The following is a 55346-nucleotide window of genomic DNA, read 5'->3' on the forward strand; positions in this document are numbered from 1 at the left end:
GGAACGAGGGACACGAGGGACGACCCTCATTTACGGGACGGGACCTTTTATGTCAGTACTTATTACTTCATAACCTCACACTAAATGCAGCCGATTTGTATGGGAATCGCCCATACCAATTACATGTAAATCTTGACCAGGGGAGGGTAGGTAAGGGGTTGCTATTTGAGAGAGGGAGGACAGTAGCTGGTTAAAATAAGAGTGTCATTTTAAAATTTGCTCTACAGGTAAAACGGCGTAAATTTAATATTTATTCTCAACGTTCAATCCATTCCCTATTTTACGTCGCAAAAATAATTATTGTAACTATGAACGTACTTCTTGAAATGGAATAAAGAGCGCAGAAGAAAGAAAACAAAAAAGAAATTTTGTTCCCAGTCCTTAAGAGTAGCTCCAAAACGAGACTCCCGCCATGTCCAGCCAAAAGTGTCATGTGACAGTGACTCAGCATTGCGAAAAGGGACTAAAATAGCACGGGGCGTGAGAAAGGGTTATTAGAACGTGCCACGTAGGCACGAACTCAGAACGAAGCTCACAACTGTGTACCATAGGTTTATGAGCCTTGGCTCCTTGGTTTAAAGGTATACAGTGTCCTCGTTTACAGCACTTCCTTGATCAAACTCACGCTAACACATTTCTTATTGGCTTTGTAGATATCCAGGGAGAAACAACAATTTTACAGCGCCAAACGAGCGAACTCCGTTGATAAAATCCGATGAAATGTCTTCTGAAAGATATTTGGACAACAAGGTAAGAAATTGTGCAATACACACGAATAGTTTACGCTGTACGCGCTCTACAATAAGCATGAAAAATAAATTAATTTTCGTGCAAAAGTTCAAGACAGATAAGGTTTGCTTTCCGATCGAAATAAAGTTTTAAAACCGACTTGGAATATTTTTGTGACTTGAGATTTAAGTCGGTATAGCTGCGCTAGAATCTTTATGTTTTTATGCGTGACTTGTTTTCACGGTTTGCGAAACATAAATTTCTTTCCTAATTTGATTTTCCGTTAAAATAAATAGCAATCTTTCGACAACCGATTTTTGTATCAAACTTCTAGGTCGGATTCTCTTCAACTTTCGCGAAATAGGCATCATCGGAGACAATATTTGATACTTTCAGCGACGGCCTTTTCGTAACCACAAATGAAAATATTCACGATATATTTCTGGTCACGCAATATTATTTTTGAAAGCAGTGCAAAGAACTCACTGTTACTACTGAACAAGACTGAAGCTGAATTGAAAGTCTTGCTTTTAAAGTTCTTCTACTCTGTAGATAGGAATATATCGCTTAATATTGAGATCAGAGTTGTTTATCGTGACTCAACTTGCGACCGAATGGTTGCCGCCGTATACGCAGGGGGTTGCGTGGTTATAGACTTTCAGGAAGTATTGATGCTGCGGTATTTATTGGTTACGTTTTATATTCGCCTTTCTAAGCCTAATCTCTTTGCGTCGTCTTATTTTCTCTGTTATACTGGAGCTGAAGGAAAAACAAAAATAATTAAGAGCATAAACAAATAAATATAAATTTTTAAACTGAACTAGTTTTCTTGCCAGTGGCCGCGCCCCAAGTCGGTTCCTCCAAGAAATTTTAAATTGTTGATCGAGACTTGAAATAGGATCCCCAATAAAGCTGAAACATAATATTTTCTCGTGTAGAATTATGCGATTGCACCTCCAATACTGAACTAGCTATAAAAATATTGGTGAACTCTTGACAGCAATATAAAAAATCTTGTACCCCTTTGCTGTTAATACGTCATGCATACAGAGAAAACGGAAGTTTTAAGTCAATGCTAGTAATATTTTGAGCTTTTGATTGCGTGTTCAAAATATATTATCTTTATATGGTTGTCTGAGTATTTTAATCACGTTTACGAAAATATGCAAGGACAGAAATAAAGATTTTTTAGGCACCCTTGCTTTTGTTTGTTTTATGGGAGGGGAGAGTACTTTAAAGAATTTTATTCAAGTCCATTAAGCAAGCAGATCTGGTGAAATAGTAAATAGTAATTCATTGGTAAATTTCTACATCACCACCGCTGAGTCATAGGGAAAAATTTAGGACATTTTTTATCGCATGTGTAGTCGTACAATAGGACTGCAGATCATGTATATGCCCCTCTGGGCCGGTGTGAGTATTTTCCCAAATTTTTATATCACGTGACAAGTCCCAAGACACGAAGGTGATGCGTAAACATGGCGGATTCAGCCATGCAAAGAAAGAACTTATTCTTCACGGCTAAAAACTGTTTATTTTGCGTTAACGATGTAAGAAATCCAATAGTAGCCGTACCACTTCGGCGGAATATCGAGATTTTCACGTGAACTTGAGAACTCCGGGTCCGGTCGCTGCATACCAGGAGTTTTATTGTTCACGATTTTGTGGAAAAGTTGGTTGCTCAACTCAATTGGTCTGCTCGACTCTCGGTCTGCTCACAACGTATACGGTGATATCAGCCCTTCTACACAATGGATCCACAGGTGAAGTTGAATTTTAAGATTAAAATCAGTCTGAATAGACTCTCAGAGTTTGATTTTTACCACAAAAGTCACATATAAGCTGACTGTACTTTACTGTAATGGTTGTTTATAATTTTCAACAGCAAGCGGTTAGTAATTATTCGGCTATTTTGTCCGTGCCAAATGCGCTCACTACTGTTTACCTGGTAAAATATCAAAATATACCATTCGTAAACTCATTATTTGATCGAGAGTCGAGTTAAACAAAATTAACTCTGCAATATTATTTGGTATTTAACTTTAAGTAGGCAATGGCATGTTTTTGAAAGCGAGCACAGCGACTACAATTTGTAGTGAAATTCTATGGTGCTTTATATTTAATTTAAGTATCCAAAGACTAGGCAAAAAAGTCATGTGATTGTTTTTAACAATACTGATACAATACCAGACTGCTCACAGTTTTATCGAGAAGTGCTAAGGGAAGTGGCTTCTCCAAAAATCTTCAGCAAAACCTGTTTTTGACAATTTTTTTAAGGCATTTATATGTTAGATGCCTTCAGATACAAGTTACCTCTGTATGGTCCTGGCCTGACCAATCAATGAAAATCTATGATCGGAAATCAATCAATATCAATCGATAGTTGTAAGTTAATTGATATTGATTGGTATTGGCCGATGGACAACTAATGGATTGATCACAAACTTGTAAAATTCCCTTAATTTCATTAATTGCTATTGATTGCTATTGATTCCCTATTGATCTATTGAACACGGGGAAAATTAATGTATTCTAATTAAAAATTAGACCATGAGCCTTGTTTTATGTAAGCAAGTTATCAAGGTCAGGTGCAGCCTCGCTGACTATCACTATAGAAAGAAATCAACTTCAATCACTTTTATTGTGTGTGTTCTTCTATTGGTTTTTTGATATGTGAACTAATCAGATTTATGTATTTTTTATCTTCATTTGAACATGCTAAATGTCTAAACAGTCAGTTAGATTTTGGCCAAATTTTGTGTATGATGTCCTGTCCAATCCTGTTTGGGGAGAACTCACTTAAAGTCATGGTTTTTCACAAAAACGTGTAGCTATAGCTTGCGCCACTGTCTGTTTGACGTGGCTGTCATTCTATTATAATACAGTCAACTCTCTATTAACGGACACCTCTATAAGACGTCCGGACACCTCCATTAGACGGACACCTGGTGTCGGTCCTGTCCCTGCCGTTTTTCAGTCATTTTACTGTAACTAAACTTCCTATAAGACAGACACCTGTCTAAGACAGACAGTTGGAGCCGGTCCGGAAGGTGTCCGTTTTAGAGAGAGTTAACTGTAAATAGTCTTTGCTTGGTTACTTTTGTTTCAACCAGTCCACATGTGACATGCAGAGGGTTGTTGTTGTGCTGTTGCTTTGGCAATAATAATTCCCAGCAGTACTAATTCAGTGTAGATTAAAACTATAATCCTTCATTATAAAAATAATAATCTTTTAAGCATGTACTTGGTATTATAGGGTAATTACAGTAACATAAAAGTAAATCTTCAACATATACGGGTAAAATGTAAAAAATAAAAAAAAAATAAAAATGTTTTTAGGGACGGGTATTAAATTTTTGAAGTAAAGATTAACCCAAGCAGGCCTACCTATACTATTATGTCAGATCATAGCAAGTAATGTGCTGGTGGCTGAAAAAGTTCAATTTTTTTTTTTGTTTTAAATGTGGCTAACTGAAATTTAGCCAAGGTTAAACTTGAGACAATATTTTCTGGCCAGCGGCTGCTCCCCTGAAGTTGGGGTGGCCTCGGGGTTTATTCAGGGGTTTCAGTAAATTTTACAGCTCTCCCATTTCACTCGCGTTGTCTTTGGAGCAAGTTCTGTCTTTTTGCCGTTTAGTTCCCACCCACCCTTTCCCATAGGTAAGTACCGATAAGTATTTTAGTTTTTGCCTTCCACTGAGTTTTTTCTCTCAGTGTGACGGTGCCTGGTAGTTGCCGTTCCCAGGGTTGTCGTGGTTACCATTCGCGCTTGCTGGCAGCTCCCACATAGTGTCAGGCACCATCCCCATACTCATCTATTGGCAATGAGTTTAAAGTTGGCAGCAGTTGGCAAATTCTCTGGCCATTTTCATTACAAAAACTTGCTAAATAAGAATAAAAAGGTAAGGTTAAGAAAACTTATCACTAACATGCAAATTTCATTTAACACTTCTGATCTCTACTTAGATACGAATTATAAAATGTTAAAAATCAATGTATTTTTTTTTTCAAATGAAACTTCCAGCAGCGAGTCTAGAAACTCCTTTCCATGTACTTCAGTGTCTAACCTTTTTTGTGACATTTTATTTTACTAAAGGATATCAAAATAATAAATATCAAACTTCCTTGTTCAAAGGATTTAATATTTTTAATTTTGCTTTTGAATTTTTCCAATCATTTGCATATTAAATTTTTCTTTTATTATAATTATAAATTGTTCTTTTATCAATCTTTTTTATCTCTTTTAACTGACAGTGAAATGTTGAAAGTGATTCTTAAACATAATTTAATTAGAAGGCAATTTATCATTTTTGTAAGCTTACAGTTGGTGGTCTGAATAATATTCCTCTCTTTGACTTGAACACTCTCAAGATACTTGCTACAATATTGTATACCAGTTGACGTTTTCTATTGCCAGTAGATCGTGGTGATACATTTGTACAGATGTCTCTGAAAAGAATGATGTTTAAAAAACACACCATCCTATTGGCCTTCTTGTTTCTTTAAATCAATACAGCTGGCGTGATCTCACCACAGGTGTTAAATATGCATATTTTTTGGCTAATTGTCATTCATTCAAGAGTGTGGTATTTGTCAAAGGCCAAAAGCCAATATTTAGAATTCTGCCAGGCTGTCACAAAAAAATACAAGATACTGTCCTTTTGTAAGCCTTTTGTTTGAGTGGGCAGAGGGGAAACAGGAATATATGCTCTAATTTTTTCTTGTTCACTGCAGAGAATTCATCCTTCAGAGTTTTCTTAAATTCTTGGTGAGAATTTCTTATATTTTAAGCCATATTGCTGTTAAAGGAAGTACGTTTTTAATTATCATACAGATCAATTGAATTTGGTTTTTTGTGTTAAATATTTTTATTTCAAAACGTTCCTTGAATTAGTTTTAAACGTTACTTGAATTAGTGTTAAATTACTATTATAATGTCTGAAGGAAAGAAAGTGCAAAGCTGTAAAGTTTTGTATAAAATTTAAAACAAAACGAAACAAAATTATAACCATGTTAAGACTTATTATTTTAGATTAATATTATATAAGAAATTTATTTTCTTCAAAAAAAAAACTATTTCAAAGCAGTATTTAATATTTATTTAGAAGAATAGAGGCTACGTGGAATAAGTAGTTGAGTAAGTAGGTGCCTTTCGACAGTGTGGTCCATATTGGTATCTGGCTAGAAGTTATACAAAACCATACAATGTATTCTTTGTTCTCTCTGAAGTCACAAAATCTGAGATTAACACTTAGCAGAAGGCTAATAAATTTATATTTGTTTTCAACAGATTGCTATAAAAGGCAAAGGGGGAGCTATCTCCTTCCCTGACGAAGGTGAAGACATCTCAAAGCTCAACGAGGAGGAACTAAGAGTTGCCTACATTGGTATTGAAGGGATGCACTGCAATTCATGCGTAAAGAACATCGAAGGAAACATTTCTACCTTAAGTGGTGTGAAGAAAATTGAAGTGTCTCTTGAGGAAAAAGAAGGAAAAATTACTTACTCATCGAGGCACACCACTGGAAAGCCATTAGAAAAAGCTATTGGAGAAATGGGGTTTGAGGCATCACTGAAGCGAATTGTCGATGTTTTGACGCAGAATGAAATAGCTTTATCAGAGGACAGGATAATAGATAACAAAGAGGCTGAAAGCCTTGAGAATTGTCACAAGAATAACAGTGAGGTGAAGATATCTGTAACAGGAATGACTTGCCTTTCTTGCGTCAGGACCATTGAACAAGGCATGACCAAGCAGCCTGGTGTACAAGCCGTAAAAGTTTCACTTAACAATGAGGAAGCAGAAATTACCTATGACCCATCATTAAATAATCCAGCTACTCTGAGAGAAGCTATTGATGACATGGGCTTTGAGGCCTCTCTGTTGTCTCCTTCGCCCTCCCCTCCCCCAACAAATGATGTTCAGATGGTCATGATCAATGTGGAAGGAATGACATGCAATTCGTGCGTCCAGACTATTGAGAAGAACATTTCTAAACTTGGCGGTGTGCAGTCAATTTCAGTGTTGCTTGCAGCAAAGACAGCTCAAGTGCGCTATTCACCTGGAAAAGTGACGGCCGAGCAGTTGAGAGAAGCCATCGATGATATGGGATTTGATGCGCGTTTGATAGGGGATGACATCTGCAATTTAAACAAGGATGTACGTACAGCGATGATAAGTGTAGAAGGAATGACCTGTATGTCATGCGTAAAAACAATAGAAGGAACTATGTCAAACAAGCCTGGTGTGCAAAGCATCAAAGTTTCCCTCACAGACAAACAAGCTGCCATAGAGTATGATGAGGCAGTGACTACTCCAGAAGATTTACGTGCTGGGATTGAAGATATGGGATTTGATGCATCATTCTCTCAAGGTAATCCATCTAGCACAAAACTCTGAAAATAACTACTAACTGTGTTTATTTTTGTTCAAGAAGATTTTTGCTGAGCTTTAATATTGTTCACGGGGGAAGGGAGGGGAGGGAGGGGTAAGGAGCTATTGTTTTGGTGGGGAGTCCCATTGAAAGAGATACATTTTCAATGTATTTTAACTTAAAGAAAATGTACCTTGTATCTGGGGCTCATTTCTAAGGGGGATTTTGTGCCATGTAAGAATGCTTTGTGGTACATGTATCAGTAGAAAGTACAAGTTTGTACTTCCCTCTTGGAACTACATGCACATGAACATAATTTATTAAAATAATATTTTTCTAATTAAAATCACTGTTTTCCTCAAGGTAAACTTAAAAAATAAAAAACTTACTAAGTGAAACTTGAATCACAAAAATCAGTGCTTAGATGACTTGAAGTATAAATTAGTTAAGTGTATAATTTCAAAAGTGGGTTATTGCAACTATGCTAAGTGATTGGATTAAAAACTCTTGCCACTTTTAGAAGTAAGACCGAAACCAATTGTGATTTGAGATTATAATAAATTACAATGGCCCTGTAGGTGGAAAATAAAACAACAACAAAACATTTAGACACCTCAAATTACTCCATGAATTATGATGAAGTTTTTTACTTACAAACTAGTGCTGTTCATTTTTGCAATCCATTCTGGCACAGATCTATAAGTGATCAATTGAAGGTAGATATTCTTGGTACCTGTTTAAGTCAATTGGCGTAAAGGAGAATTGTGTCTATTGACCAAAGTGGTTGATTAATTACCCGTGTAAAATACAAGCAATATGTGACTGAACATTAATATTCATGAATGTAAAAGACATTAAAACAGTTTTGCTTAAATGTACTGTACTTATCAAAAAGCAAGAGAATTTAATCTTTGGTCCTAAATGGATGATCTCTAAAAAATGTGATTGTTGCTGGGAATATCACAAAGTTGTTTACATGGAGAGATGATGTGCCTTAATTGAGGTTCACTGGGCAGGAATTCAGTTTTGATGAGATACAACTTCAATAAAGTAAGCTTGTTATTAGTTTTCTGGTGTGGGTCAAATCTTAACTGTACTACATGTTATTGCTAGAAGTTCAAATTACAAATTTTCCTTACAAATAACAATTTATTGAGGGGAACTTCCTTTAATCAATGTTAGTTGTGGGAATTTGATGGCACATGCACTGTACTCGTGAAGACAATAGTACTGGTTGTCAGAGACTGATCTGAACCATGCATCCCGAGCTTAAACCACTACTATTCCATTACAGTACAATGGTGCTAAAACCTGCCAAAAGAAGTTATCAAGACCAAAAAATATACACTAGTGGGTTTAGTACATTAATTTTCAACTTCAAACCTTCAAATGATTTGAAAAACACTTGGAGGTTGAAGTGGGTGGGCAAGGCAGGTCTACCATCAGGCAATAGCCCATGGCACAAACAACCTGAACCCCTTACACTTGAACCCAGACTCCCAGCCAGGTGTGAGAAAAAGGTTTAATTTATGCTTTATTCATTCCTCAGGCAGGGAATATCACACTTACATAAAATTTACATCTAAGTTTAAGTACTGTAATACAATGAGTTCAAGATCAAACAGCAAGTTTTTACAGAAATACTATGGATCTGATATATGTTATGGCTCAATTTTTCCCTTGGTACAATTTGGTATTTTCGTTTGTTCTGACTGGTGTATGGTAATATATGCTATATATGCATATGCAAAAACAGAGTGACTGAATAGTGCTGTAAAGGCCCGTTTCCACTGGCGATTTTTGTCGCACAACTCAATGCAATTTTTGTCGCACCAAAGTTGTATCAACTTTCGAACAGGTTTGAAACTCCTGCGATATCGCATCAATTTTATTGCCGCTTCTTAAAATGGGTGCAAACTCGCAGCGATTTCATGGTGATTTTATCGCTGCGATATCGCAGTAGACTTCATGCCACTTCGAATTCAGCACGACAAAATTTGAATTGAGTTGCAGGACAAAAATTGCCAGTGTAAATGGGCCTAAAGATAGTTCAGCCACTTAGGTATTGTTTGTATTGTTATCACTAGATGGCCAGGAGTCAAAGAATGAGGAGGGTGCCGTGGCCGTTGAACACAGCTTGGCAGGTGATTGGCAGGTGACGTTCAGTAAAAACCGCGACACTGTAAGGAGCATGGAGTCATTAGGTGAAGAAGACCTGGACAAGATCTATCTTCATATAACAGGCATGACATGTGCCTCATGTGTGGGGAGCATTGAAAAAGGCCTTATGAAGAAAAAGGGTAACTAAAGCTGTTTATTATTAAGCAGTTTAATTGGTTTGTCGATCAATGAACACATTTTCAAGCTAGAAAAAACTGTGGCCATGCAGATCTTTGCAACACTTTTTTGGAGGAATCTATGCAAACTATGTATAGTGCAGTTAAGTTATTTTTACCTCTTTAGGTTTTCGATTGTTTCCTTCTGTTATGGATCTGAGCCATTACAGGGCTGCAAATAACAGTCGGCCATCGGACATTCCAAGGCTGACCAAAATTTGCTCATGTCCAACAAAATCCCAAGTGTGGTTGGACGTGATGTCTGGACAATTTTTTGAATATAAATCATAACTGATAACTTGTAAGTGATAAAATTCGTCCTTTTGTTTTTGGTGATGTCCAACCACAATATTGTTTTGTCTGACCAAGATGGTGTCTTAGTAGGACATATGTCCTTTTAAGTGAAAAAAAATTAATTGTATAATTGCAAAATTAATTATCCTTTAAGTTGACCAAATTTGGAAAACTGATGGCAAATTTCTCGTTTGTAGAATGTTTGTGGTATGTGAAAGAATGTTTTCCTCATTGTGGAAGAAAAATTTTAGTGTCAAGATTCAAAGAATTCTGGTCCCAAGAAATTCAGAAAATCATAGAAAATGTGACATCGTCAAACACACAACATTCAAATGTTTGATTTGCATAGGAGTGGGAATTTTTTTTGCATCTTCTGGTTATCGGCTATTTTAGTGTTTGAAGATTTACTAAAACAGTTATTCTTCTCTGACTTGGCAGTTATGAGCTGATAATAACCAACAAGGCCTATGGCCTTGCTGATGGTATATCAGCAAGAATCAGGCAATATTCTGTGTGATTGCATCGGATAAATTGTTATGAAGCCAATTCTTGTGCAACATGTCACAACTAAAAATAATTGTTCCCAAGGACAAGTTGCATGGGACATTGCCTAGTAAGAGTAGAGTTACTCTAAAATTAAGTGTGGTTCTCAGGTACTAAGGCTAAGGCTGAGGCTTGAAACAAACCATGGTTCGTTAAATCCTGTCAAATAAAGTCATTTAATGTATACTGTACTTACAGTATACATGTATTTCAATTTTTGTGAACAACCTCATCTTACACTATCCTGTCAGTGGATAGACAAAATATTTTTATCATCCTCAGCTACAATGTAAATATTATTCTATTTTTGATTTTTCCTCTAGGAATAAACTCTGTCCTTGTTGGTCTGTTGGCACAAAAAGCAGAAGTCAAATTTGACAAGAAAAGGATCACAGCAGATGAAATAATCTGTCATGTGAAGGGATTGGGATACGGCTGTGACTTGATGGATCAAGCTGGTCAAGGACAGGGAACAGTTGACTTAATTGTAAGTTTTGCACTATGATAAAACTGCAGTACCACATGATAGTACAGTTTACAGTATTCAGGTTTTGCGTTTGTTGTCACGGTTGATTGATTGTGCTGCAAGGCGAAATGACTGACATTGCTAGGCGGGAATGACAAGACTATTACTAGAAGAGGTATTCATGTCTTGGATCTTATTAATATTGAATCGCCATAATAAGATCCAAGACAGAAGTACTTCTTCTAGAGGACATTCATTCTCACCTAGCAGCAACTGTCATTTTGCCTTGCAATGCAATGCCAATCAATCAACCATGACAACAAACCCCACATTTGAGACCATTAAATGCTCAACCTGAATCCTCTAGCTGTTATAATTGCTTTCAGTTCATTTAAATAGTACACACTATAGGGTTTCAATCATCCAGCATTTCTATGAGCAATAGTCAACTCGGCTATCCCTCACTGACCATTCGCTCATAGAAAACTTGAACTTAGGCTCATAAAAGTGAAGTCTCTTCTTTAGTACCGCTAATAAAATAAACAAAATTAGTACAAGACAAAAACTTTTTATTTGAATTCTGTTTGCAGATAACTGGTATGACATGTTCATCCTGTGTGCATTTGATAGAATCTAACATCAGCAAGAGACCAGGGATACTGCGAGCATCAGTTGCCTTGGCAACCAGCAGTGGCCGGTTTGTGTTTGATACAGAAATGACAGGTCCTCGGGACATCATTGAGGCAATTGAGTCACTGGGTTTTGGAGCATCTCTGGACACCAATGATAAGAAAAAGGACAGGATAGACCACTCAAAAGAAATAAGCAAGTAAGAGTGCTGGACTTTTTATTTATTATATAATTATAATTGGTTTTAATTGGTGGTTCCTAAATAGATAGATAGATGGTTAATTGAAAAATACATATGCAGCCCAAGGGCTGAATTGCATATTTTAAAAAACTAATTAACTATTTACAATGCTACAATCTTTAAGCATCTTTGTGTCAAAAATGATTACAAGTACTGTCAATGATCAGGGGTTTTGAATCTTTTTCTTAGTTTCTACTCCTGATAGGGTGGGGGTTATACAAACAAGATACCATCTTGGGACCACGTGTCTTTTTGTAGAGTGATGGGTCCTGTCTGAGTACAATAGTTTTGACCATTTACCGAAGCCACCAACTGGAGAGCTTGTTTTGCATTTTTTGTCATTGCTGTATGCATGCATTAAAGTGGTTTTCACTTGAGTGTCAAAAATTGTTCGTGTTTGCATTGGTTTTGCATTACTGCACTTAGTACTTGGTTTAAAACTCTTACTCTACTTTCTTATAGCCAATCAGAAGTAAAACCAAACCAATCATGACTCCTCGCTCACACGCATTTTCTTGCACTTTGTGCCGGCTACATGTGTTTGCTTTGAGTTTTCATTGGTCCACTGAATTGTCTGTGTCCTTTGTGATTGGCCAGAGTGATAACTTTGGTTTCAGTTTTACAACACTTAATTGAAAACTGCTCTACCTGATGTTCATTAACGACTGTAGAACTTATTTTCTGTTTCATGTCATCGTGTTTAAAGAAGTCACCATGCAGTATTCCTTTGCACGGAGCCAATGGATTGCTAGTGTTAATGTTGCTGGTTTTTTTTCCTCTTGCAGATGGAGACGATCCTTTTTGTTTTCCTTGATATTTGGAGTGCCGACATTTGTCATATTTATCACCTATGTGATCCTGGATGAACTGGAAAGGAGACCAAACCAAATGGTGTTACCTGGACTGTCCCTGGAGAACTTATTGATGTTTATCCTGTGTACTCCAGTCCAGGTTAGTTTGAACTACACATGAGGGGGGCGTAAGGGTTTGCGGTGATGCGGTTTTGCGTTATTTTTCGTGCGGTTTTGCGGTAATTTTTATTTTAAAATGCGGTATTGCGGTTTTACAAGACTAAGCGGTGTGCGGTTATTACAAATTTTAGGTCGCGTTAGTCGGTGAGAAAATTGTCTGCGGTAATATGATACTCTTATGTTTCCACTAGATCCTTTCATATTCGGTTTTTTTTTTTGCTTCAGTTTTAACTGAAAACAAGCTTGAGCCAAGTGTTTTGTTTTAAAGCATATCAGCTTACACAATCAGGGTTCGTTATTACCAAACTTGTCCTGTGGTTTGTAATTGCAGCCTGTTCCAGTAAATACTTGATGTGTTTAACTGTTTTATCCAATGATACGTTGACTTGATGACATTTCAGGCCAGATCCAGTCTTATCTACCGTTGTTGGTCATTTGAAACTGCGGTTAAATTGGTATTTTGGTGAAATTTGATGCGGTTTGCGGTTTTGTAGCGTATTTTTGTGCGGTTTTGCGGTTTCCGGAATCCCCTTACGCCCCCCTCACACATGAATATAAAGTTAAGTCTGTGTCCAGCTATGTGGCTCATAAAACCAGTCGAGAGCTTTATCACCAGTTTCTGTATCATTAAGCAACCAGGAGTATTTCTTTTCCTCCCTGGATGGAATGCTATACAATCACAGGTTAACCCTCAGCATTATGTCAGCCGTACCCATTTATTTACCTGGGTAGAGAGAGGAACTAGAGACCATGGCCAGGGCTCAAACCAGGACTGCTTGATCCAGAGTCCAGTGTGCTGACCATTAGCCACTGCATCTCCCAGCACACGTGTATATGAATCTGCATTAATTTCAACAAAAAAAGTTACTACAGTAAACACCCGCGTGTAAGAACCTAGTGGTTTAATTACCTGCTGGCAGAAATTTGCCATTTTAATACCCCAAAATATAAGAACCTGTTTAGCCAAGCAAATTTCAGCAGGTTCTTATATGTGGGTTATAGAAAATTTTTATGAACATTTTTAACAGAACATCCCAAACTGTATTTACAAATAAAGAAAAGACAGATTCACATAGACTGTAATTGTCTTCTTTGGACCTTGCATGAGGCTTGAAGCAATACAGTTATGAATAAATGCTGTATAATGAAGGACCAAACCCATTTTTTTCTTCTCAAACAATCAAAAACTATGGCTCCTCCTTAGAAATTAAGAACCTTATTAAGAATCTGCTTATCCTAAATTACCAATAACTACCCCCAAATACAAGAACCTATTTTGCCAAACTTAGAAAATTGTAGGTTCTTACACGCGGGTGTTTACTGAATTAGGAAATCGGTGTATGGTAATTGATGATTTTGGACCACAACCTTGGTTGAGCGCTTAATTGTTTGATAAGTGGCACAAGGGATTTCCGCAGCCCACATTAACTTTTAAACTGTTACAAAAGTTAATAAAAACTAACAGCGGAAGTCTAATTGTATTACCATTACCAAGCGGTGGTTCTTTCTGTTAAATTACATGTATTTAAACATCATTAAAGTAGTCCAGGACACTAATGTTTGAAAGTAAACGTTTTTTTTTTATCATGCTCATTTGTTGTGTCTAAGACAAGTACTCAAGTACTAGGGAAATTGTTTCTATGCTACAATATTTTTAATAAACATCTTTTTTGCGTCATTTTTTTTTCTAGGTTTTCGGTGGACAGTATTTTTATGTGACAGCATACAAGGCCCTAAAACACAGGACAACAAACATGGATGTGCTAATCATGTTGGCCACCTCAATAGCTTATGTTTATTCAGTGAGTACTTTAGTTCAGTGATTGCTTGCACATGTATTTCAGTTCCAGCCACACAATGGTCATTTGTTTTAATGCTACACATTTTGTTTTGAGGAATAATTTGGCAATGCTTCTCCTTACTTGCAAGCTTGAAAATGTAATATTGTAAGGAGAAAATTTAAATTTAAATTTTTCCGGTATTTTATTCTTAACCAAACGACATGTATGTACAATCAGTACATAGGTATATGTTATTCATTTAGCACCATTGAACCCATCGGGAATCATGCAGGGATCCAAACTGTTTGTATGACATGCGAGATCTTAACATCTTAATTACCAGCTTAACACTGTAACCAGAGTGTTGGGAGCTGAATTACAGTGTTTTCGACAGACTTGTGCTTGACTGGAGAAACCAGTTCACCCTACTGCCAGCAGCTTGTGGTTTACAGTTTGTACAGTGGCAGTGTGTGATGGCATATTTTGCGACATTTCTAGTTAAGGGGGGTCCTTCTTAACTACAGATCTAGAGCAGTTGCTAAGGAATTTCTCAAGATGGTTTTTGGTGGCAAGCTATTTTGAAGCGTTCGGCAATGCTTATGATGAATTTTTGGTGGGGATGACAACTGAATTGAAAAAATTGATATTGCACACGCTTAACTAGTGCCAGTCCCAAACCGCGCACTAGAATTTGAAATCCCTAAAACTTTTGAGAGAAAGGTAAAGTTACGATTTTTTTCAAAGAATTAGAGATAACATATCTTTCTTCATAATCCTGCGTATGGAATTACCATTTACATGTAAGAAAGGAACGCTACTGAAGAAAGGCCAAAAATACGAGTCTTTATTACGCCATAACTTTAATAATAATGCGCATTTCCTAAAAACCATACGAAGCATTAAGCACATGGACGTTTTTTATCTGTTGACACTGATTTTAATTCTTATATCCAAATGCCCTTTCAGTTTTAGGTTTTTTTCTATTCTGGTCACGTGACTTGTCAAATATGGCCGTGTTTTGAAACTTTTGAAGGACTCTTCAATAGAACTAAGTTGTGCAAAAATCTCATCCATAGGAGGTTCGGTTTCTAAAATTTGACGGTCAGGAAATCTTTCTTAGCAACAAGTTGGTAGTTAAGAAGGACCCCCCTTAACATCCTAAGGTGTGCATTAAAAATGCATTATTCTATTAGTAAAGGATCCTGTTTCTCACCCCATTTCTGTTCGCTGTCAGATTATTGTTGTTGCTGTCGCCATGGTGGAGCAAAGTAATCACAGTCCAATGACATTCTTTGACACTCCTCCCATGCTGTTAGTGTTCATATCTCTTGGTCGCTGGATGGAACATGTGGCGAAAGGAAAGACATCTGAGGCACTTGCTAAGCTGTTGTCATTACAACCCTCAGAAGCTCTGCTGGTCAAACTTCAACCAGGGACAATGAATGTGATCAGCGAGAAAGTCATCAATGTTGACCTGGTGCAGCGTGGAGACGTGCTTAAGGTACTTGTTCTGCCAAGACTTATTTGCAAGTTATGTCTAGACTGCAAACTATCTTTTGTTTTTTCTTGAAAAACTGAGCAAAGAGAATGTAAAATCCACGAGCAGTATTGTGGGTGTGGCAGAAAATTAAAAAAAGTTGGACTTGCTACACTCTAAGGCCCCCTACACACTAACGTGTTTTCGTTGATGCGTTTTCACTTGTCGTTTACACTGATACAATCAAACACGTCCATCAATTTCACTGAAAATGTGTATATTTCTTGAAAATGCTGTATTGGAGTGAAGACAATTCAGAATGGAACCCTGTCGTATCAGTGTTGACGATGAAAACGGAGGCTTTCGAAAACGCTGCGTTTGTTCGTATCAGTTTGGACAATAGGCGAAAAACACATTGACAACAAAAAAGCATTTGTTAAAACTGTGCATCAGTTTTGGAAGTAACATCGCAACTGCTTACAGTCCACTGTGTACCCAGAGTGTAACGGCAAAGTCAAAAGAAAATTTGTGGCCACTAGAGATCATACAAGTATAGTGTTGCTCCAACTCCTCCAAGCATTTTCTACAATCCCGGCTTGAAAAGCTCTTAAATCGCATCAAAGATAACAGTTTAAGATGTCTTTTTGCTTTTTTCTGTCAGGTTGTTCCAGGAGCCAAAATACCAGTTGACTGCAAGGTACTCCAGGGAACATCCACTGCAGACGAGTCTCTGATCACTGGTGAATCCATGCCTGTCATCAAGAAACCAGGCGACTCTGTGATTGGTGGAACCATCAATCAAAACGGAGCCCTATTGGTGGAGGCAACTCACGTGGGTCAGGACACTACACTGTCACAGATTGTGAAGTTAGTAGAGGAGGCACAGACCTCAAAGGTAAGAATACAATTATTTGGTTATACATCCAGATTTTTGCGTAATAGAAAATGCATGTACATGTTATCCTGTTCCTGTGGCACAAAAAGGTTCACTCTGTCCTTCGCAAAGTTAATTTTCCCTGCTAACTCGCTTACAGGGGTTAATTCTGTCTAATGGCCTGTAGTACGAAAAGGCTTGGAACGTTTGACCCCTTTGCTTGGAACGTTTCTCTCCTTAATTTCTAGTCCATTCCAGGTATCCTACCCAACACTTTTGTTAGATTGCTGTAGCAATTCGCCAGTTATTTATACTTCGGTGTGAAAAGGGTTAATGTGAATATGAAGTGTCTTGCCCAAGCCTCGAGCCATGGGTCCATTGCAGGGTACCTCCCCCTAACATTATGTCGCCGGTAGCCACTTTATACACTTGGGTGAAGAGAAGCACTATGAGAGTCAAGTGTCTTGCCCAAGAACACAACACAATGACCCCAGCCAGGACTCGAACCTGGACAACTTGATTTGGAGTCCGGCGCACTAACCATTAGGCCAGTACGCCTCCCATGTCTTGCCCAAGAATACAACACAATGACCCCGATCAATGCTAGAGCTTGGTACCCTTAATCCGGATTTTACTGCAGTAACCATGTTCAGATTATGGAATGTCACATAAAGATCAGTCTATGTAATCTTTTTTGTTTCTGCTTTCTAAAGAGAAGTTTTAAAACTCTTTTGCAGGCACCAATCCAGAAGTTTGCAGACAAGTTGTCAGCGTATTTCGTTCCCACTGTTGTCCTTATCTCAATCCTGACATGGGTCATTTGGCTTATTATTGGATTTGTTGACATCACGATACTCAGGAAAACCTTCAATGTAAGTGTTATTCGTCAGTAATGCTATGTGACATTTATTCATGTCAAATAGTGGAGTATAACCTTAGATAGCAAATAGGCCTACACAGCTGGGAAGTTTTATAGCATGGAACCACAAGCAATCCTGCCAATCTCAGCCGGTGAAATTCTGGTCCCAGTTTCCCCAACAATTCGCCACACATGGATTTTAAGATTGATATTCCAACCATTACTTAGGCTACGTCACGAACAACACATTTTTACTGCTCAGTTTTAGAGTAAAATGTCTGTTTTGGGAAACTGTCGGTGGGCTGTCGGTGGCCTGTCGGTAGTCTGTTGGTAACCTGTTGGCCGACAGTTGACCGACAGTCGGTTAGCGGGAGCTGTTCTTCACAATTACCAAATTTTTCAAATTTGTTGTTTGAAATTTGCCCTAATCTTTATCAGTCGAAACCATTCTTGGTTATTTTCGCCTTTTTATTGCTCCTTTGTTGTTTTTCTATGTTAGAAAACTATTATTTTAAGGTTTCCTTCAATTTGAAAGGAATCTCCTTTAAACAGTATTTCATTGTATAGTTGGCCTAGTTCAGGTTTTCAAACTCTTCATTGCCGTATAAATTTTGAGAAACGTTAGCCTAAATTTAAGTTTAATACTTTGTAACTGCCTCCAATTTTTCAGTCAAATGCACTCAGCAACAAATTTAGCTGACTTAGGCCCGGTTCAGACGCCGTTCTTTTCATGAGCCGAACTCAATTCGAATTTGGACCGACCCAAATTGACAAAAGTACGCCTCTTGATTCAGACGCCGTACTTTTTGGCCGTTCCGAGGCCGTTCCTAATACAGTTCCAATAAAACCAGTCAAAATACATTATAATAATTTATGAATTAGGATCGGCACATGAAAAGTACGGCGTCTGAATCAAAGTCGTTCCAAAGGCGTTCCACAGGCAAAATTCACGGCCAAGCCAGGCGGGAAGAACGGGTGAGCCGTTCCAAATTGAAATAGCCGTTCTAATTTGATTCAGACGCCGATCTTTTCATGTACTTAATTCAAGGAATTAGGTTCGGCTCATGAAAAGATCGGCGTCTGAACCGGGCCTTAGTTTCTGATGTCTTATGTCTAACCACCTGTACGTATTTTATTCTTTAAAGCCTTACACGGACAACAGGATAGAGTTTGTAGTGGCCTTCGCCTTTCAGATCGGCATCACAGTGCTGGCCATTGCTTGCCCCTGCGCTCTGGGTCTGGCCACCCCTACTGCTGTCATGGTAGGCACTGGTATTGGAGCTCAGAATGGAATACTGATCAAGGGAGGTGAACCACTGGAAGGCGCACACAAGGTAATCTTGCGCTAATTATTCAAGTTTATCGTTCGTAATCGATCCTAATCTTAGCCATACTTGTTCCTTTTTGGTTTATTTGTTACTCATAGGCGTTTTTCTATCATAAACTATTATTTTAAGCGAAAAATAACAATTCTTGTCACAAGGTCTGAAAAATTTGTAAGCAAAGCTTTCGACTGTATGGCACAGTCTTCATCAGCGGTTAAAGTGAGCTCACGTTTTGTGACGCACACCTTGTGACAAGAATTATTTTTCGTTTATTTACAACAAAGGTCAAGATGAACGTACATAATCATATAATCTTAAGGTTTCTTTTGAGCTGAAGGTAATTTTATACGTTTCAAAAAGTGACTTCCCTTTTAAAGTATAGGGATTCGGTTTATAAACACTCTCTGCGGTTATGGGTATTTGACAGTGTAAGATATTATCCGATGTCAATTGCAAAACATTCCCTGGTCACGAACCCCATTCAAATATAAAGTAAATCAAACTGTAGAGAACTAGAAAATGGAAAAATGAAAACTTTGGTTGGTTAGCTTGGTTTAGAGCAGTTTTCAATTGAGTGTCGTAAAACCAAAACCAAAGTAATTACTCTGGCCAATCACAAAGGACACAGACAATCCAGTGAACCAATCAAAACTCGAAGCAAATACATGTAGCTGGCACGAAGCGCGGGAAAACGTGCGCGAGCGAGTCACGATTGGTTTTGGTTTTAGTTCTGATTGGCTGAGAAAGTGGCGCGAGGTTTTTAAGCCAATCACTAAGCGTGGCAATGCAAAACCAAAGCAAACGCAATTTACTTTCGACACTCAAGTGAAAACGCTCTACCAGTTCCATCTAATTGAACCCCAAATAATAGTTCTCTGATGTAGATAAACCCAAACGAATGTTAATAAACCATGACGTGAAAAGGGGAGAGGGGAGAAAAGAACAACATGCCGTACACAGGGCTCGAGACTAACGGTAGCCAACTAGCCAAAGGCTTAAAAATGCAGTTTTGCTAGTAGGTTTTGCCTTCACTAGCCAGGAGTAAAAAATCAGGCATTAGTGGAAGAAACTGCATTTATTAAAATCGTCCCAGAGAATAAAACTAACAAAAAACTGTTAACTTATAGATGTCTAAACAAAATTCAGTTGACAAACGATGTACATGTACATTATAGTAAAGAACAAAGCCCATTTTTAAGGAAAAAACATGAAGATTAAAGGTTTAAACATTATCGGACATTGTTTTCACCCTCCCACCCTCCCAAAAGAAGAACATGCGGCAGTAGAATCAGTTTGCAGTGAATGAAAGCATCACTAGCCACCGGCAGTTAGAAAAAAGTTAAGTCTCGAGCCCTGGCCGTACAAGCCCTTTAGGTTTTCATTATCTGAGAAAGCGTGTTTCAGTGTACTCACACAGGAATCGTCCAATATTTTCAGGTTAATGCTGTGGTGTTTGACAAGACAGGCACCCTAACACACGGCTCCCCTGAGGTGGTGAAGACAGCCCTGTTTGTTAAACCAGCTCAGTGTAGCGTGGAAATGTTGCTGGCCGTGACAGGCACTGCAGAAAATCACAGCGAGCATCCAATTGGTCTGGCCATTACCAATTACGCTAAGCAGGTATGTTAGAGAAAATTGTAGCTTCTGACGATTGAATGACTTGGAAACGAATAAGTCAAAAATTAATATCCTCACGGCAAGATAGAGAGGCTTGTTTGTTGTAATGGGATGATTAAGGACCATTTAGACGTTCTTTGTCGGCAAGACTTCGTAATCGCACCCTTTTTCGCGAGACTTTTTTTTATATTTTGATAGGTTGTTCAGTTAAATGTGGTATAATTTTTGTACCCTTTCCTTGGTCCTGGGCCGCTGCATAAGATGATGAACACCTTTTCATATATTTTTTAGCCTCATCGAAAAGGTGGTTTTTATTATCTAGCGTAGCACAAAGTCTTACAGCTTTAGAACCAATAGTTGTAATTTGCAAGAATACAGATTATGTTTTTATGATGTTTTCTGCATTAATTTGATGACTGACTGACACATCCTTGGATTAAGCATTTCACATAAAATAATATAGTTTTAACATAATTTAAGAAACATAATTTTAATATATTTGTACAGTTGTTAGCTTAGTTTAAAATTGTAATTAGGCTTTTATATATAAATATCCAGGTTTTAGTTAGGTGTCTACGATTAGTAGAGGGGACTTTTCCCCTCAGCTACTGTATTTTTGACACGAAAATTAAATTATTATTATTATCTCTTGTTAGTGACATTCAGTCATGATAAGTTATGGATTAGAGCGTCATGTAAGCTAAACATTTCTTCACCATTCATCAGGAACTTCAGACGGAGACTCTGGGTCAGTGTACTGACTTCAAAGCCGTGCCTGGTCACGGTTTGTCGTGCAAAGTCAGCGGTATTGAAGCGATCATGAAATCCAAGACTGTCAAGGACAAAAACAAGAAAAACCTGACTGTCAAGGTTGATGGGGTGGTGATGGACGAGAGCTCGGATATTGATCCAACATCGGTGATCAGTGGAACCGATAATGGTAGGCAACATCCCAGGATGTACTGATTTTACGTTGTGGAGGTTTATCTGCTTCGTGTCGTTATTAATTATCTAAGATCTTCGATCAAAAAGAGTCAAAAGTGTGCGGTAAATTGGCCGCGCGCAAACTGGGGGCGAAGCGCACGCCGCCGCCATTTTTTTCGCGCGTCTTTTCAGCTTTCTGCATGCACAACGTTGTATTAGGGAAATTAAGAACTCTTCGTAGTCTCATCGACTTATTGTGCAATTCGATTTAGAACATTTTCTAATTGCTTGGGCAAGGTGTTTTGCATGGGGCTAGGGAAACAAGGTTATGGGTAACGTGGCATTTCTAGCCTTAAGTAATTTTATAAAAGCAATATAAGCTCGCCGCTTTATGTTTTCATTGCTGATGTTTGAGAGAAGTCGAGAAGTTACATAGGACTTTGCTTGTGGCTGAAGTTCATTGAATTTTCCAATTCTATTTCTTTTTCCTCTCCCTTTCATCTTCGACCTTAAAACAGCTAGTAAATTACCGTATTTATTCGATTTAGCGCCCAACCTCGAATAAGCGCCCACCCTGTGGGTAGAAAAAGTTAATAAGCGCCCAGCCTCGAATAAGCGCCCACCCCCACCCCTCAAAAGAGGGCACAAGAGGAGTATGACTATTATACTGATGATATAGAATTGACTAAGTACTACTGAGTGACTACCCAGAAGACCGAGTTTTCTTAATATTTTAAAGAAACTTTCAATGAACAGTTAAAATTTAGCTTTGGTACACTCTTCCCGCTTTGTTATTATATATTGTTTTCTTGCAAAATAAACGTACTTCTTGACCTAAAAAATGGTGAAAATTTAATAAGCGCCCAGCCTCGAATAAGCGCCCACCTCGAATAAGCGCCCACTCTCAAGGTCCAAAATTAATAAGCGCCCAGGGCGCTTAATCGAATAAATACGGTTGAGAACCGTTCCATATCAGCTTGGTGACATTGTTTTTTATTTTGCAGCCGAAGGTCAGGCTAAGGAACAAAGCGAGACCCCCAAAGAGCCAGTGGTTTGTCACGTGATCATTGGTAACCGAGAATGGATGCAGCAGAACGGCATGGAGGTCACTGATGAGATGGAGGACGCCATGCAGGAGCATGAGGAAAAGGGACATACCGCTGTACTCATCGGCATAAATGGTAAGAACTCAGCAGAAATATTCACATTTCATCTTTCTTTGGTATCCTGTGTAGATGCTGTTTTTTTGCTCGTCACGCTATCTTCGGAAAAGATTGCGTGACGAGTTCGAGTGAAGAGAACGAAAGCTATCGCTTTCGTCCGTTCTTTTGCTCAGTGAAACATTGCCAAATGTTTCACTGAACAGTAAATCTCCGATTAGCTGCCGTAAATCCCCGTTTGTAGCACTTCTTTAAAATTAATGTGGAATTGTAATTCGTCTGTAGATCTTAGGTTGTCTAATGTTCTCCATCCGCATTCCTTTGTGGCTTATCGCCATCTTGTTTTTCCTTCTTTAGCTAGTATACTATCATCACTATTATCGAGGTGTTTCCTTCTACTTGAAGGTATTTTTAACATTTCAAAAATGCTTTAACTTGCATCGCATGATGATACGTAACAAGTTTGGAGAAAACGCTTCGTCGTTCTAAAACACCGTCTTTGAGAACTGGTTAAGCTCGTATTTATCTTACGAGAATACAAGTTCATTTGAAAACTTTTAATGTCTGATTAGACATTAAGCGGCAGCTAATCGGGGATTTACTGGAAATGACAGTTGTGCATCCTTGTAGCTCTGAATTCTAACGATTATGTATCGTTTTTTTTTTCTTGTAGGTGTCCTTGTAGCCATGATGGCAGTAGCTGACACAGTTAAACACGAAGCTCAGGCGACAGTGGCTACTCTGAAGAGAATGGGAATACGTGTTGTACTGCTGACTGGTGATAACAAGAAAACAGCCTTCGCTATCGCCAAGCAGGTCAGTATTGACAAAATCGGTTTCCTGGTTCGCATGACCAAAAGCTCTAATGTGTGTGTTTATAAAAAGGCAAGTTGTTAGCAAAATATTAAGAAAGTTCTAGTGCTAAGTCTGCATGCACTATGTTAGTGGACGAACATGACCACTAAAAGCAAACAATTTGTGTCGCCCAAGTTTTGTCCAAAATATTGTTCTTTCTGAATCACATTAATGCTATAATATTTCAGGCTTTATTATTATTATAATCGCTCCCAATAAATATTGGTCTTTCTGAATGACAAAAAAAAAAACACTAGAGAGCGAAAAAAAATAGCAAATCTGAGAAATTAAACTTCCGCAAGAAATGACGATGCTATTTGAAAGCTCTCCTTTTCTGTCGTCATTTTGATACGCGTCACGTGACACGTCTTTTCGATACGTTACGAGTGAAATATGACTGTTACCTCTGATGTAAGGGAGGGGTGGTGGTGGGGTTTGCATAAAATTATTTAAGTTTGTGTTTTTTTTTTGTTTAGGAAGGGAGAAAAAAAAAAAAAGGCCTGATGATTAGTGCGCTGGACCCCGGATCGAGTGGTTCGGGTTTGATCCTAGCGGGGGTGATTGTGTTGTGTTCTTGGGCAAGACACCACCCAGGTTTATAAATGGGTACCGGCGGATTTAATGCTGGAGGGTAACCCAGCGATGGACTAGCATCCTATGCAGTGGGGAGTAGAAATACCTCTAGTCGCTTAATGCCACCAAAACCGGGATAAGTTTCGACCTGATTGGCCACTAGGCTTGAACACAGACTTAACCCTGTATCGCGTTGTTCCTACAGGTTGGAATACAGCAGGTGTTCGCTGAGGTTCTGCCGTCACACAAGGTGGAAAAAGTTCGTTCCCTTCAAGAGAAAGGCTTTGTTGTAGCCATGGTAGGAGATGGCGTGAATGACTCTCCTGCACTGGCCCAGGCTCATGTCGGTATCGCCATCGGCACCGGGACAGATGTGGCTGTGGAGGCGGCTGATGTCGTGTTGATCAAGGTAACTAAGTCATGAGAGTGATCAATTTGTGATTTCTCTTTACAGTATTGGCACAATGTCACTCAGACAGGTGACGAGAATATAAAAAAATTGTCGACTGGAGCATTTCGTTTTGATGTAGCAGTAAGTTATCGCAGTTGACACTGATGTTATGTGATCAGTGATAGGCTCCCGGATAAACTGGTAACGTTTAGATAACCATACGATAGAAAGATTTTTGAGAATGCATACTCTCTCTTTTCGCATTATTATGTGACATATCCGAAGTAACCGATCGAGTAAGCACTGTTTTTTTTTTTTTTGCTTTTTCTTGCACACGAATCCAAACAGGGTGCGTCGACAGCTGTGTTGGGGGTTTTATTGCACAACTATAAGGAAACGAAACGGACCATTATGTGGAGTAGTCTTCTCTGCAGTCGTTATTTGAGATCAGCTGCGAACGTTCTCCCTAGTAGAGTATAGAGCAAAAAAATTAAAATTGGCGAGTGGAGTGAACCAAGCGCGGCGTCGGAGAACACGCTCGTCTTTCTGATCTTTTTACGGCTCGCTCAGCGCGTGGTTTATTTATTTATTTTCCACCCAGTACCACACAAAGGACCCTATTCACAGGGCACTTAAAACCCAATCAAGTGGTCCCACTGTTAAATCATTAAGAGACAGGTGCATCAGACTCCTGTCAACTATTTGTTAAACTCTTACACTTCTGTTACCCTTTGGCCGTTTTCAGAGCGATCTAATGGATGTAGCCGTTGCAATCGACTTGTCCCGCGTAACAGTCCGAAGAATTTACATCAACTTCTGCTTTGCGCTCATCTACAACATGATCGGTATCCCGCTGGCGGCCGGGGCATTTGAACCCTTGGGCGTGGTCATGAAGCCGTGGATGGCGAGTATCGCTATGGCGGCGTCTTCTGTGTCTGTTGTTGGATCGTCACTCATGCTTAAATTGTAAGTTTTCAAAATCTTTAGGTCTGATATCATTTGACCTCGAGATAGATGCTTTATTAAAACTAAATTGCAACCCGAGGGTTGAATAATATAGTTTTTTACAAAAAAATTACAATGGTTAAAAAAAAGTTAAAACTCCTTATATATACATCTTCTGTAAGTTCTTGAAAAGGTTTATTTCCAGTCACGGACAGACGAACCTTTCGTTACTTAGGAATATCCGTTTAACAAGAATTGCATGCTGTGAGCCCATTCATCATCCCGCTTGATAAGGACACCCTGTTAATAGCGCCCCCTGTTTTTGTCTCTGTGTTCGTTACATTTTTCGGGCTTTGACTTTGCGTAGATGTAATGACTGTAAAACTCATCAATAAGGAATCTCTGAGTTCCCGTTTACCCCTTCTTCAGAATGAAATCAACCAAAACTCAACGTCACATAAGGCGGCCGAACTCGCGGGAATTTCCTTGCAAACGTGACTCACGAACCACTTTATTCACTGACAGAGTCATTTACTTTTACTCTCTAGGTACAAAAAGCCCGAAGCAGACGAAGGAGAAATGGGTTCAAGAAATCCATTCTCGTCTGGTTACACCATGCTGAACACAGCTCCTAACGACTCCCAGGAGAGTCAATCAGAAGGTCTCTTTAGCAAGTACAGAAGACGGACTCGTTCCAGCTCTAACCCGGTAGAAGGGAAGAGATTTGCGTTCATCGCTGACGAAGCTTAACTTTTTTATGACGAGAATCAGTCTACAACACGAAAGTCAGAAAACAAGTGACTAAAATTAATGAATTTATTAGAAAGTAAGGGAACACAAAAGTCTAGGTAACTTATGGGAATGTAGATAAAGTTACGTATCAAAGGTCAGATCAGATTTTGTTGCCAGGTCAGATTTTGTTTCCGTATAGCACTGTTGAATTTTTTTTATTATTTTGTTACAAATATTTGTACAATATTTGTTACAGTGGGGATTTCTTTTGTCAGGTTTGTTGGGTATTGAAGTAACGACTACTCGAGGGACGGTTCTTTTCTGATACGAAATGATGATTATAAATATTTTATATAAGCTGACATTTTAAACAATGCAATCGTAGAAATATAATTTTGAAATACGGTAGTCTAGCGAAAGATGATCAGTTCGATAACATCAAACGAATTAATTTGATTTTTAATATTTTGTGCAGACATATTTTTGTAAAGATATAAATTGGTTGCATTGTAGTAATACCGTTCGATTATTAATCACTATCAAGTAATATAATGGGTTTTTTTTTACACAAAACCAATTACAGTGGAGCAACGTTCATACGACCAACGTTGGACCTTAAAAGTGTGATCCTAATGACCTATCAACAGTGTTCTTAAAATAAGAAAATGAACGACTAAGCATTTTCTTAAGGCCAAAATAAAGTGGCCTTAACGAGGTGGTCGCAAGGCGTGGTTCTGCTGTAAAAATGGTTGTTGTAATTAATAAAACGTAGCTGAAGAAACTATTATAATCAAGAATGTGGACGGCAGTATCTTGAATTTGGTTGTGAGGTGAAACTGGAGAGATAAAATACTGCTCTTCTAACTTGCATTTTATACCCACCTCCCCCTATCCCACACCTCTTCTCTCCGCCTTCTTCCCCCTCCAACCAACACTGTCTCCCTACACCAAACTTTTCACTTTTTAACTGCGGTCAAATATCATACTCTCCCCAGTTCTCCTCGCTATTGTATTCAAGGTTGCCACCACAGTAAAACAGCCCAGACATTTTAAAGGATTGTACATGACATATATAGAGCTTGACATAGTTAGAAACTATTCGTGCACAATAAAGTGCTGTTGCTCTTCTGTTTGATATTTTGTCAGCCATTTCATATTACGTTTTTTTGTAAAAAAAAAAAAAAAGTTTTCATTTAAAAAAAAAATAAGAAAAAAGTAAATTGCAGGAAAAAACAATATCATAAGACAATATCATTTAGCAGCAGAAAATAAAATGTATGCCAATGTAATAAGTATAGAATAAGGTATTTTATTAAAAATGAACGAGTTCAAAATTATTTGTTTGTACATTTATTTTCCGTGCCAGCAGCTCCCCGTACCTATGTAATGTAAGTAATCAGTTACGAAGTTTCCACGAGAACTACAAGCCCATCGACCACGCCTTTCAATTCAGGGGGAGGGGGATCATGATGCCGATGACTATATTTACCCTGCACGGTACCAAGATCAAAAAACAATTTTCCTTACAGATTTACATTTATTTTTAATTAATACCAATAATGAGAATTTTATGTTACATCAAGGTATTCCCTAGTTGATGTCCTTATGATCTTGGCCATGAGATGTAAGCGTTGAAAAATGCCAACTATAAAATTATGTACTTCAGCTGTGCGGACCTCTGTCAGGCCTGCATTTTAACAAGTTTTAAAATAGAAAGCATTACGGTTTTGCATCTTTTCTCCATGTGAAACCTAAGATTGATGCTTCAATTGTTGGTGAAGGCATCGGTACAGATTTATAAAATATCCTCTATTTTGTTTTCACTTCTTCAGCTTCTTACTCGAGAGCAGCGTATGCGCGGCTCGAAAAAAAATGTCAGTTGACAAAACTCACGCAGTGCGCAACCCTCGCCTGTCATCGTGCTACTCCACAACTCATTGAACACCTGGAACAGACCGGAACAGGCTATGCCCGAGGGAAAACTCGTCGGCCTTTTTATATGGTCTCTTATGGTCACTCTTGATGAGAGCAGTCAAGCGTTGTTTAGAATTGGAGAGCTAAGCGCTTCAGAGTTCCTGTTGGATTCGTCATATCGCGTGATTTGCTTGTTTTCGCTCGCTCGACGCGACTGACTAGCAGTCTACTGAACCCTATCAATAAAATGCATAAACTAATAAGAGGCATAACTTTACGTATAATGTCATAAATTATAAATATAAGCATAACTAATATTTTTAAAATGAGTGACTTCACAAAGCTCGAGCTAGTCCTTCTGCAAAGTAGATTTCCATCCTGGTTTTACTGGGAATAGTCAAAAACAACTTTCACTTTCCACTAGAAGGGGTTGTTTAGGTCAGTTCTATGTATTTATCTAAGATTCAAATTGGCAGAGCACAAGTCTTGCATTGGCAAAATCACGGCCACATAACAAACAAGGATTATTTTCTAGCATTGTAAATGACACTTTCAAATTTAGATAAACTTGAAAATAGTCGGGCCGACATATTTCTATAATTGTGATATTTCTATAAATCTATGACCAGTTGGTCAGTGCCAAAATTGCCTAAAATTGCGTGACATAGTCCTTTTAATTTACATGCAATACTGACTAATGCATGCATAAAGATCGCTGTTACAAAATCAAGGACTCCGCGGTTTCCTAGCAGCGTTCACTTTGCCTTGCGTATTATCGAGGGCTTCAAGGCTCGCAATGGCTTCCCGCTCGCGTTCACGAACCTTCGCGACCATTTCATCGGCTGCTCGGGAAACTTCAAGCATGGCAGCTTCGGTGTTCGCGTCCAGCTCGGCCGCTGCTTCCTCGAGTTGACGAATCAGATCATTGTAACCTTTTTTCTTTTCTTCCAACAGCTCAACCCCGGCCATGATGCTGGCTTTGGCGCCTTCCGCCGCTTTGTCAAGTGATTCAATATTATGATCCTTGTGATTCGTGACAATGCAAATTTGACAAATGCAAACTTCACATTCAATGCAGTAAAACTTCATTATCTGCTTGTCGTGGTTCTGCTGAGTGCAAAAGGAATTCCGCTTCAACAAGGCCTCGTAGTCGTCTGCCTGAAACTCCTTTATCGGCGTGACTTTGTGTCCTTCAAACGCAAAACTTCTGAATCGCTCGTGTGCGTTTAGACAAACAGGGCACATGAATCTTTCGCAACCAAAGCAGTAGCTCTCGGCGCTGTTCTTTTTGCAATTACCACAGGTGATTTCGCTTCCTTTATCCCATTGTTGGACAGCGAAGAGGCCCAACAAATTGTTGTGAAGAGAACTGATCGGCAATTCATCGAAACGATTTCCTTCAGGGACGTCAATGTCTTCCTGACACTCCGGGCATGGAAATTTTCCTTCTCTTTGGCTGGCTAATGCGTGTTTCTCTAAGCACTCACCGCAGAAGGTATGAAGACAAGCTATGGTCTTCGGATTGGTGAATGTACCCTGACAAATCGAACAAGTAACACGTTCTTTGAGGTTTTGTAAGATAGACTCCATCGGAAACTGCTGCTGTGCGCAGAATGCAAAATGATAATGAAATCGAACGAAACACACCTGGTCTATCTATTGTGTTTGAGATGCCTAGAAACTATAAACCGTGAAAAGATAATAGCTTTTTCATTTTATTTTTAGCAGCCAACCAAAAAGATTGATCCCGGCCTCTGACCTCGATGTCCGGATGCGATTAAACAAATAAATAAAGGAGCTCTGTCACGACATTCACATTTGTATAAATATCGTATTCTTACTAATTTTCGTGAGTACCGCGAAATTTAGTACGCGCGAAAAAAGCATCGCGCGAAATTTAAACACGCGAAAATTGCTTCCTTAACATTGGAACTGCAACGATGATATCTTCCTTTAAAAATATCTTTTCGTCTTGTTTTTGACTAGCACCCTTCCTCTGATACTGTTTCGAGCTTGTACATTGGTTCAAAACCTCTTTAGTATAGTCACTAAAGTTTCGAAAAGTTTCCGTTTGCAGTCTTTGCAGGCTCCTTGTAGTTACATTGAGCCAGATCTTTCTGTATTTCACGGTGGTTCCGTAGTCTTTGACGAGTGATCCATAAAACACTGACAAAATAGCGAAATTTAATACAATTTTTCCCTAATTTTTCTTGCAATCGCGAAAATTAATACTCGCGAAATTCGACCCTCGAGTTTTCGCGAAATTAAGTACGCGCGAAAAATAAGTAAGAATAAGGTATACAACACTACATAACAAACAATACAGCAAGGATGATCACCTGTACCTGAAAGTTATATTAACTTTGCATTGCGAGACACCAACACAACTAGAACTGATAACGTAGATTTACTTCCACATTGAATTGAGCTTGCTCACTGGCCAGTATATGTGCTGATCCATAAACGTGACAAATCAGTGCATTGATTGAAGGTGTTGTTTTGCCCACCCCCTCCCTACCGTGATCGATTTAGCGCCCGGGGGCTAACTTGACCAGAGAGGGCGCACGAGACAGGGCGCAGGGACAGGGCGCAGAGAAAACCAAATGCAAAAGACAAGAACAACACAGAACTGAACAGCAGCAAAGTGAAGTCAGCACAGAATGAAGCAGAAAACATGACGGAGGTAAATGTCATGGCGCATGCAATCAAAAATCATGCACTGCTGGACACACATCAATCACAACGGGCCGAGACATGTCCACCATAAGGGAATCCAACGACCGCCCATGTGGCTGAAGCAGTGGAGAGAGCACGGCAACGCAAAGGTCGTGGGTCGACCCCGCCAGAGCCGAATAGGCCAGTAGTGAGGCCGCATGCAACAAAATGCACTGCTGGACACACACTCACATAACTTGGGCCGAGACTGTCCACCATAAAGGGAATCCAAACGACCGCCATGTGGCTGAAGAGGGAGAGCAGCCGGAACGAGGTGTGGGCCCCGCTCAGAGCCAATAGGCAGAGGAGGCCGCATGCAACAAAAAGTTATGCGATACTAAGAGATGACCACTAGGGGCCGTATCCACAATAGGGGGCGATAGAATAGGGGCACAAAGAAGAGGGCGCTGTAGAAGGGGGCGCTGGAAAGGGGCGCAGACAAAAACACATTGAAGGGGGGCGCACGGAAGGGGGCGCAAAAGGAGGGCGCTAACGAATCATTACGGTATCTCCAACCACATTTTGCGGAAAAAAGAGAACGAATGACTTACTGAGGAAGACTGGTACCAAGCGTGCGTGCGCACACGTTTCTGCGAGTAACGCAAGACGAAAGCAAAAATGGCGGCGGCGATTTGAAGGTCGTTTATTTACGATGTTTTAGCAACGAATTATTTCCTGAAAACGCGCCGATCGCCTAGTATGAATCATTCTAACTCGGCGACAGGTTACAGACCTTCGAGGCCCATGTTATGTCGTTATTATAATGCGAATGGATACTGTTTTTATGGCGATCAATGTCAGTTTGTTCATGCGAAGCCTTCTTCCAACGATGGTCGAACGGGTAGGAATATGATATATAAACAAACGATCGAAAGTTATTGCTGTTTTTCTGTGCATATATTAGTACGTCTTTTAATGCATATATATTTTTACTTTATTTAGCAAGGTTATTAGATGAAATCATTAAGAGTAAACCATAAATTTTAAATTTGGAGTTACTGTAGTTTCGACAACAAAACCAATATTGGATCAAGTTTTGCAAATTCAAATTTAAGAGCATTCACTGCCTTCAAGATGACTATTAAAAATAAATCAAACAGACAGACAGAGAGCTATGGGATATATAGACAAGAGTTATAAAGAAATGGCAGGTCAACAAGGAATTAAACAACCGCTTAAATCCCAGTATTTGCAGCTGGTTGTTTAGGAGAAAAGCCAAGAATGTAAATGTTATACGTTTATTATTTTACAGAAGCTCAGTTCAAGAGGGTTTTGCTGTATGTACATGATGATGAATGATAGTATACATACATGTAAATTCCAAAACAAGGAATGGGACAATCTGAATAAAATTGTCTCCTAAAACGGTGTGCAAATAAATTTTTGACAGACTACATGAAAGAGCTGTAATAACAACATAACTTATTTACATTTTATTGAGCAATTTTAAGTTATTTGGTGAAAATTGTACTGGGTCAGCTTGGTTATGGACAAGAGCAAGTCATGTATATGGCTTAGATATAAAATTGTAAAATGTCTAGAGTTGTAAAGAGCCTTATGTTTTTAATTAATTGGCAAATACAATCAATTTTGAGTGGGAAAATGGAAGCAAAGTTTATGCAAATCAGGGCGAATTAAATGTAATTAAAAAACAGTTTTGTGCTTATGCTCATCGGGGTGCACATGTATGACATGAACTGGTCTGGAAAAGCAACTGGCCCTTCACACATCAACAATTCATTTAGCATGCAAGGGCTGCAAATAATTTTTTTCACTTGAAATGACATATGTCCTACTAAGACACCATCATGGTCGGACAAAACAAAATTTTGGTCGGACATCATTAAAAACAAAAGGTTTAATTTAATTCATTGTTGCCGTAAAATGATTTTCCTTAAAAAAAATTGTCAGGACATCATGTCTGACCACACTTGGGATTGGGCTGTTATTTGCAGCCCTGCATGCACAATTCTAAACAAGTGGTATGAAAAAACAGTTATTGACTGAGCTAGGTTGGACTGGATGGGAAAATATTTTGCTCTTGGTTAATTCGCGGTGCATAAACAATGACCCTGAGTCAAATATTTTCTTGCCTGGCCCTACCGCTCATTCAAGTAGCTCATATTACAGCGTTTTCTCTAACTACATGTATTTTTTTTCATACTAGCTGGAGACAAGAACTTCAATCTTGGAGCTCCAAAGAGTGTGAACTCATTTCACAGGAGCTCATCCACACCAGTGTTCCCCACAGCTCCTAATGGACCACCTATTAATAACGGTCCTCCTATGAATAATGGTCCACCCATGAATAATGGCCCTCTTGGTACAAAGGGGCTCAGAGGTGGAGGCTTTAAGAATAACACATTGGGAAACACCAACGTGCCTGATAATTATGTCAGTAACATGGCGCAGTTATCAATATCAACAAATAAGGTATGCATAGAGTGGCTCTGCTCAGGAAAAAATGCAGTAACTTTAAGAAATTAACCCCCCTCTTCCTTAAAAAACAGCCATCTCAGAGTAAGAATCCAAAATCTCGGATAATAATGTAATTCTGAGATGTGTATATACTATGATTATTATTATCAGTTGAGTAAGGTACAAGGGAAGTTTGGGGACAATTTTTAGAATAACATGTTGTTTCCCAAGTTACTGTACATGCCTTTTATTGACTTAAGTAGCAACAAATTGCATGAGATAACTCAACCGATAAATGTTGACTCATGCCCTTTCTCTGACAATGTTAAATGTAAAATTTAATTTTAGTCAAAGTCAACACTGAAGGACAAAGAAATATCAGCGAGAAACCTCAATGAAAATCTACAAAACTGAAATCAAAATTCATGCTTATCTCGAATCGGCTTACCGTAATGATTCGATTTAGTGCCTGGGGCGCTTATTTACATAATTTGGCACCTCAAGGGAGGGCGCTTATTCAAGATAGGGTGCTTACTCGGGACAGGGCACTTATTTAATTTTTTGAAAAATGATCAAATGTTCAAAACAAAACTTAAATAAATATTTAAAAAAAACTAACAATAACAGAAACTGTAACAGTAACAAATTGTTGAAAGTTCACTTACTTTTAAAAGGATTGGTTTTTTTAGCAGTAAATATATACATCTACAGTACAGTGAATGTTCATAAGTTTATCTATTCGATGTTGATGACTTCAGTAGGGGCAGTTATCCAAAATAGGGGTGCTTATTAGAATAAGGGAGTTTATAAGAATGGGGGCGCTTATTGGAATAGGGGCGCTTATTGACAAAAAGATATTCTAAGGGGGGGGGGGGGCAAGGCTGCTGCCTAAGGAAATTTTTAAGGAGCCATTTGGGCTCCTGACATCAAAATTTAGGAGCCCAAGCCATTATGTTAGGAGCCCGGCTTAAGTTGCCGAAAACAAATCGAGGGGGGGGGGGTTACTTAGGCAAATATGTGGTCAACTATGTGGCCTAGGAGAGGGGCCCAGGGATTGAACCTTCCCCCAACATTATTGCTATAATATACCCGAAAGTCCCCTAGGGGGGTACTTCCTATAGTGGACTATACGGGGAGGCTCCGCCCAACAGGGATACCTTTTTCAGGCTCCAGGTATATAAAAGGGTAGGTATTACATGAGTTGTAGTATACAAAAGGGGAGGGAAAACTGGTTTTTAGTTCTTAAAAGAACCCTTTGTAATGCTTGAACAGACCCACCAAATGATCAAGTCATTTAAGTATTTTAAGGTGTTATTATTCAAGTGAAAAATAAGAAAAATGTAGTATTCCTTCTGTTGGTATGTGAAAGGGGTGTCATCTTCATGAGGGGGGCATATGGTTTCTAAAAGGGTAAGGGTCGCTTTCACATACCAAAATGGTAACCTTGTTCATAAGATCCTTGGAATGAGTTTGCAGGAAGAGTAGATGAAAGGGTAAGGGTACCCTGGGCAGAGCCTCCCCATAAAACTGTTTTTTACTCTGCAGCAACCTCAGAGACCCAGAGGAAAGAAGTTGGATAAGTCATCAATATCAGCAATATATATCTCTCTCCCCTCTGTGGGTTAAACCACTAGCTGGGCTGGGAGAAATAAACCAACAATGAAAACTGACATGTATTTAGTTGAGAGCGTGAAGGGTTAATTCAACCTCGTTCCCAGGGCTTTTCCCGAGGTTGGGGTTAATTCATTTGTTAAGCCAGTGCCAGTCTGAGTGCATTTCATGTACTTTCATTAGTTTTTTTACGTAAAAAATCAATGAACATGAAGCAGGAAAATCCAGTTCAATTAATATTTTAGTAACCAACGTTAAAAAAGAAGCAATAATTAAGCAGGTCAATTTTCCCTAGGTTTAGAAAAAGGTAATAAGAAGTCAAAAACACCTGTGTAAACACTTTAATTAAGTTATGATCTTATCTTTGTTACATGATAACCAGTTGACAAAAATAGAACAGAAAAATTAAGTTGTGAAAACAATTCAAATTACTTAACTCATCAAATAAGTTGTTTATAAAATTAATGTAGTAACAAAAGCAATCCATTTTATTCAAACTGAACATCTGAGCAAGCAAAAGCACTGAGGTTTCCAGCACAAAAATTTGCTAGTCACGGATCAAATATGCTCGAAAATGCTCCTCATTTAATACAAACGCGAAAACATGAAACAGCTCGTTGAAAATAACAACCTTAGTCCACAAAAAAGCGGCAGCAGATATGAAATGTCCCATGAAAAGAAAGAGGCATACATTTTATGTTCCTACTAGAGTTAAGCGTTCCATGCTTCATAGATTAAGCTAAACTTACATGTTAAACACGCCACGTAAGTTTGTACACATCACGATATTTGGCATGCTGTTTTACGTAAGTTTAAGCCTGTCGGAAAGGTTTTTATATCAAGCTTTTGCAGATTAAAATTATTTCAGACCTGATTCATGACTGCAGTAGCAAACAGATTGATTTCATTTTCGTATCCGTAAATATTTCTTCAGATTCACTTTGATTCACTTCGAAACTTCTCCGAAACGTCAACGAAGCAAACGAAACGTAAACCAGAAAATAATACCATTATTCCATATTTGGAAGTTAGGCCCAGTCCTAAACACTTGTAAACGAATGGTTTTCGAAGTTGCTGAATTTGGGAAAGACATGTTACGTACTTGATATGCTAAATGCGAACAATTTTAGCGTTTCCATTTTAAAATGAAGAAGTTTTTGTTTTAAATGGGATTTTTTATGCCAATAAAACAAGGTTACAAGGAAATTAAAGTCAAAAGATGGGAGTGGAAGATCAATGTTTAGGCGCCCATGCGTGCTCCTTGAACAAAAATTTAGTCGCCCGCGCTCGTAGCTTAGGCGCCCCTGGCGACCGGGCGCCCGTTAGGCAGCAGCCTTGGGGGGGGGGGGGGGCGTCTATTTGGAAATCCAACTAGGTTCAGAACTGTCAAGCTTGTTTTGTTTAGTTTATTGTTGTTACAGTGTATGCAGGTTCAGAGACCCAATATTTGGCAACCATAGATATTATTCCATATGTTTGTGTAACATTCCAATAGTTTTTATTTTATCGTGATGGCCGACAATACAATTTTTCAATACGATGACTTACAAATTAAAGACATGCTAAAAACCAAATTGTGCATTTAACTACTGATTTCCAAGCTTCATGTTCCTTGGCACTTGAGGAATCTTGTCGTATTTTTTCCAGATGTCAATCTAAGGGTTCCTCTGTTTTCTATTTTCAGATGCCTCCAGGATCTCTTGGTGGACACCCCTCGCCACTGTCGCCTTCAAAGAAGGCCTTTGCGTCATCCCTAGCACCAGGTGGGCCTGTATCTCCTCTACATTCTCCTATTAAACCATCCCTTGGATCTCCAAAGCCACAACACAACCCAGTCACATCACAAGCATTTGAATTTCTGCCATCTGCTGCGGTAAGTTATTTATTGCGAAGTGAAACTTTTTCTTGATGTTTATTCTATTCATCATTGGTAAGTTGAATTCATTGCCCTAGATGATTGTGGGGTTGGTGCCTGAGTCTGTGTAAGAGCCCCAAGCAAGCGCGAATGGTAACCATGACAACCCATTAAGTGGCAACCACCAGGCACTGTTACACTGAGAGAAAAAACTCAATGGAAGGCAATACTAAATACTTACTGATACTTACCATCCTATGGGGAAGGGAGGGTGGGAACGAAAGGCGATTGGAAGCACTTCCTTGAAAGGCAACGCAAGTAAAATGGCTTGACCTCCACGGGAGAGCTGTTAATTATCATTAAATAAAAACAAAATAAAAACCCTAAGACCATCCCAAGTCCAGGAGAGCAACTGCTGGCCAGCAAATTATTGTCTCGAGTTTAACCTTGCCTAAATTTCAGTTAGCCACATAACAAGTACATGGAATAAGTAAGTAAAAAAAGTGGAAGGAAATGTTAGAATAATTGAGTACAAAACTAATGCCCATGTTAATGCTAGATTTACAAACTTTCGTCTTCAGCTGGAGTCTGTGAATATGATAAAGAAATTAATGTGGTTGGCTAGTCTTTCCGTATTTATTACACGTACATGTATGGTCTCTACTTTTTAAACTAAGGCCTTTTTTCTTGGCAGCTAAGCATCAGTTGGTAATAAATTGTCTTTCTGCATGTGCTTATCAACACACTCATTATGTTGAATGTTTTGACACACTTCTAGAATCAGACTCTGCCCCAGGCCCCAATTCACAGTCAAGCCCAGGCCCCTGCTCCTCAGCAGATGGAATCTATTGGTGGAACAACATACTTTTACACTCAACAAGCACAACAACAGCCTGCTGTGGTGAGAATCTGCAAATAGACATCTTAATATTTGTGCCTATCTTCCTTAATTGCTAACTATACAACAAGTTGCGTTCATTCATGAAGCGTGACGAATTTGGCGCAAAGTTTCACTTTTTTTACTTTTTTTACACTTCAGACAATTGAATCAAGCATTGAAAATCTTGTCACTTTTGCGACCTGACCGCAAACATTTCATTGGTCAAAAGTGACACATAACAGACAAAACCGTTGAGGTTTCGACAGTAAAACTTTGCGTTAAATTCATCACGTTTCATGGATGAACGCAAATGGTAGTATCATATTATTTACCAACTTTTGAAAATAAGAGTCAACAGAACAATAACACCCATGAGTAGCACCCACCACTTTACTTTACATGTATTATAATGTACTTTGCAGAATACATGTGTGAATTTCATCTCCTCCAAAGACTTCCACTATAAAGTAAAGCCTTTTAAGCTCAACTGGCTCATACTGTAAATACCTGTACTGTATATCTTTTGGCCCTTAACTTCAGTTTCTGTTGCATGAAGCGGCTAGGAGTATTGTTACACCCCCTGGATGGAATGCTAGTCCATTGCAGGTTACTCTCCTGCCTGCATTATGTAAGATTGCCCCAGAATTTGCTAGCACCCATAGAATACTCCTGTGTGTAGAGAGGCACTACAGGTAAAGAGTATAAAGTCTTACCCAAGAACACAACATAATGACCCTGGCCAGGACCATTCAATTTGGAGTCTAGCGCACTGAACATTAGACCACTGCGCCTCCTGACTTGAACTGTATGCCAGCTTTCTTTTCAGTAGCCTTGTAAAGTACTGCACTAAATCAGCTTAAGTGCATGTTAACTATGAATACTATACTGAGGTTGCTTTTAATTATTTATGTAAGTTTAATTGATGTTTATATATTTTAATCAATTTTGTCTTTTTCAGCTGTTTCCATCGTACCAGGCATACATATCAGAACCCTCTCACCTTGCTCATCTACACAGCAGCCAGACAAGAAACAATGCGTTCTCAATGTCTGCCCAGATTCGACAGGTTAGTACAGTTTACAGTAATGATTTTTACTAACAATGAGTTTTTTGTGAGTATTTTATTCTTGACTTTAAGTTGTTAATATAATCAATTGCTTAGTATTCCTCTCTCTTTTCCTAGGAACTTATTCACCAACATACTCTTAGTATGGCACAGCTGGATCCAGATAATCAGAGTAAGAATAGATACAAAGTGTTGAGATTTTTCATTTCCCAACAGTCCCTACTGTCTAGCAATAAATGGCCTCTTTCACTCTGCATCCCTTTTTTCAAGCGAGAAAGGAGTCATCTTCACTGTGCTCCCTTTGTCGACTTTGACAGTCCCTCCCTTTTTTTAGTTCATCAATCATGAAGCAAAATAAAGCACTTGTGGGCAAAACGGCAGTATGAAATCTGACATCTTTCGCCCAGATTTTGCACTGCCAGTCCCATTTTTCCAGAAGTGCTTTGCTTCACACTCCATACTTTACACTCCCTACCTCCACCCCTCTCCCTGTGAGCTCCTCTAAATCAATCAATCAATCAATCAATCAACTTTGTTTTATAAGGGTTGCACATAACAGTATTTCGACTGGCAAACCTGTGGCCCTTGGATTTCCGATCGAATTGGAATTTAGAAGTGCTGGTTTTTGTGAAGGGAGGAAAACCTAAGAACCTGCAGAAAAACCCTCGGAGCAAGGACGAGAACCAACAACAAACTCAACCCACATATGATGCTGGGTTGGGGAATCAAATCCAGGCCACATTGGTGGGAAGCGGGCGTTCTCACCACTGTGCTATCCCTGCTCCCCTGCTTACCTCTGGAACTGCCACTGCATTAATTAAAGCATTTCATGTAATGCTTTGCAAATCCCCAGCAAGGGTTTTGAGAGAAGGGCATGGATAGTATAAAAAGTGTAAAAAACTACATTTGCTGCATTGCCATTTGTTGATTTTGTCTTCATTCACTTTCCTAGCTGTGCCACAAGAAGTAGACAGCTTTCACAGTCTGTGTCCAATAGAGCAACTGGACACGCCAACAGATCAGGTATTTTTACATCAACTCTTTCTTATTGGACACCTCTATAATCAGATGGACACCTCTTAAGATGGACACCTGGCGTTGGTTGCGTCCCTGCCGTTTCTTAGTCATTTTGCAGTAACTTAACTCCCAATAAGACAGACACCTCTCTAAGTTAGTAGGGACCTTGATCGAAAGAGATACCTACCAGTTTATAGTGTATGTATAAAAGTGGTCATGCCATCTTAACAATAAGCATTTGCATGGAATTCTTTTTTAAAAAATCAATTTTTAAAAACTTGAAATTAAATGTTATTGAATTTCAATCCAAACGTAGTGAAGTTCACACATTTCCTTTCCTATTATTGCTAGCTAACAAGCTTTTCACCCAACTGCTAAAGAAGTGTTTATTTCTTGCTTTTTAAGGGGCAAAGGACATTTGGTTACATGACAACTTGTTACAAAGCCACAAATTCTAAAGACGGACTTTTCTACATACTTAGAAGAATACACGGTAAGTAAACTATCCCTGGGACAGAGGAAGACCAACAAACCAGCTTGGTCAGTCAGTCAGTCAATTAATTTTTTTTACTGTAGGTCTTAACGTGTATTTATTTTTTTTGTTTTCCAGCTTTTCGACTTGTTAATACCAAATCCATGTTTCTTGTTGATCAGTGGAAAAAAATCAGTCACTCAAACCTCGTCAGTCTAAGAGAGGTTTTCACAACGAAAGCATTTGGAGATAACTGTAAGTGAATTTTTTCTTGCTTTCCTTTTAAGATTCTTGTTTTTCTTGGTAGAGCACAAGAGTTTCTCCTATGTTTTGAGTTGGTTGCTAGCAATAATAATAGCTGTAATAAATGAAAATAATTCTCTGAGTATTATTTTCATTTATTAAAGGTATTATTATTGCCAGTAACTGACACCAAATTTAAACCTGTGAGAAAAAGAAAATTTAATCTACAACTATAATACAAAATGTACATGTAGCAATGCGCATTGATGCTCCTTTCATCACATCTACATCTTTCGAATTTTATCATTAAAATGTAATGATAGTGTTTCTCTTGCTTTTCATTTTGCAGCACTAGTCTTTGTTTACGACTACCATCCTGGAGCAGAAACGCTTCTTATGAGGCACTTCTCGGGTCCTGATTCCACTCTCGGTGTGAACCCTGATGGCACGTTATTGTTTCCATCGAATCCCCGTGCCGGCGGAGTCCCTAACAGGCACAGACCCGGCGGGCAGCGCAGTCCAATGCCGGAAAGACTCATCTGGAGTTACATTATTCAGTTGTCCTCAGCGCTGAGGACGGTGCATGCTGCTGGCTTGGCCTGCAGAGTCATCGATCCTTCAAAGATTTTATTAATTGGTAATTCAAGGTGAGTTAATGTTGAAGTAGTTTTTTTTTTCGTATCTTTTTTTATTTGCCAAATTTTAAGTTTTGAACATGCTTATCTCATGGTGAAGTTTATTTTCGAAAATGCTTAATGGAAAATGCTCGTTTTTGCTGCCATTATCAGCTTTTTGAGTTAAACAGTGTCCGGGCCCTGGAGCCGAGTTTAGCGATCTTGGCACTTTGTACACATGCCAGGAAACGCGGTAGATTCTCTCTTTTTACCATGCCAAGAAATACAGCCACAGAATACAGGAAGCCGTGAATCGACGGATCCCCCTCCCGTGCGCGCGAATCCGATGATGGAGCGGGCGGAAGCACACCTCCGGAACAGGGACTGCGAACACACTCGCCAAGGCGGTGAACGAAAGGAGGGGAAGGCGTTGCATACTAGTATGTATTCACTACATATATTGCTCCTGTTTTCGTGTTCCACTAGTTATCAATCACATAATTTTTGTCCAGAAGTAACAGAAAATACTCATTGTATTGATGTCGGCGGGAGAAATACGTTTTTTTTTTTAAGTTAAAATAAGTGCAACATATAGAAACAGTTATGCACAACTTAGCAGGGCCGTAACTAGCAAGAGGCAGGAAGTGCCTCGTCTAAATTTTTACCCAAAATTAAAAACGAAATCTGTTTTGTTGGGAAAATAATCCCAAGTTGATCAAGATTTATTTTTCTCGAGAAATACCTCATGAAAAAGAGATTCAGAGCTTCTCGCTTTCAAAATGTTCTGGAGGGCATGCCTCCAGAACCGACTATCAAGATCTTGCCTCGTCTATGGCAAAGGTCTTGTTATGGCCCTGCCTAGTTAACGATAGAATTAAGACATAGGAGACAAGTGTGCTAAGGCGAAGCTGGCAGTTTTCTCGTTCAGTTTGTAGCAAAATAAAAGCAGCTAAGTGCCAAAGACGAGAGAAGTGATTAACATGTACGCCATTGGCGCGACAATTCCTCACTGTAAAGTTTTGTGGTTTTATTCACAGGCTTAGAATAAATGGCTGTGGCATCTTTGATGTTCTCAGTTTCGACGCCAGTAATAGTCCAAATGCTATGATTCCACATTTTCAGGTAAATCGACTAGATGGTAGAAGGATATTTACGGTTATTTTCAGTTTGATAGATCAGTTTTCTATTCCATAGGTTGAATTGAAGGCTTTTGCCAATGAGTATCATTAAAGCAGCTTTAGATTTCCTTACATCTGCCTGGAATGTGGCAAATTCCAGCTCAACCGTAAGGATACAAAAATTATCTATTCCCAAGAATTACCTATTTTAATCTTAGACTGCAACAGTTTTCAATTCATCAAAGTAATCATGTACCCGTATTTGCTTTGGTTTTTCGTTTACCGCGCTCTGTAATTGGTTAAAAAAAACGCGTGCGTCAGCTCTAACCAATTAGAGCAAGCGTGCTGGTTTTTTTTCTAACCAATCAGGAACAAAGGCAAAACCATCGCTACTTGGCTTACATGTTTTCCCGCGCAAATTTCCCGCGCGTAACGCGGGTTACATATTGCTGCTTCCAGTTCTGATTAGCCCATAACGTTTGCAGTGGAAACCGCTATAACATCTTAACGCTGTCTAGTTATCTCGTTCTTGAAATTTCTCACTTTGTTTTTCGACCGCTTTCATGTAGCAAGAAGATCTTACTTCTCTGGGTAAGCTGGTCCTTGCCTTGGCGTGTTATTCTCTTCAAGCTGTTCAGCGAGAACACATTCAGCAGTCGTTAGAGTACATGGCTATGAACTACTCGTCAGATCTGAAAAATCTTATTATGTAAGTTGTATACCTTTATTTTGTAACCCTCAGACATCGTTGTAGCTTTTTCCTTTGCCTAGTTGATATTCATAATTTGGGTAATAAGGATCTGGAAAATCAACGCGAATTGAAGGGAAATTTTCTTTCGAATAAAGGAAATTAAGGACGGGTCAATCTTTCAACTCGGTGACCTCACGAATTTTATTCTCCTAAGTTGCAAAAGTTAAAAGATTTAATAATAATAATAATAATAATAATAATAATAATAATAATAATAAAAAATTCGTCTAGGGGGAGAGGCAATACTCATAGCCGTCTGTTGTTATGGGAACCTATCCAGAGTATTAGGCGTCTTCCGGTCGAGCCACTAGGTTCCGAACAGGATTTACGTTTGAAATGTAATTACTTAAATCAGCTGTGTAAGATTATTTTTAAAAAGACTACATATTTTAACCGCTAAAATTTTTAAAAAATAGAAAAAATTAAAACCCAGTGACTGACTATTCGAAACCATGCAATCTGATCGGTGACACAGGGACTTACACGTACTATCAATCGATATAGCAGCGAAGCTAGCGCGGCACTGAGGCGGAGAATTGTTAAACAAAATTATCAGTACATCAGTTTTATCGATATTCTGTGTTTGAAAATGGCGAACAAGAAAGCCACTGGGTTCTGCTGGCAAACGATTAGTCAATCCCCAAGCTACCCCAGAATTTACGCTAACTTTGAGGGTTCGCGTTAATTTCATGAAGCGTTTATTTCCCATAATCATTATCTTTGGGTCTTTGCAAACTGTTTTCTTTTTCTTGTGCCGTTTTGACGAATCTTTTGTCGTGTTATTAGCTATCTTCTCAGCAGTCCTCTTCCATCTCACATGAAGAGTGTGAATGACATCATGCCGATGATTGGAGCCAGGTTCTACACGCAGCTGGACGCGGCACAAGTCAAGTGTGATGTATCTAGAGGGAGAGCTGGCCAAGGTAATACATTACCCTGGATGTTCTGTTGCACAGGCGCTTCTGAGAAACATATTCCGCAATCTTCGGGTGATCTTTGGTAAATTTCGGATGTCTTCGAGCAATCTTCGGAATAGTCGGGTGATCCTCGGAAACCATTAGGGCTGTTATGGTTTCTTCGGACTAGCTTCGGAAATTGTTGTCATTTGCATCTGTGTTACTCCATATAAACAAGTATATTATTTTCAATAAACATACAAGTTTTAATCCATACAAGTTGTGCAAGGCAAACAACAACTAATTTTTGCTTTTTCTTTCGTTTAGGAAATGGAGAATGGCCGCCTTTTTAGAATCATCTGCAAGATGGGAACGATCAACGAACGACCAGAGTAGCTAAGCCTTTTTGTTTTACTAATTTCAGTATAACTTTAACACTTATTTAAGTGCACACTGCTATTTAACGAACGGGTCCTCCCGATTCTACCGTTAACTGTTGTAAATTAACTTTTATGAGTTTTATTTATATTTTGTGCCTCAACCTCTTCGCTTCTCTTCTGACTCCCGACTCGTTCCCAATTCTTCGCAGGTTCAGCATGGATCCAAGTTGGTCGGAGACTGGTGACCGATATCTGTTGAAGTTGTTTAGGGACTATCTGTTCCATCAAGTGACGGAGAATGGAGCACCGTGGGTAGACTTAGCTCATATTGTTGCTTGCCTGAACAAGGTCAGTCATTTAAATGAGTTGATTAATGATTAATGATTTGGTAGTTGAGTACCGTAAAATCCCGGTAATAAGTCTCCCTCCCCCTCCCCCTCCCCCCCCCCCCCGCTTATAAGCCCCGGGCCCCGGTTGTAGGCCTATAACCGACAAAAAAATACCTCCGATTGTAAGCCCCCTATTTGTTGCCCTTATTTAAAAACCTGTTTCGATGAACACTGCACTGTAGCACATTACGAAACTTTTTTTTAATTCCTCTTTCATTCCTCGAGAAGTGCGAGAAGCAGTCGGCTGCGCCTCGTGCTTCCCTACGCACTTCTCTCGTGTTCTTAAAAATTCCCAAGTGCTTATGTAACTCAACAATGCACGAGGAGAAAGTTTTTTTATTCCTTTAGTACAAGGTGGTTCTGTTTTATTCCGGATAAAGCCCTAGTGTGTGACTATTCAAATGAAAGCTATCGAGCAGTACTCAGTTTCATGTGGTATTTTTCCGTTCCGGGATTCTTTCAGTTTTCAAACCAGTTTCTATGTGATGAAATCGTTCTAAATATCGTGTTCTCAACAACCTCAGTCTCAGTCTAGCCAGTGATTATAATCTACTCTTGTTCTTTGTTGTTTCACTTTCTAGCTGGAGGCAGGTTCGTCAGAGAAAGTGTGTCTCGTGTCACGTGATGAACAGTCTGTGTTAGTGGTGTCGTATCGTGATCTGAAGAACTGCTTCGAAGGCGCCTTCAGTGAAATCCTGTCTGCCTCTCTGACGTAAAAACAGCACTAACGTAACTATAGATAGTTAGAAAGTTGTTAGCATTCTAAGAAAACGCTGAAAAATAGCCCGCGTGACACACGAGAGAGACCTCGCGTGAAAAACTCGCGCCAAGCGCATGCATGTTGGGAGTCAAAGAAAAGTTTTTTTGTGTTACGCTGGCTATTTTTACGCGGAAATTAATACTTCCAATAGTTAACTATAAAGAAAGGTTTGAAAGAAAAACTCAATAATCTGCAGTATAGGTAGTTCTTTTGCGAATATCACTTGATTCGCAGTTATGTCGAGAGGCGAGTAGAAACTTCCCCCTTCCCCAACCCCCTGCCTTCGCCTTTTAAAAACATCCCCACCCGTTTGGTCATTCTCATCCCAGAGCCGCCTGTCCTTCTAAGCCGGTGGGCCTTTGCACAACGAACAGGTGGCTCTGAGGACACAAAATTTGATTGGCTAGACTTAAACAGAGGAAATTTGAAATGTAGTCAATCAAATCAACCGTTTGAAAATCCCGTTAAAACGGTTGATTTAATTTTGTTAAAATCTAGCCAATCAAATTATGTGGCCTCAGAGCCACCTGTTTCTAGTGCAAAGGCCCCCGCTGGCTAAGAGGGACAGGGGGCTCTGGGGACGAGAATGCCCTTTGCAAACCTTTTTAACTCGCACCAGTCTCCTCTTTTCTCTACAATTGACTTGTCTCCAGTCATTCTTATAAGAAAATTTGACCAGAAGAGCCGAGCCAGCCCCTACGACTTGTTCAAACAGCACGCGAAACTTTGCGATAGTTTTGCTTAGAAATACCTGTACTGCAATTCATGTTAGTTGGGGAAGACATCACGTTTTGTCTCGGAGTCAATGTTTGTCTTTAACGGAGACGGACTATACGAAATTCTACTGAAATTCAATATACCTAACGAACTACATCCCCGGAGACCCAGGGGCAGTTGGTCGGAGCGAAACGAAGTTATCCCGGAAAAATTCGAAGCGGCGAAAGTTTTCAAACTTTCGCTGTTACGACTTCTGCCGAGTTTACTTCGTTTTGCCCCGACTAACTGCCCCAGGGTGTCGGAGGATGGACAAACTACAGATTCGCCCACGTAAATTTTGCCGTTTAATCACAGCACGGTATCCTTAATGGTTGCAAAAAGCGTTTTTAGAATTTATGTTTTCCAGCAAAATATATTCATAAAACAAAAGTTTCTTACTATTGCCACTTAAGTATAAATCAAACTTACGCGGTTTTCCGTATTCTCAAAAGTTATCAGTATCTTATTTCTCTTCATCAAATCAGTGCATAATATAGGATACAGGTTATGGGAATTTAGCAAATGATCTCCAAAAAAATTGTCGTAATATAAATAGCTGAATTCTCCTAACTGGTACTATAAGAAGTGTATGGAGACCAGGAAGGAGATTTTGTATGCGGACTATTAGAATAATGCTACGTACTTCATTTACCGAATGCAGCAACGTTTAAAGTATCATTTGGGATCGGAGGAAATTCAACAAGATATTAAAGTGGGGATAATAAAATATAACAGATCCTTTTAACGGACGTAGAACAATATTCCACGGCAATGCCAATGGAAAAGAATGAAGGTTCCTTTTGATCACTATTTATCGACGCCGGAACAAACGTGCTGCAACAACCACAACAACAAAATGAAGCATCTTTTGCTTACGTTCTATTGCCTCGTCACGCAAACACGTTTTATGAGGAAGAAACATTGTGTGACAGGCAACAGAACTTAGTGATTCTTACAAGCTCATTTGGTGTGTAAATAGACAGAGTTGCATCTTATTCAGACTTGTGACTTGAAAAAAGAAGTTCCGATACAAGGGGTAACACGGCCTGGTCATTCTCCAGCTTAGTTGTCATTCAATTACCAAAGCGTAAACAACTGACAAACGACAGGCGCTTTTCCTTCGACCGTTACTGAAAAGACTAGTTTCGTTTTTGCAAATAGTTTTCAGTTAAACCATTTGTACGTTAGATTTGTTAATGGTATATTTTGCTTTCGTGAGAGTTTAAAGAACGTTTAGATTACAGGACAAAGCGTCTTGACTGAAAGGACACAAACTTGCTCTTCACTTCAGAAAGATTTGATATGGGAAGTGCTATCCCTTTTGTCACGGAGCTTCTTGTTTAAATTTATAATGGAGCCACTTTGTTTCATAAGATTGATCAAGGGAGCAGTTTCCAATGGCTAGGTCACAGCGAATTATGAAAGCGAACGGGGTAAAGCGTTTTGCCAAGTGGCTATAATGGCCCCTAAGAATGGGCTTTGCTTTTAGGTTGGCTTGAAGAGGGTGCGCGTGTTTCTTGGCCAATCAAAAAGCAGCAAAATGTCATTGGAAAAGCGCCCTTTGATCAACAAATAAGAACCTGTGCAAAGTGACCTGCAAACGAGGTAGATTGGAAAGCCTCGTTTGAATGTCAATTTCACACAGAAACCGCTGACAAATGTGTTATTGAAAGTGGTCTTCTTTATGTTTATCTTTCAAGCAATAAGTTACATGCAAATAGTTCCACTCCAGCATTGTAAAGTTTTCTTGTAAATAACTCTTTCAAAGCTCGGCAAACTCTGAAAGATGTAATTAACTCACCCATGGTATTCCGTTCAAACGTTTTCCGTTAAAGTAAATCAAAAAGACAAATAATATGTATAATGTATAAATTCTATTACTCGTGTAGATACTGTGCAATTGTACAGCGACGTTTTGCAATACCCTAAACGTATTTTTCAATATTTATAGTTAAAGGAAGATTAGCTAAGGTTTTTAATGAATTATTTTCAAAGTCAAATATTTAGCTCCTTTTTCTAAAGGACATTCAAAAGAAATTCGATATTTATTCTATCGAGTTTGCACAAGAGTGATATACCTTCTATCAAGAATTCTAGATGCCAGCCAAAGTAAGATTTATTTGAGATATTATTATGAAAATGAAAAAGTCTTCAATAAACAATTGTTTGAAAGTTAAAATTTTGTAGTCAGTGTGATTTATGCTGCGCTGTTTAATAATAGACGAAATTCCGCGAGAAAGAATCGTCTTGTCGCGCGTGGCGAGTGAGGCGAGTTGTCTCGCCCGCGAAATCGCGCGTAAATGGGCTTGTTTCAACTAAACACAATACTTTACAATGATGAGCAATTTCGCGACATTTTTCTATCGCTTCAAACGAAGCTCTTTATACATTAGTGGAGGATTTTGCAAAATGGAAATTATACCAGTTATTTGTGACATTAGAAAGAATGAGCAAACTTGAAATCCTAACATCGCCAAGGGCAAAGAATTCAAACACAAAAAACTTTGATAAAATTTCAAAAAATGTCATGTTCCTAAGGGGTATCGAATGGTCTTTGCGAGCATGCGAGCACAGCGTTTTTCTTTGCGAGCACGAGCATTGACAAAAATTAGCCTTGCGAGCAATGAGCACTTTTCAAAAACCTACCTCTACTAAAAACCGAGCATGCGAGCACTTGTAAAAATGTGCGAGCACGAGCAAACGAGCACCCACTAAAATTTTGCGAGCACTGCGACATTACGAGGGACCATTCTTGACTCCTTTCCTAGCTCAAGCTATTACATCTTACCTAAAAAACTCACTAATGTTCGCTGATCAAAACGCAAAAGAGCAGTCAAAGTGTCCACGGATCTGAAGTTTACTTAACAGTATGCCAAAGTATTCTTGAATTAAAAGCTCCACGTGTGAAACGACGCAAATTGAATCATTTTTAAATTTCTCCCAACTTGTGCCATAAGGAACTGGTAAGATAAACTTGCATGTTGACAGCATGACTTCATGGTTCAAGTAGCCTCTTTTCACTCATTTTAAACAATGGCGTCTACTACAGGCTCGAACTCATGGCTACTTGGTGCCTGCTGTCTGCAGCGACAGCGGTCCCAGCAGCAGAAGAACACAAGCCTCATCAGGATGAATATCTTACGCGCCTGCTGTCTGCAGCGACAGCGGTCCCGGCAGCAAGAGAACACAAGCTTCATCAGGATGAATATCATGGTTACAACAGGAGTGAATCCAGCGGCTATGTGGTACACAGCATCTGATTGTGAGGGGCCTGGGCTCAGTGTGGCTGCAATGTACATCAGGAAGGTCATCAGCGGGAATATCGCCAGCTTCAACGCGAGATACGAGTTTGCCCGAGACGACACGCGAGGATCCGCGCGCGATTCCAGGTAATTAGGACCTTTGCAAAGCGCGATTATGAACACTATTCCTTGAGTGATACTGGCCATGAAGACTATGATCGCTCCCAATTGCACCGCAAGACGGCTGTCTGGTTTGCCGTGACCTGCGTAGCGGTTTAGCGTGACGTTGATCAAGGGTGACAGACCCACGAAAGCCAAGGAGATGTTGTTACAGACCAACATGACTTGATTGAGCTTCTCGATGTAGTGGAATAAAGAATGGTGCGTGAACCACAAGAGCGCCACCACCACGAACGTAGCTCCGTAAGTGAACATTTCCGGCTCCATGTACAGCAACGCTTTTTCAATACCGTTATGATCAACTTCCGCTTTCGTGGGGAAATTTTCGGCTGTAATATCCAAGATTAACAGCGTAGAAACAATCGCAAAGAGGCCATCGCTGAAGAACTCCACTCTCTCCTTGTCGATGAAATTTCCGAACATGCGATCAAACTGCGATCCTGTTAGATGCACGCGCTTCCACTTGCCATAAATGACTCCCACAAGTCGATTGATGCAAGGCGAGATCACGACAATGGCCACGACAAATAGAGCGAGCTGGATCTTTGCCAGGCTGAGTGCACCAGCTAGAATATAGAGGATAGGATTGACGGCTTTCTTCACCAGCATGAGCTTCATTCTTTGTTTTATTTCTTGTTTGGAAAGATTCTCAAACTCGGGATCAAGCAGATGTGGTTGATGAAAGGCATACACTATCATCATGACTTCCAAAATTTCAAGCACGAGTAGATTTCCACAGAGTAGCATCATGGACAGATACTTCTCGGTGAACGTGCCCTCGAGGGCGCAGGTGAACGGGAGAAATGAAGTGAACAGCAATGATGCAAGGTTGAACCAGACCAGCACATCATCCACTCGCGACAAGATTCGAAAGCGTAGAACATGCGATTCCCACACGGCGCAGATCACAAGAAATCCGATGAGATAGATAATCAAGCGAGGCCATTTGTCGCTGAGCTGTTCTGCCAGGCTGGAAATTTCAGCTCCCTCCTCGAGTTTCCTTATTGGCAGAACTAAGACTGCAAAAACAGAAGTGACATACGTTCTCAGAACCAAGTACACGAATCCTAGTGATTGGAAATTCCAATGGCGTGGAGAAATGATCATAGTCACGGTCGAATCAAGCAGTGGAGTGCTCGTCCCAAACGAACAGCACAGTCGAAAAAAAATGCCGAAGACGAACGGCCGACAAGAGAGACCACCAAGCCCCACGAAAGCGCCACACTCAACGAACAAGAGCCCAGATCCCATCAACCACCAGGAAAGAGAAAGAGAAATGCAGAGCCCGAGCACAAAAAAAGAAGCGAAACAGAGGAGACAGGACGGAGGACGCGAAAGCGACGAGACTGGCCAGGACCGACGACCGAGACCGTCCAGCGACCCCGCAGCCCAAGCGCCCAGACAGCGGAGAGGACGGGACCCGCCGGAGGGGAGGGGACCGGGCGGAGGAGGGACCGCGACAGCGAGCCGGCCGACGCCAGGCGAACGGGAGCGGCGCGAGGGGGCGGGGAGATGTATAATGGATTAAGTGTAATGACGAGAGAGGAGAGGTGTCAGTATTTTATAAGTGTTGGAACAGAAGTGATCAAGGAGGAATGAGGTAGAAAAGAAAAGAATGAGGAGAAGAGAGAGAATGTAAGAGAAAGTTGAAGAAAATTTAGGGCTTAGCTCTGATCAGCGAAAGGAAGAAAAGAGAAAGAGGAAAATTAGGGAAGAGAGAAAGAAATGAGGGGGGAAAGGCTGAAGAAAAGAGAAAGCACAGACGAAAGATCCCTCGAAAAAGTAATAGGGGGGTTGTTAAGTGAAAAAAAGAATTTTTTAAGAGGGGGGTTAGGAGGTGATATATTTTGTGTGGTGGAAGTTAGTGAATTGAAGGGAAGCTTAGAAATGGGATGTTATTTTTTTTAGTTTTATGGTGAGAGCATTAATAGGGTAGGGAAAAAGTATTTTTTTTTATTTGATAGAATTTTAAGTAATTGTAGTATTGTATTGTAATGAGTGTGATGAATCAGTAAGAGCAATAAAAAAAAAAAAAAAAAAAAAAAAAAAAGAACTAAGACTGTCGCTACTATGGCGAACACTGCATCGTTGAAACATTGCAAGCGCTTCAGATGAAAAAGGTCCAGCTGCAGTTCTTCTGTCATGGCGCTTCTTGAACAGTTTTAAATTGGCTTTCTATTACAAGTTCCCTTTTATTCCGGCAAAGTAAGCGTTTGTACTAAATCTCGTGACCATCACACGAATTGTTTTGAAGGACAGTACAGTAAGTTTAGTCACGCAATCAGTCGCCGGGCCATGTCACGACATCTTTAGGTGTCTTTTCTAAAGGGTACTTAACAGTTGCAAAGTCCTATAAAACATTTTCTTTAACACGATGAAATATTGTCGAATGAAAACGTTTTATCTGTTACATAGGCACTGAACCCATAACCCAAATACAAAATACGGAAAAGCTGTTTGTAGAGTGTGCGCATCTGTGATGTTGGGCCACATATCATATCCTTTCAAGCGACCTAGTTAAAAGCTGGTTAAAGTAGTCCGAATTTGAGTTCGTTTTCTGTAAACCGCAAGAAATTGAGATAAAAGAGAAAAGAAGAGGGCATTCAGGCGTAAATGAGGTGTTTTCCTCGTCACAATAATGCATAATCAGTTTTCCCGATTTATGAAAAAATGTGTCTTCTTTTAAGGCAAATGTGAAACAATGTGAAAAGGTAGGAATGAACGCTAACTGGTAAACATTTTTGCTAACTGCAAAGCAGAAATAGTCTCCGGCCCATTGTGGTCTTAGCCTTATGTCCTGTCACATCCTTTTACTGTCCGACGAGCGTTTTTATATCCACGAAAAACACGAACGCAAGAAGGATGCATGTACGAGAGGGGGTTTGGCTGTCTCTTTCCAATCCCTCCTGGCGTTCAAACCCTCGCCCATTCTCGTCCCCATAGCCCTTTCATTTCTCTTAGCCGGCTTGGCACGAGAAAACGGAGGGCTCTGGAGACATAAGATTTTTGAATTAATTCGAATTTTTTTGATTGGCTGTTTGGAACAAAGAATTCCTAAACGGAAGTCGAAAACGGAACGACTCTCTCATACATTCTTTTGAAACGTCATGACTGCATACATGAAGCACCGGAAGTCCTAGATTCTAGGACTGGAAATCCTGTGTCCTTAGAGCCCTTCGTTTTCTCGTGCCAAGGCGCAGCCGGCTAAAAGAAACGAAAGGGCTATGGGGACGAGAATGACCCTCGCCCCGCACTCCCTTCACTCAATAAATCAATAAATCAATCCATTCATCCCTCATTAATTTTTCCACGCAGCGTCTTATGAGCTCCATCAAAGTACGTACGTGTTAATAGAGAACCAAAAACTGAAATAATATATCTCAATCTAACGTTTTCAGAAGCAGCTGGCAAGGTCATTTCAAAAGCTGCAGAGAAACTTGCGCGATGAAAAGAACTTGTTGAAAGTATTTTAAATAGGACAGAACGTGCACAAGTGGCAGAAATTCTACCGGCAGCATAGGATTTGGTCATCTGCACAGATCCCGACCTGTCCTCGGAGAAGTGAAGGAAGCCATCAAGGCAATGAAGAGCGGAAATGCCGGTGGAGCAGATGGGGTGACAGCAGAAATGCTCAAGGAAGAAAAAATGGCAACACCACGCATCTTGACGGACATATTCAGAGAGAGTGAGATGGAAAAGGGAGCAGATTCATGAGGTGTGGAAGATGGGACTACCTGTCAAATTGCCTAAGGAAGGTGACTAAATGCAACAACTGGGATGGCATTACATTGCCCCCTATTACCAGGAAGGTGTTTAGCAAGATCATCCATACAAGACTGGCAACTGCGCTGGACGAGCGCATCAGAGAAAAAGAGGCAGGTTTTCGCCCTGGACGCTCATGTTTTAAACACATTTTTAACCTGAGGCAATTCCTTGAGCAAAGTAAGGAATGAAACACCACTCCGTATGCCAACTTCATCGATTTGGAGAAGACATTTGACAGCAACCACCAAAATTCCTTATAGAAGATCTTGAGGCACTATCATGCTGTACAATGACTGCAAGTTCCAGGCGATCTGCAACAGTGCTGATAGACACCTTCAAAGTGACAACCGGCGTAAAAAGGTGCTTGGAGAAGGATGGTGGGAAGAGAAATGAGAGACAAAGAATGGACATGGGGCACCTGAAACGAACAGCGGTCGTCCGTAGCCACTGGCGCTATCAGGTTGAGGCATCATGTGCACTCATGCACGAAGAAGAGTATTCCTTCACCATTTCTGTTTATCCTGGGTTTCAATTGTATCATAAAGCAAATGAATAGAAACAGAAGACGAGGGTTTAGATGTACGCTAACGTAGTATCTTGGGAGATCTTGACTATGCGGACGATATTGTGCTGCTCTTCCATCGATACCAGGACATGCAGGCAAAGACCAACAGCTTGGCAATGACAACAAGGAGCTTGGGCCTCAAGACCAGTACCAAGAAGACCAGACATTTAAGGATGAATAGAAGAACCAGCGAAGCTGTCCTGAATGGGGAAGCAGTAAAAGAGGTTGAACACTTTACCTACCTGGGTTAACTCGAAGGTGTCAATCAGCGGAGATCCTAGCTCGGATTTCAAAGGTAAGTCTGGTTTTTTTGCCTCTCTTCGAAGCACTTGGAAATCCAGAAACATCAGCCAGAAAACCAAGGTCCGGTTCTTCAAGAGCAATGTCTAAAAAACTCTTATGTATGGTGCAGAATCCTGAAGAAGACATCTAAGACCATTCGCCACAAGCTAGAAGTCTTTCAGAACAGTTGTCTGCGAAAGATTTTCCGCGTATTTTGGCCAAACACAGTCTCACACTATGAGCTGCGTAGAATAACAAGAACAGAATCTATCACAAAAGTGCAGCGAAGGAGATGGATATGGATTGGTCATGTCCTTCGTATGACGCCTACTGCCCTAGGAAAAGTCACCCTCAGATGAACCCTGATGATGGCCGTAGAGAGTGAGGTAACCCACAAGAAACTGGAGAAGGACGGTGGAAAGAAAAATGAGAGACAAAGAATGGACATGGGACCACCTCGAACGAGCAGCGGCCGACAGTAGCCAATGGCGCTATCACGAGGAGGCCTTATGTGCACCCATACACGTAGAAGAGTAACTAACAAACTAACGAACCAACCAACCAACCATCCACCTACACAACCAACCAACCAACCAATTAACCAACCTACCACCCAACCATCTTACCAACCAACCAAACCAACCAACAAACCACCCATCCAACTAACCTTCTTACTTACCAACCAACCAAACAACCAACCACCTACACAACCAACCAACCAACCAACCAACTAACCAACCTACCACCCAACCATCTCACCAACCAATCAACCAACTAACCAACCTACCACCCAATCATCTTACCTACCAACCAACCAACCGACCAACCATCTAACTTACCACCAAACCACCCAAACCAACCAACTACACAACCAACCAACCAACCAACCTACCACCCAACCATCTCACCAACTAACCAAACTAACCAATCAACCAACTAACCAACGGCTACCACCCAATCATCTTACCTACCAACCAACCAACCGACCAAACTAACCGACCGACCGACCACCAACCAACCAACCAACCAATCAATCAATCAACCAACCAACCAACCAACCAACCAACCAACCAACCAACCACCCAACCAACAAACCAACCAACCAACCAACCACCCAACCAACAAACCAACCAACCAACCAACCACCCAACCAACAAACCAACCAACCACCCAACCAACAAACCAACCAACCACCAATCCAACCAACCAACCAACCAACCAACCAACCAACCAACAAACCAACCAACAAACCAACCAACCAACCAACAAACCAACCAACCACCAATCCAACCAACCAACCAACCAACCAACCACCAATCCAACCAACCAACCAACCAACCACCAATCCAACCACCAATCC

General features: G+C 39.8%; 4 protein-coding genes across 6 annotated transcripts; 2 read left to right on the forward strand and 2 right to left on the reverse strand.

The window, feature by feature from the left end:
* The first annotated feature begins 528 nt into the window (after positions 1 to 528).
* Positions 529 to 27434, forward strand: LOC144655368 (copper-transporting ATPase 1-like). 3 transcript variants are annotated; one of them, XM_078515610.1, is made up of 19 exons: positions 529 to 581; positions 654 to 750; positions 6020 to 7103; positions 9191 to 9403; positions 10600 to 10763; positions 11333 to 11571; positions 12399 to 12564; positions 14276 to 14386; positions 15600 to 15866; positions 16504 to 16737; positions 17454 to 17588; positions 18721 to 18909; positions 20338 to 20520; positions 21244 to 21457; positions 22446 to 22622; positions 23275 to 23417; positions 24235 to 24438; positions 25166 to 25386; positions 25914 to 27434. In XM_078515610.1, the coding sequence occupies exons 2-19, from the start codon at positions 721 to 723 to the stop codon at positions 26113 to 26115; spliced, it is 4176 nt and encodes a 1391-aa protein (XP_078371736.1). In that variant the 5' UTR covers positions 529 to 581; positions 654 to 720; the 3' UTR covers positions 26116 to 27434. The 3 variants fall into 3 exon arrangements, with proteins under 3 accessions (XP_078371736.1, XP_078371735.1, XP_078371737.1); XM_078515609.1 differs by lacking the exon at positions 529 to 581 and having other exon boundaries at positions 594 to 750; XM_078515611.1 differs by lacking the exons at positions 529 to 581; positions 654 to 750 and adding an exon at positions 2166 to 2492.
* A 903-nt stretch (positions 27435 to 28337) lies between these two features.
* Positions 28338 to 29813, reverse strand: LOC144655362 (protein meiotic P26-like). Its single transcript, XM_078515600.1, has one exon. It carries the CDS (start codon positions 29599 to 29601, stop codon positions 28738 to 28740), a length of 864 nt encoding a protein of 287 aa, XP_078371726.1. The 5' UTR covers positions 29602 to 29813; the 3' UTR covers positions 28338 to 28737.
* A 1519-nt stretch (positions 29814 to 31332) lies between these two features.
* On the forward strand, positions 31333 to 45858 carry LOC144655363 (PAN2-PAN3 deadenylation complex subunit pan3-like). Its single transcript, XM_078515601.1, is given in 17 exon segments — positions 31333 to 31567; positions 32894 to 33159; positions 36440 to 36628; positions 37389 to 37511; positions 38449 to 38556; positions 38674 to 38728; positions 39509 to 39579; positions 39979 to 40066; positions 40184 to 40300; positions 40638 to 40935; positions 41940 to 42024; positions 42590 to 42729; positions 43558 to 43675; positions 43677 to 43694; positions 43995 to 44059; positions 44257 to 44395; positions 45018 to 45858. Coding segments are annotated over 17 exon segments (2157 nt in total). The 5' UTR covers positions 31333 to 31425; the 3' UTR covers positions 45153 to 45858.
* A 2255-nt stretch (positions 45859 to 48113) lies between these two features.
* On the reverse strand, positions 48114 to 51567 carry LOC144654993 (endosomal/lysosomal proton channel TMEM175-like). Its single transcript, XM_078515219.1, has 3 exons — positions 51429 to 51567; positions 50435 to 50441; positions 48114 to 50393 (listed from the first exon to the last, which is right to left on the reverse strand). The coding sequence occupies exons 1-3, from the start codon at positions 51516 to 51518 to the stop codon at positions 48979 to 48981; spliced, it is 1512 nt and encodes a 503-aa protein (XP_078371345.1). The 5' UTR covers positions 51519 to 51567; the 3' UTR covers positions 48114 to 48978.
* Positions 51568 to 55346: the final 3779 nt, after the last annotated feature.

The sequence above is a fragment of the Oculina patagonica genome, chromosome 5 (assembly GCF_052425735.1).
Source record: "Oculina patagonica isolate OP01 chromosome 5, crgOcupat, whole genome shotgun sequence".
NCBI classification, from domain to species: Eukaryota; Metazoa; Cnidaria; class Anthozoa; order Scleractinia; family Oculinidae; genus Oculina; species Oculina patagonica.

Bases quoted from the DNA above. Each gene is read 5' to 3' on its own strand.
- LOC144655368 (XM_078515610.1), top strand. From the start codon at position 721: ATGTCTTCTGAAAGATATTTGGACAACAAG. The intron at 7,104-9,190 runs GTAATCCATCTA...TGTTATCACTAG, and splicing joins TGATGCATCATTCTCTCAAG to ATGGCCAGGAGTCAAAGAAT. The intron at 18,910-20,337 runs GTAATCTTGCGC...CAATATTTTCAG, and splicing joins CACTGGAAGGCGCACACAAG to GTTAATGCTGTGGTGTTTGA.
- LOC144655362 (XM_078515600.1), bottom strand. From the start codon at position 29,601: ATGGAGTCTATCTTACAAAACCTCAAAGAACGTGTTACTTGTTCGATT.
- LOC144654993 (XM_078515219.1), bottom strand. From the start codon at position 51,518: ATGACAGAAGAACTGCAGCTGGACCTTTTTCATCTGAAGCGCTTGCAA.